At 39.7% G+C, this 72,089-nt stretch overlaps 1 protein-coding gene and 1 pseudogene across 1 annotated transcript; both read right to left on the bottom strand.

Annotated features, from left to right (window-relative positions):
• Positions 1-23,945: 23,945 nt before the first annotated feature.
• On the bottom strand, positions 23,946-25,300 carry LOC138910694 (peroxidase 40-like). Its single transcript, XM_070201869.1, has 3 exons — positions 24,640-25,300; positions 24,384-24,549; positions 23,946-24,304 (listed from the first exon to the last, which is right to left on the bottom strand). The coding sequence occupies exons 1-3, from the start codon at positions 25,177-25,179 to the stop codon at positions 23,946-23,948; spliced, it is 1,065 nt and encodes a 354-aa protein (XP_070057970.1). The 5' UTR covers positions 25,180-25,300.
• A 10,767-nt stretch (positions 25,301-36,067) lies between these two features.
• LOC138910528 (uncharacterized) lies at positions 36,068-53,051 on the bottom strand (annotated as a pseudogene).
• Positions 53,052-72,089: the final 19,038 nt, after the last annotated feature.

Below are 72,089 nucleotides of genomic sequence, written 5' to 3'. Positions count from 1 at the left end.
TATTTCTATAACAATTTATCTTATTCATTAATTCCATTCTTCTATAATTGTGCACATGTGCCTACAGTTATCCTCTTTACAAAATTTGAGGAGTTGGTTGTAACATTATGGTTGTGGTGGTGCTTGTTGAAGTGCAATACGGTTCTCTTCTTTGAGACATCTCCCATATTTGGGTACACGGATTGCCCAGTTGTGGCTTGAGTTATATTGATGTGGCATGTCTGTGGGATGGTTGTGTTTAATAAAATAAGGTCATTGGACCTAGAATGGGTACTATCATGCTTGATTATGGTATATTCGGGAGGATAATATTGAAAGTCGGCTTAGGAGAGGATTCTGGTTTTGGTGGGAGCGAGAGAGCTCCATGGCTAGTTGATGATGAGTGGTTACGAGTTTTTGAAATTTTCTTTCATCATTGGCAGTGTAAGAAGGTTTCAGAATGAAGTTCTATTGAATGCGGGGTTTTATACTAGTACTTGGTTGGTTTGAAGTAGTTATTGTGATCAGGAATGGTGCTACGAGCGGGCAAGCTGTGTAATATGCTAGGTGATTATATCCATGATTATAGTTATATCTCTATGTAACTTGTTCAGACTCATACAATGTATAAATGTAAGATTCGTGTCTTGAAAAGAAATTCTGAAGGTTGGGAATTGAATTCGAGGTTTTGGGCTAAGGTTAAATTAAAGATTTTCAGTTGTACTGTATTGTCAGGCATATGTGGAATAGGGTGGCGTGGGATCACCCCCGGGTATGTGCGTGGTAAGGTGGAATAGAGATTTGAAGGTTAAGAACAACTCTTGGCACGTTCGAGGATGAACGTATGTTTAAGTGGGGGAGAATGTAACGATCCGACCGGACATTTTGAGTATCATGTCCCCGTTCCCCCATTTACTGCTCAATTTATACGTTATAGTTGTTTTATGACTTATCGTGTTAGTGAGTTTGGGTTCGGAAGGAATTCGAAGTGAAATGAGACACTTAGTCTCATAATTAAAAATTTAAGTTAGAAAAGTGGACCGGATATGGACCTATGTGTAAACGACCTCGGATTTGAATTTTGATGATTCCAATAGCTCTGTATGGTGATTTTGGGCTTAGGAGCGTGTCCGGAATATTACGTGGAGGTTCGTAGTGGAATTAGGCTTGAAATGCCGAAAGTTGAATTTTTGGGAAGTTTTTTGGGGAGTTTGACCGAGGTGTTGACTTTTTGATATCGGGGTCAAAATCCGATTCTGAAAATTTGAGTACCTCTGTTATGTCATTTATGACTTGTGCGCAAAATTTGAGGTAAATCGGACGTGATTTGGTAGGTTCCTAAGTCATTTGTAGAAATTAGAAATTTCAAAGTTCATTAGGCTTGAATTGGGGTGTAATTCATGGTTTTAGCGTTGTTTAAGGTGATTTGAGGGTTCAACTAATTCTGCATGATGTTTTAGGTTGGTATATTTGGTTGAGGTCCCGAGGGGCTCGGGTGAGTTTGGGATGGTTAACGGATCATTTATGGCCTTGGTGGGATTGCTGATATCTGTTGCTGCATTTTTCGGATTTTCTCTTTCACGTTCGCGAGTGGGCCCTCGTGTTCGCAAAGAGGAATTTCAGGTAGGCAGGATTTACTCTTCGCGGTCGTGATGGGGTCTCGCGTTCGCAAAGAGGAGCTGGGTTATGCATCGCGTTCGCGTTTGGGTATCGCGTTCGCGAAAGAAAAGGAGTGGGCATTGGTTTTTGCCTTCGCGTTCGCGAAGGGGAGCTCGCGTTCACGAAGAAGGACTCTCGAGCTCGCGAGGGACCTGTCGCATTCGCGAAGAAGAGAGGTCTGGACAGAAAGTTTAAGTTCAGAAAATGGGACTTCGTCCCATTTTTCATTTTTAACGATTTGGAGCTCGGATTGAGGCGATGTTTGGGTGATTTTCAGAGGAAACAATGGGGTAAGTGTTCTTAACTCATTATTGGTTAAGTTACCCGAATCCATGGTTATTTTTATCATTTAATTGGTGAATTGAGTTGGAAAAGTTTGAAAAACCCTCTTGGTATAAATTGAAGATTTGAGGGTCAAGTTGGGGTCAGATTTTGGTAAAATTAGTATGGTTAGACTCGTGGTTGCATGGGCTTCCGGATTTTGTAACCTTTGTCAAGTTCCGAGATGTGGTCCCCACGGGCGATGTTTGAGCTAATTTTTGAATTTTTATGGAAAATTATTATTTTCTTATGGAATTAATTTCAATGAATTTTATTGACTGAAACGAATTACTTATGGCTAGATTCGAGGCATTTGGAGACCAATTCACGAGGCAAGGGCATAGCAGAGTAAAGAATTTCACGGCTTGAGGTAAGTAACAGTTTTAAATCTGGTCCTGAGGGTATTAAACCTCGGATTTTGGTATCATGCGATTATTTTGGAGGTGACGCACATGCTAGGTGACGGGCGTGTGGGCGTGCACCGAGGGCATTGTGACTTGGTCCATTCCGAGAAACTGTAAAGTTGAATAATTTGTTGTTAGCTATATGCTCTCTATGTGTTGATAATATTTGATTGTAAATCATGTTAGAAACCATGCTTAGGCTATGTTATAGTATTGTTGGGACCCATAGAGGTTGCGTACTTGTTGAATTGCCTGCTAAATGCTATATGTACTCAGTCTCAGTTTTTACTTGCACATTTTATCTCAGTCTGTGTTATTGTTATTGATACATCATATCATTGTTGTTTGGGATGATTTCATGATTATTGAGAGCCCGAGAGTCTGGAGAGATTTATGACTGAGTGAAGATGAGGGCCTGATTGTGAGATATTGATACTATAGCACGTGAGTTGTCCGTGCAGCACGTGAGTTGGCTGTGCAGATCCTTATATTATACTATAGCATGTGAGTTGGCCGTGCGGATCCTTATATTATACTATAGCACGTGAGTTGGCCATGCAACACATGAGTTGGTCGTGCAGCACGTGAGTTGGCCATGCGGATCCAGATATTTATATTATGGCACGTGAGTTGTCCGTGCAGCACGTGAGTTGTCCGTGTAGATTATAGCGCTTGGGTTGTAGGAGCCCCTCCGGAGTCTGTACACCCCCAGTGAGCGCAGGTACCCATTGAGAGTGAGTGATGAGGGCTGGGAGCCCAGGGAGTGATGAGGGCTGGGAGCCCAGTGAGTGGTTGTTGTCCTAAGAGATTGTACTTGATTTCCATTTGTTGTTGCACTTGGTTGCTATCTGTCATTGTTGTGAAATCTCTAAAAGATTGTTGATATACGGATTACATGAACATGAACTGTATAAAAACTGATTTGACATTAAACTACCAGATTTGATAGCATGTTTATTCTTTGCTGGAATTACTAGAAATGAACCATAACTGTGTAGCTCGTTACTATCTTCAGCTCCTTATTTATTATTGTTACTTTCTGAGTTGGTTATACTTATGCTACACCCTGCACCTCGTGTGCAAATCCAGGTGTTCCCGGATATAGCGGGTGTTTATCCTTTCGCGCGGTTGATTTTTAGGAGATTTTGAGGTAGTTGTCGTGTTCCGCAGACCTTGTCTCTCCTTCTCTATCTCTTTGTTCACTGTATTTGGTCTCATACTATTATAGACTATATTTTCCATACTTGTATTCATATTAGATGCTCATGTACTCAGTGACACCAAATTTTTGGGAGTGTTTGTATTGTATTTAAATATTATATTTTCAACCTTAAAGAGAAGTTTTGGTTTATTGAGATTATCAGCTTGCCTAGTATCAAGATAGGCGCCATCACGACAAGTTGGGATTTTGGGTCATGACACATCCAGTCCAAAAGGAATGTCATGTTCATTGAAGTCCGCATGTGCTCCAGATAAGTCTTCTTTCCTTTCCCCGAACGGTATACCTCTTGTCTAAATTCATTGTCCATGCCATTGTTTGTTTTTCTTTGAATCCCATTCAGTCTAACTCTGTACTGAAATTAAGACAAAGAAAGGATGGTAAGACTGATTTACAAGGCTCTCGTTTGATACAAGCTAATATGCAAAAAAGGCACCTAGCCTTGATAGGGGCATCAAGTCAACCCCGACTGGCCATGGCGTCTGATGCTCCAAAATCAAAAGATCTTAATAGGAGGAAATCAAATTGAAGTGCCTACAAGAGCAAAATGAATTTGAAAATGTTAAGTCCCAAGTGGCTAACCATCTTGGCAAAGTTTTAAGAGCCAAAGGTTCCACAATGCTCTTAAGCTAAAAACAAAAGGGAGAAGAAAATCAGATTGAAATGCCCACAAAGGTAAAACAAAGTTGAAAAGGGTTAAGTCCCACGTGACCAACTGTCATGGCATGTTTTGGAAAAGCCAAATGTTCTCCGGGGCCAGAAATGAAATCGGTCTTCAGGAAACAACCAGTTGAAGTTGATATTATCATCAAAAGAGCTGGGTAGAGATCAAGTGATTGAAACAATCAAGGCCGCAAAGCCAACCACCATTTCAAACTGACAAATTGTTCTTTGTCTGAACTACAGGAAATAGGTGCAATCCAAAGCAATCTTGCAAGAAGCAGGTGCAACCCAAAAGAAACCACGCGGAGACTAAAATAGCTCTGCAACAGAAACAATCCCAAAAAGGGAAGTTTTCTCCAAATTCTTTCCCGCATTTTACTCATTCTCTTAAATAAATAAATAAAAGTTCAAAATCATGGTAGTATAGGGTCTCCAATCCCTAGCTGCTTTTTCCAATATATGGTCTCCACTCCCTAGTTAATTTTATTTTAGACATAGGGTCTCCACTCCCTAATCTCTTTTTCTAATACAAGGTCTCCACTCCCTAGTTGATTTTATTTTTAGACATAAGGTCTCCACTCCCTAGTCTCTTTTCCAACATAGGGTCTCTACTCCCTAGTTGATTTTATTTAAACATAGGGTCTCCACTCCCTAGTCTCTTTTCCACCATAGGGTCTCCACTCCCTAGTTGACGTTGTTTCAGACATAGGGTCTTCACTCCCTAGTCTCTTTTCCAACATTGGGTCTCCACTCCTTAGTTGAAGTTATTTTTAGGCATAAGGTCTCCACTCCTTAGTCTCTTTTATAACATAGGGTCTCCACTCCCTAGCTGATGTTCTTTTAGACATAGGGTGTCCACTCCCTAGTCTCTTTTCCAACATAGGGTCTCCACTCCCTAGTTGATTTTATTTTAGATATAGGGTCTCCGCTCCCTAGTTGTTTTTCCAACATAGGATCTCTAATCCCTAGTTGATATTTTTTTAGACATAGGGTCTCCACTCCCTAGTCTCTTTTCCAACATAGGGTCTCCACTCCCTAGTTGACGTTATTTCAGACATAGGGTCTCCACTCCCTAGTCTCTTTTCTAACATAGGTTCTACACTCCCTAGTTGATGTTATTTCAGGCATAGAGACTTCACTCCCTAGTCGATTTTCCAACATAGCGTCTCCACTCCCTAGTCATTTTTTCAACATAAGGTCTCCACTCCCTAGTTGATTTTATTTTAGAATTAGGGTCTCCACTCACTAGTCTGCTTTTCCAATATAGGGATTTCAATCCCTAGTTGATTTTATTTTAGACATAAGGTCTCCACTCCCTAGTCGCTTTTCCAACATAGGGTCTCCACTTCCTAGTTGATTTTATTTAGACATAGGATCTCCACTCCCTAGTCTCTTTTCCAACATAGGATCTTCACTCCCTAGTTGACGTTATTTCAGGCATAGGGTCTTCACTCCCTAGTCTCTTTTCCAACATAGGGTCTCCACTCCCTAGTTGAAGTTATTTTTAGACATAGGGTCTCCACTCCCTAGTCGCTTTTCCAACATAGGGTCTCCACTCCCTCGTCATTTTTTCAACATAGGGTCACCACTCCCTAGTTGATTTTATTTTAGAATTAGGGGCTCCACTCACTAGTCTGCCTTTTCAATAGAGGGTCTTCTCTCCCTAGTTGATTTTATTTTAGACATAGGGTCTCCACTCCCTAGTCACTTTTCCAACATAAGGTCTCCACTTCCTAGTTGATTTTATTTTAGATATAGGGTCTTCACTCTCTAGTCTATTTTCCAACATATGGTCTTCACTCCCTAGTCGCTTTTCCAACATAAGGTCTTCACTCCCTAGTTGATCTTATTTTAGACATAGGGTCTACACTCCCTAGTCGTTTCTCCAACATAGGGTCTCCAATCCCTAGTTGATTTTATTTTAGATATAGGGTCTCCACTCCCTAGTCTCTTTTCCAACATAGGGTCTCCACTCCCTAGTTGAAGTTATTTTAGACATAGGGTCTCCACTCCCTAGTCGCCTTTTCAACATAGGGTCTCCACTCCCTAGTCGCTTTTACAACATAGGGTCTCCATTCCCTAGTTGATGTTATCTTAGATATAGGGTCTCCACTCCCTAGTCTCTTTTCCAACATAATGTCCCCACACCCTAGTTGACGTTATTTTAGACAAAAGTTCTCCACTCCCTAGTCTCCTTTTCAACATAGGGTCTCCACTACCAAGTTGATTTTTATTTTAGACATAGGGTCTCCACTTCCTAGTCACTTTTCCAACACAGGGTCTCCACTCCATAGTCTATTTCCCAATATAAGGTACACCAATCCTTAGTTGAGGCACCATTTAGACAATCAGGGTACACCATTCCCAAAGAATCATGTTTTCCAGGGTACACCAATCCCGACTTTTTATTGCTTTCAATAATGAAGTAGTAGAAAGTTTTATTACAAATAACTCAGGAAAGTTTCCTAGTGAAAACTGGGGCAATTTTGTTCGTTTGTTTGTTTTGGTGACTGAGCAGGTTATTGCTCGAGGCATAGGGTTCGATATGACCAAAAAGAGGTCTCAATCCAAAATAAAGAAAAGAAAAGGAAAAGAAGTGAATCCAAATGCAGAAGCGGAGAAACAATATGGACCGCTCAAGACATGACTGAAGTCACGAGCTTTGCATTGTCCTGTCTTAATTCGAAAAATCTTAATTCGAGTTTGCATGAAGAACCAGCGAACACTCAAGATCAAGTTTCAGAATACTTATAGATAGGAACATTGTAACTCATAGCTGATAGGCTTGTTTAGTTTCTTTTCATTTTGATTTTGGTGTAATAAAGAGTTCAGCAAGCGGTAGCAGCAACAATAGCATTGAAATCATAGCTATTCGGTAGTCCCAACTACCAAAACTTCCATAACTATACTGACATGATTCCTTTATAGCCAAGGATATGTATGCAACCTCAAAAGCAAGGTTCGGTCAAAAGTTTTTAAAATGCTTCCCATGGAGTGTCAAAAGGGTAAACAATTCTCGTAATTGCTCACTTTATCTTTGTCCGAAAACGTTTCATGTTCTCGGGCAAAGAGGGGCAGCTGTGAGCACGTAATATTTGCCCAATATATAAAATTACTTCTAAAAATCTCAAAAACAAATAGTTTTTCTTATTTTTATAGAAATTTGGAAAATTTTCTTTATTATAAAATGCTTTAAATCATACAAAATCACTAAAAAATATTTTTTTTATATTTCATATAGTGTAGTTTAGGATTTTAATTGCATGCTAGGATTTAATCATGTGTTAAAAGTATGGTTAAAATATAAAATACCAAAAATATATTTTTCATTGTTAGTTAAATTATTAGTTAATTGTTAGATAAAATAGCATAGGGTACTTCTGCAAAAATAGGATTAATTTGAATTAATGGTTAAGTGGCTACAATTTGAAGACAATTGATCAAAAAGCTGAAAAACAAAAGTCAAATTGGGCCAACTCTATCGGCCCAGTTCACCCACCTAGCCCAATGCCCCTCTCCCTACCCATTAAAATAACCTCTAATCCCTTTCAATCAAAAGAGGACGGACAGAACACCCCCTCCTTTAGAAAAAACCCTAACTGCCACCCTCTTCTTCTCCATTCCCTCCAATTTTCCTGCACTTCTCACATCCACTCTCTCATTCGCACCTCACGCACACACACTCAATCACACACACACGCCTGAACTACTGAGAAAAGAAGCTTGCACTTCAAAATTTAAGATCTAGAAAACTTCAACAGAAGAGAGGAAAATCGAAAAAAAGGATTAAAAGGCTGTTCAAATTTTTGCTACATGGCTTGATCGTTTCTGAGTTTCGAAGGCTATTTGAGTTGTAAACTGGATGTTCGTTTGTTGATTGATGTTGGATTTGCTATTGATTGTTGAATTTGAGTTGAACTCCAAGTGGTGGACTTAAGCCTTTATTTGGTTTCCTTTTCTTCTACATCTAATCATGCGTAATTAGGTATGTTTTTCCTTCAAAGTATTATCAAATCTGGTTTGGTATAAATCACAATTGTTCTCTGATGTTTTCTGTTTGTTCACTGTATGGATTTGTTGATTTTTATTTTTAGTTTCAACTTGAAATAAGATATTATCTATGCTAATATAGAATCAAGTTCTCTGATGCATCTTTTTGGTATTGTTGGATACATTGGCTTTGATCTAGTTTTAAGATCAAATAAATGTTTAGGAGTTTTAATAGAAAATGTGATTATGTACTGAGCTTGACTTAATAAAGTATGAACAGTTTGTATGATTTGGGTCCAATCTCTATTGAGCATCACATGCATAAAAGGAAAAGTAAGAATGAGAGTTAAAGTTAGTGTATCATTGTTTGGAGTATGAGAAGTGGAATGAAGGGATATGAACTGGGATTCGGCTATTAATGTAAGGTGGTTGGTTGTTAGTGTAAGGTCATCATACTATAATTAATAATAATAGAATAGGTTGAATATATAAACTGAACTCCAATACAGCTTTTGTATTCTTTTATGTCGAGTTCACTGCGATTGTGTTAGAAATTTAATGCATGATGTTTAGTGGATTTATTAAATGCCAAAGTGGAAATTGGGCTAGATTCGCAAAAGAGCTCAATTGGGGTTAAGTAAGCGAGGCTAGATACGCCAGGTCGTTGGGCTTCGGAGTTTAACCCAATTGAAATTCATTTGGGGTTTAAAATTGGCAATCTTCTATGGTATTTCAATCCATTACTTGTGTAAATCAATTGATCATTTTCCCTATTGATTTATTACAACAATTGTTTAAATGGGTAGTTACATCATGAACCCTTATCTTGTTCGCAGATTTCAAATACCAGCATGAATATGTAGACTCTAAGGTAACTGAGGACCAATAAACTAAAATAATTACAAGTGGTTGATTAATTCAAACGTGCTCAACTCTATGATCGATTCGTGATAATTCATGACTTTGGCCAGCAATCTCAAACTTGGAAAAATAATTCACGAACAATCATAGAATGCTTTAGGCGCATTCTAATTATCTTATCTTTTGGTGGTTTAATGCCATGAGTAGATTCACTTCAAATATTATGACTTGCACGTATGGTCGGAATCAAATTTCGGGAACTTCGGAGTTGATTTGGAAAGAAAGAAATTCTAAATTCGAAATCTTTAAGTTGGAAAATTTACTAAGGTTTGGAATTTTTATAAATGACTTCGGAATCAATATTGAAAGGTTCTAATAGGTTCATATGATAATTTCGTACTTGGGCGTATGTTCGGGTCGAGTATCGGGTGGACCGGGAGAATTTCGGCGCTTATTACGGAAGGTTGGCATTTTGAAGGTTTAATAATTTTCTAAGTTTGGATTGAAGTAGATTTTGATGTTGTCGATGTCTGTTTGTGATTACAAGCCTGCGAATAGTTCCGTATATGATTTTGGTCTTAAGTGCATGTCCGGACATTAATTTGGAGGTCCGTAGGTCATTTCGATGTCAATTGGCGAGATTTGAAAATTTGGATGATTTTTGAGAAGATCGACCGGGAGTGGACTTTTTGATATCGGGGTTGGATTCTGATTTTGAAAGTTGAAGTAGGTCCTCAATATCAATTATGACTTGTGTACAAAATTTGAGGTCAATCGGACGTGATTTGATAGGTTTCGGCATCGATTGTAGAAGTTTGGAGTTTCAAAGTTCAATAAGTTTGAATTGGAGGGTGATTCATGTTTTTAGCATTGTTTGATGTGATTTAAAGGTTCGAATAAGTTCGTATGATATTTTAAGATTTGTTGGTATGTTTGGTTGGGGCCTCGGGTGGATTCAGAATAGATAACGGATCAATTTTTGGACTAAGGAAAATGTTGAGGCATCTAGTATCTGGTGTAACCGCACCTGCGAGGTTTTTTGGCCGCAAGTGTGGAGCCACAGAAGCAGAGGCGCAAAAGGGCTGCCAAGCCACAGATACAGTAAATGAGGGACCTAAAGGAGTACCGCAGAAGCGGTATTGTGGCCGCACCTGCGAAACCGCTGAAGCGGCCAAGTGACCACAGGTTTAGTGATCGTTGGGTAGAAACTTTGCTTAAGTACGGGATTTTGGCCCATTTTCTCTCATTTCCGCTTGGTGAGGCGATTTTTGAATAGCTTCAAGGAGGGATTTTCATCATGTAACACGAGGTAAGTGATTCCCCCCTATTGCAAGTTAAATACTTGGTTTATATATGGATTTAAACATGAAAATTGGTAGGAATTTGGGATTTTGAAGAAAACCCTAGAAATTGGTATTTTTGGATTTTGACATAGAATTTGGAATAAATGATATAATTGAGTTCATGGTGTTATGGGTAAAATTTATCTCCGAAAACTTTCGGATTCCGGGCACGTGGGCCGAGGGTGGATTTTACCGATTTTTTTCGAGAGGAGTTGGAAATTGTTTAAATTGATTAGTTATGGGTATTATAACACATTTTTATTGTGGGGGCTACGTACGCATGAGGTGATGATAGTCCGTGCGTATCTACTAATTATGCTATGTACGGGTAGTTTAGGACTCAAATTATGAATTAGTTGTAATAATTGCATCCTTTATTTAATTAAAGTACTGGAATTATATTGAAAATTGTTAGAGGAAATAGTAAAGGATCGAAACTTCACATACTTGAATATTTTTGTAAATTATTTGACTGTTAATAGAAATTGTACATCTTTACGTGTTAGCCTTATAATAACTTCTCATTCCGGAGGTTCATAAAAAAATATCCTCCTTTCTTGTGGAGCGGGCCGAACGCCTCGGCAGTATAGATGCATCTATAGATCGTGTTGCATGTCCCTCGGTAGTGTACACGACACTTTGGACCGGGCCGTACGACCTCGGCAGAAATCGTGCTTAATAATAATTACCCGATACCTTGATATTCTATTACAGCTTGTGAAGCTAATTGATAAATTTGAAAATGATTGAATTTGAAAGAATTATTTATTTTCGCTTGGTAAGAAAACTATTGTTATTCACATAAATCATGTCCATTTAAATATTTCTATTTTAATATTATTGGACCTTTAGTAAGTGTCGATGTCGACCTCTCGTCACTACTTTTTCGAGGTTATGCTTGACACTTACTGGGTACGCATTGATTTACATACTCATACTACACTTGCTGCACATTTTTGTGTAGGTACATGTATGTCTGGTGATTTTTTCGGCGCAGAGGTGCAGTTATCGCGGGGACTTACGGTGAGCTGCATTCCATATTACGAATATGCAGCATAAAGAGTCTCCATCAGAGCCATGTACATACTCATGTCTAATTTGTATTTCAGACAGATGTTACATTTATCATATTTTCCAGTAGATGCTCATGCACTTGTGACCGTGTTTTGGGAGCTCTCTCGGGTTATTTATTATCGTGGATTGTGCAGCTACTTTCATTTACTCCGTCAATTCTACTTTACACGGTCTAATTAAGAAAAAAATTTAATTTCAAAAATACTAAAACGGGTAATTAAATTGGTAAATCATTGTTTGCTTGCCTTACGGTGGCGTTAGGTGCCATCATGACCCAAGGTGGATTTTGGGTCGTGACAGATATGAGCTAGGATTTGACTATTAATTTAAGGTGGTTGGATATTAGTGTAAGGTGACCATACTGTAATTAATAATAATAGAATAGGTTGAATATGTAAACAGAACTCTAATACAGCTTTTGTATAAACCTAACCCGTCGTGATGGCGCCTATCGTGATACTAGACAAGCCGACATTTCCATAAAACTTTCAACATTTAACATAATTGAATTAAGATATTTAAAATAACCGGAGTTTTTCATAAAAATCGGGTAAAACCCAAAGCATAAGTGCGAAAAAAAAGATAGCCCGACATCGGGGTTTCACTAAGTCATGAGCATCTAAACAACCAGTTTAGAAACAGAGTCTACAACAGTCTGTGCCAAAAAGCCAATACAGGAAAGAAAAATAATAAGAAAGGAGGGACATGGACTGCGGACGCCGACAGCTACCTCGTAAGACTCCGATACTCAACCACGCACGAAATCAACGTCCACCATGTCTGGGAACACCTGGATCTGCACACGAGGTGCAGGAAGTAACGTGAATACATCCAACTCAATAAGTAATAATAATAAATAAGGAACTGAAGATAGTGACGAGCTACACAGTTATAGTTCATTTTCAATAGTTCCAGTAAAGAATAGACATGCTTTCAAATCTAACAATTTAAGTCAAATCAGTTTAATACAGTTCAAATTCAGGTAATCCGGATATAATATCCTTCAGAAATTTCACAACAATGACCGATAGCAACTAAGTGCAACAACAAATGAAAAATAAGTACAGCCTATCAGGGCAACAGTCACTCAACTCATTACAACAACTCATTCACTCGGCTCCCAGCCCCCAAAGCTCACACTCAATAGGTATATGTGCTCACTTGGGGTGTGCAGACTCCGGAGGGGCTCCTTTCTTCCCCAGCGCTATATCGTTGCGGCGTGCAACACGACCCTAACATACAAGTAGCCATAAGGCTCATTGCGGTGTGCAACCCGATCCATAGTCCATAAATAGCCTTAAGGATCATTACGGCGTGCAACCCAATCCATATACCTCACATAGCTCACAGCTCGGTACTCAGGCCCTATCTAAGTCACTAACCTCTCCAGCCTTTCTGGCTCTCAGAAATCATACAAATCGGTCCAAAAGAGATAATAACAAGTATCAACAAGAAAACAAGAGGAAACGGAGATATGACACGCTAGTAAAATTGTGACTGAGTTCAAGACAGCAAATAACAGTTAATTAAACGGGTACCCGATCGCTGTGGATCCCAACAGTGATATCATATGGCCTAAGCATGGTTTCTACTATGAATAGCAGTCAAATTTCTAGAAGACATAGGGAACATGTAATTAACAATAAACTATTCGACTTTACAGTCTCACGGGACGGACCAAGTCACAATCCCACATGATGCACGACCACACGCCCGTCACCTAGCATGTGCGTCACCTCCAAAACAATCACATCATACCAAAATTTGGGGTTTCATACCTTCAGGACCAGATTTAAAATTGTTACTTACCTCAAACCGTGTAAAATCCTACTCTGAAATACCTTTGCCCCTCGAATCAGTCTCCAAACTCCCCAAATCTAGCCACAAGCAATACAATATAATTACTATAGGCTAAAAGAATCAATTCCACAAGAAAAACACAAAATTATAAACCAAAATCCGAAATAGGCTCAAACCAGATACCGGGCCCACGTCTCGAAATTCGAAAAAAGTCAAAACAATATAAACACCCAGCCACTCACTAGTCCAACCATAGAAGAATTACTTGGATCTAACCTCAAATCACCTTCCAAAACTCGAAAGTTTAGTCTATGAAGTTTCTACCATTTCCCCCCAAATTTTTAACTCAAATCCCTAATTAGATGATGTAAATAGCAATATATTCATGAAATATAGTCCAATCCGAGTTAGAATTACTTACCCCAATAATCTTCTTGAAGAAACCTCGAACAATCGCCTCACACCGAGCTCACAAAGTCCCAAAATCGAAATGGGAATCAAACCCTTGAAATCCTATTTTCTTCCCAGTTATTCCGCATTTGCGGACCTACTGTTGCACCTGCGACACCGCATCTGCGGTGAAAATACCACTTCTGTGGAAGTCACTTGCACCTCAAGGGCCCGCACCTACGCTCCAGGTTCCGCACCTGCGAACGCGCATCTGCGGCCCTGGCCTCGTTTCTGCGGAGTCACTCTCTCCTAATTGCCCCTGCACCTGCGTCCACTTGTCTGCATCTTCGCTACCATAGGTGCGGGAAATTCTTCGCACCTGCGACCCTTGTCCTTTCATGGTCTTGCCCGCATCTGCGATTCATGCCATGCTTCTGCGTGCTCGCACCTGCAGTGCCTAATCCGCAGGTGTGGTTACACCAGTAGCAGCAGCACTTCAGCTGCTTCATCAACTCAAAAATCAAGTCCGTTAACCACCCAAAATCAACCCGAGGCTCCCGGGACCTCAACCAAACATACCAACAAGTCCTAAAACACCATACGAACTTAGTCGAGCCCTCAAAACATGTCAAACAACAACAAAAACATGAATCACCCTCCAATCCAAACTTAATGAACTTGAAACTTCAAATTTCTACCATCGATGTTGAATCATACCAAACCACGTCTGATTGACCTCAAATTTTGCACAAGTCATATTCAATATTACGGACCTGCTTCAACTTCTGGAAATGGAATCTGACCCCGATATCAAAAAGTCCACTTCCGGTCAAAATCTCCAAAAATTCGACTTTCGCCATTTCAAGCCTAAATCAGCTACAGACCTCAAATTCACTGTCTGGTCACGCTCCTAAGTCCAAAATCACCCAATGGAGCTAACGGAACCAACGGAACTTCATTCCGGAGTCGTTTTCACACAGTTCCAACTATGGTTAAAATCTTGAAACTTAAGCTTCCGCTTTAGAAACTAAGTGTCCCAAATCACTTCGAAACCGCAACAAAACTTCCCCGCAAGTCACATAAGCAGAAAAAGATACGGGGAAAGCAGTAAATAGGGGATCGGGGATAATACACTCAAAATGATCGGCCGGGTCGTTACATCCTCCCCCTTTTAAAACAATTGTTCGTCCTCGAACGAGCATAGAGACATACCTGAAGTGGTGAAAAATGAGGATAACGGCTGCGCATATCATGCTCGGTCTCCTAAGTCGCCTCCTGGACCGGCTGACCCCTCCACTGAACCTTCACAGAAGCAATATTCTTCGACCTCAGCTTTCGAACCTGCCTATCCAAGATTGCCACCGGCTCCTCAACATAAGATAAATCCTTGTCCAACTAAACTGAGCTGAAATCCAACACGTGAGACGGATCGCAGTGATACTTCTGGAGCATAGAAACATGAAATACTGGGTGAACTCCTGCTAGACTGGGAGGTAAGGCAAGCTCATAAACAACCTCCCCAACATGTCATAACACCTCAAATGAGCCGATAAATATCGGGATCAGCTTTCCCTTCTTTCTGAACCTCATAACACCTATCAAGACCCGCACTCCAACCATGACTGCAACATCGTGAACCTTCCGATCCGCATAACTCTTCTGTCTAGACCGGGCTGTGCGTAGTGTATCCTGAATCACCCTAACCTTCTCCAGAGTATCCTAAACCAAGTCTGTACCCATTAATCTAGCCTTACCCGGCTCGAACCAACCCACTGGAGACCTACATCGCCTGCCATACAGAGCCTCATACGGTGCCATCTGGATGCTCGACTGATAACTGTTGTTGTAGGCAAACTCCGCTAGTGGCAAGAATGGATCCCACGAACCCCCAAACTCCATCACACACGCACAGAGCATATCCTCTAATATCTGAATAGTGCACTCGGACTATCCGTCTGTTTGAGGGTGAAATGATGTGCTCAAATCCACTCGAGAACCGTAATGTAAACTGCATACCCCGATCAGAGATGATAGATATTGGTATGCCATGAAGCCTGACGATCTCGCAGATATACACTCGAGCCAGCTGCTCAGAAGAATAGGTAGTCATCACAGGAATGTAAACTGCGTACCCCGACAAGGACTGCGAACGTCGGCAGCTACCTCGTAAGACTCCGATACTCAACCACGCACGAGATCAACGTCCACCGTGTCCGGGAACACCTGGATCTGCACATAAGGTGTAGGGAGTAACGTGAGTACATCCAAATTAGTAAGTAACAATAATAAATAAGGAACTGAAGATAGTGACGAGCTACATAGTTATAGTTCATTTTCAATAATTCCAGCAAAGAATAGACATGTTTTCAAATCCGACAGTTTAAGTCAAATCAGTTTTATACAGTTCAAGTTCAGGTAATCCAGATATAAAATCCTTCATAAATTTCACAACAATGATAGATAGCAACTAAGTGCAACAACAAATGAAAAGCAAGTACAGCCTCTCAGGGCAACAGTCACTCAACTCATCACAACAGCTCAATCACTCGGCTTTCAGCCCTCAATACTGTCACGACACCAAATTACCTCTATAGGATGTTGTGATGGCCCCTAGTCTCTAAAACTAGGTAAGCCTAACAATGCGAAATAATAATTAAAATATGAAATAAATAAACCTGCAATTTACATAATTACACCTCCCAAAACCCGGTAGAAATAAGTTACAATCTTCTATGAATTTATCCTCCATGTCTCTATATATCAGAGTCTAAAGAAAATAAGGAAGCAACATAATAAGGATAGAAGGGGACTCCGGAGACTGCGGACGCCACCAGATATACCTCGAAGTCTTTGTACTCAGGTAGCTCACTGATGTCTGGACTGGTAGGATGTATCTGGATCTGCACAAAAAGATGTGCAGAAGCGTAGTATGAGTACACCACAGCGGTACCCAATAAGTGTCAAGACTAACCTCGGTAGAGTAGTGACGAGGTGAGGTCAGGACCTACTGGAATAATAAAAGACATGGTGAAATGTATAACAGTATAATAAAATAAAATGATAATGGAAATGAATCAAGTAAGTAGTATGTCACCATTTAACTACACAGAATAAGGGCAATTAATACCTCGCGGAAACAAAACCGAATTTTTCAACTTTAAGAAAATCATAACAATAATCAAAGGCAACTGCGGCCATAAATAAATATCAACAAGGGCACTCCCGAGGTACTGCCTCGTAGTCCCAAATCATAAATAAATTCACAATATCTCATTTCCTTATATCACTGTGGGAGCCTTCATAATTTATTTTAAAGAAAATATTTTTTTCCCGAAATAGCATCTCGCATTTTAGCCACCCTTATCACATCGCATGACTTCTAGTAGTTCCCCTACTAGCCACGCGTATCAAGCCACCCTTATCTCACCGCATGCGTTTTAACACCCAGACCTTATATGTCACGACCTAATTTCCCCTATGTGTTACGTCGTGACGGTACCTAGTCTCTAAAACTACGTAAGCCTAACATTTGCGGAATAATGAAATGAAAACATAAATTTAACCAACTATTCAAAAATACACAACAAATCCCAAAACCCGGAACATCGTGAATCACAAACTACAGAAGGAAAAATCTAGTGTCTCTATACATCAGAGTCTAACAAGAAAGAATATAGAAGATAATGGACATGAGAAAGAGTAGAATGGGACTTCGAGGTCTGCGGACGCGAAAGATATACCTTGAAGTCTATGAAGCTGTCCCGGCTCACTGATAGTGCAGCTGATAAGGAGCACCTGGATCTGCACACGAAAAACATGTGCAGAGAGTAGCATGAGTACACAACAATCGGTAACCAGTAAGTGCTAAGCCTAACCTCGGTCGAGTAGTGACGAGGTCAGGTCAGGGCCCTACTGGTAAATATATAATAAAATAAGATAGAGTGTAATATTGCAGTAAAATAAAGACTGAAATTTAACAGGAATGAAATCATAGAAGGTAACAGCTCAGTACACAGAAATACAACAGGGGATCTCCCGAGATACCGTCTCGTAGTCCCAAACGTAAATGTGCATTAAAGGGGGATCTCCCAGAATACAATTCCGTAGTCCCAAAGTAAATATGCAGTACAGGGGGATCTCCCGGAATACTGTTCCGTAGTCCCAAAGTAAATATGTAGTACAGGGGGATCTCCCGGAATACCGTTTCATAGTCCCAAAGTAAATGTGTAGTACAGGGGGATATCCCAGAATATCGTTTTGTAGTCCCAAAATAAATATGCAGTACAGGGGGATCTCCCGCAATATCGTTCCGTAGTCCCAAAGTAAATATGCAGCGAATCAATAGAATTCAATAGTTACGGCACGAAATTCTACAGTTCAACCTAAGTACCAATTAAGAAAAGACAGGTAAATTCACTAAACATGTTGCACGTAGTTCAAGTAAACAGTTAAGGCAAGTAGGCATGTTATTATAATCTAGCAGCATACTACACGTGCTGATGAAACTCAAATAAGAAAGAAAGCAGGTTATTACTTAGTAGAAAATCGAGTTTTTACATAATTTGCCCGTGTACGTACTCGTCACCTCACGTATACGGCGCTCACATATAAAAACGGTACAAATCCTCTGGGGAGTTCCCCCACACAAGGTTATGCAAGCCACTAACCTAAAACTAAGCTCAATCAATCCGTAAGAATGCTTTTCCCACGAATATCCGGCTCCGAATGGCCCAAATCTAGCCATATGCAATTACATATCATAAATACAACCATAATAGACTCATCTAATTAATGAAATCAATACTTTAACGAAAATTTTGAAATTAACTCAAATATCGCCCGTGGGGCCCACGTCTCGGAATCGGGTAAAAGTCATAAACTACGAACACCCATTCACTCACGAGTCTAACCATATAGAAATTATTCAAATCTGACCACAAAATTCCCTTTCAAAACTGAAAATCTTTGTTGAAGAAGTTCTTCCAAATTTTTCCCAATTTCAACCCCAAAATCCGAAATTAAATGATGAAATTAACCATAGATTAGTGGGATATAACCATAAAGGAGTTAAGAATCGTTACCCAATCGATATCTCTGAAAAATCCCTCAAACTCTCATCCAAATCCGAGCTCCCTATCTCAAGTTTTGATAAAAATGGCCAACCCTCTATTTTTTGGAAACTTTAATACTGCCCAGGCATCCCTTCTTCGCTAACGCGGACACACCCTCGCGTTCGTGAGGCACAAAATTGCTTCAATATGAAATCCTTTATCACGAACGCGATGATCTACTCGTGAACGCGAAGGTTACTCAGCTTGACCCTACGCGAACGTGGGAACAACATCGCGAACGCGTAGGAAAAATGGCCTGGAGACTCAGTCGACCAACTTCCTCAACGCGAATGCAAGACCTCATCGTGAATGCGTAGACCAATTACCTCAGAGCTTCGCGAACGCGGGATATCCATCGCGAATGCAAAGCACAAATCCCACCTACCACCAGTTTCTCTTCGCGAACGCGAGGACCATGTCGCGAACGCGTAGCCTCAAGGTTCCATACTTTCATGAACGTGAGAACAACATCGCGAACACGAAGAGTAATTCAGCTTCCCTTCCCAGATTCCTTACACGAATGCGAGAACTCCCTCGCGAATGCGATAAAGAAAATGCCTACAACAAAACACCAGAAATCAGCTATCTTCCAAACTCCAAAAGTGATCCGTTAAGCATCTGAAACTCACCCGAGGCCCCCGGGACTTCGACCAAACATACCAACCAATCCTAAAACACCATACAAACTTAGTTGATCCTTCAAATCACATCAAACAATTCTAAAATAACTAATCACCCTCCAATTCAAACTTAAAGAACTTGAAACTTCAAAATTCTACAACCGATGCCGAAACCTATCAAACCACGTCCGATTGACCCCATATTTTGGGCATAGCGGAGACAAGTGGGGTTTCTTTTACTACATTTCCACTACCGGTCCAAAACTCCAAAAATTTGACTTTCGCCATTTCATGACTAAATGAGCTACAGACCTCCAAAACATAATCCGGACACGCTCCTAACTCTAAAATCACCCAACGGAGCTAACGGAATAGACGAAACTCCATTCTGGAGTCGTCTTCACATAGTTCCGACTACCGTCAAAATCTTAAGACTTAAGTTTCCGTTTTAGGGACTAAGTGTCCCAAAACACTCCGAAATCAAAAATAAAACCTCCTGGCAAGTCACATAAGCAGAAAAAGGTACGGGGGAAATAGTAAATAGGGGATCGGGACTATTACTTTCAAAATGGCCGGCCGGGTCGTTACATCCTCCCCCTCTTAAAACAATTATTCGTCCTCGAACGAGTATAGAGACATACCTAAAGTGGTGAAAAGATCAGGATAACGGTTACGCACATCCTGCTCGGCCTCCCAAGTCGCCTCCTCGGTCGGCTGACCCCTCTACTGAACTTTCACGGAAGCAATGTTCTTTGACCTCAGCTTTCGTACCTGCCTATCCAAAATAGCCACTGGCTCCTAAACATAAGATAGATCCTTGTCCAACTTGACTGAGCTGAAATCCAATACATGATCCGGTTCACCGTGATACTTCTGCAGCATAGAAACGTGGAATATCGGATGAATTCCTGCTAGACTGGGAGGTAAGGCAACCTCATAAGCAACCTCCCCAATTCCACACAATACCTCAAAATGACCAATAAACCTTGGGCTCAGCTTGCCCTTCTTTCCGAACCTCATAACGCCTTTCATAGGCGAAACCCGGAGCAAGACCCGCTCTCCAACCATGAATGCAACATCGCGAACCTTCCGATCTGCGTAACTCTTCTATCTGGACTAGGTTGTGCGAAGTCTATCCTGAATCACCTTAACCTTTTCCAAGGCATCCTGAACCAAGTCTGTACCCAATAATCTAGCCTTGTCCGGTTCAAACCATCCCACTGGGGACCGACACCGCCTACCATACAGAGTCTTATACTGTGCCATCTGAATGTTGGACTGATAATTGTTGTTGTAAGCAAACTCTGCAAGTGGCAAAAACTAGTCCCAAGCACCCCCAAAATCTATCACATAAGCGCGGAGCATATCCTCCAATATCTGAATAGTGCGCTCGGACTATCCGTCCGTCTGAGGGTGAAATGATGTACTCAACTCTACCCAAGTACCTAACTCACGATGTACAACCCTCTAGAACTGTGATGTAAACTGCTTGGAAGAATAGGTAGTCATCATAGGAATGAAATGAGCCGACTTGGTCAGCCTGTCTACAATCACCCAAACTACATCACACTTTCGTTGAGTCCGTGGAAGCCCAACAACAAAATCCATCATGATCTGCTCCCATTTCCACTCCGGAATCTCTAACTTCTGAAGCAATCCACCTGGTCGTTGATGCTCATATTTTACCTGCTGGAAATTCAGACATCGAGCCACATACTTTACTATGTACTTCTTCATCCTCCTCTACCAGTAATGCTGCCTCAGGTCCTGATACATCTTTGCGGCACCCGAATAAATAGAGTACCACAAACTGTGAGCCTCCTGGAGAATCAACTCACGTAAACCATATACATTGGGCACACATAGCCTGTCATGCATCCTCAATGCACCATCATCTCCAATAGTGACCTCCTTAGCATCACCGTTCTGGACTGTGTCCTTAAGGACAAGCAGATGGGGGTCATCACACTGACGCTCCCTGATACAATCATAAATTGAAAACCGAGAGACCACACAAGCCAATACTTGACTTGGCTCAGAAATATCCAATCTCACAAACTGGCTGGCTAAGGCCTGAACTTCCAACGCCATGGGCCTCTCTGCTATTGGTAGATATGCTAAGCTCCCCAAACTCTCTGCCCGGCGACTCAAGGCATCGGCCACCACATTGGCATTCCTAGCATGGTACAAATTGTAATATCATAATCCTTAAGTAGATCCAACCACCTCCTCTGACGCAAATTAATATCCTTCTGCTTGAACAGTTACTGCAGACTCCGGTGATTGGTGTAAATCTCACAAGGAACACCGTACAAATAATGCCGCCAAATCTTCAAGGCATGAACAATAGCTGCTAACTCAATGTCGTGGATAGGATAGTTCTTTTCATGTTCCTTCAGTTGTCTGGACGCTTAGGCAATCACCCTACGGTCCTACATTAACACCGCGCTGGGGACAAAACTCGCGACGCATCACAATAAACTGTATAAGGCCCCGAACCTGAAGGCAATACCAATATTGGGGCTATAGTCAAGGCTATCTTGAGCTTTCGAAAGCTCTCCTCACATTCCTCTATCCAGCTGAACGGAGCACCCTTCTGGGTCAGCCTGGTCATAGGTGTTGCAATAGATAAGAAACCCTATACAAATCGGTGGTAATACCTCATCACACCAAGAAAACTCCGAATCTCTGTAGCTGAGGATGGTCTGGGCCAACTCTGCACTGCTTCAATCTTCTTCGGATCCACCTGGATCCCCTCACTCAATACTATATGACCCAAGAATTCCACTGAGTCTAGCCAAAACTCGCACTTTGAAAATTTTGCATATAACTTCTTTTCTCTCAAAGTCTGGAGCGCAGTCCTCAAGTGCTGCTCATGATCTTCCCGAGTCCAGGAGTACACCAGAATATCGTCAATAAATACAATGAAGAATGAGTCAAGATAAGGTCAGAATACACTATGCATCAAGTGCATAAAAGCTCCTGGGAATTGGTCAGCCTAAAAGACATAACAAGAAACTCATAATGACCATATCTGGTCCTGAAAGCAGTCTTCGTGATATCTGGCTCCCGAATCTTCAACTGATGATATCCTGAATGTAAGTCAATCTTGGAAAACATTTTGGCACCCTGCAATTGATCAAATAAGTCATCAATACAAGTCAATGGATACATGTTCTTCACTGTGACTTTGTTCAACTGGCGGTAATCAATACACATCGGCATAGAACCATCATTCTTCTTCACAAATAAGATAGGAGCACCCCAAGGTGATACACTGGGCTGAATGAAGCCCTTATGAAGCAACTCCTATAACTGATCCTTCAACTATTTCAACTCAGGAGGAGCCATACGATATGGAGAAATAGAGATGGGCTGAGTGCCCGACAACAAATCAATGCCGGAATCAATATCTCTATCAGGCGGCATGCCCGGAAGATCAGCTAGAAACACATCTGGAAAGTCCCTCACTACTGGAACTAACTCAGCCGTAAGGGTATCAATACTGACATCTCTCACATAAGCTAGATACGCGTCACACCCCTTCTCAACCATTCATTAAACTTTAAGAAACGAAATAACTCTGATGGGAGTATACTCTAAGGTACCTCTCCACTCTAGTCACGGTAAACCTAGCATGGCCAGCATCACGGTCTTAGCGTGACAATCAAGGATAGAATAATGGGGCGACAACCAGTCCATGCCTAAAAGAATATCAAAGTCCACTATGCTGAGCAATAATAAATCGGCTTTGGTCTTAAAACCACTAAGATCAATCAAACATGACCGATAAACGCGGTCCACAATAAGGGAATCTCCCACAAGAGTAGACACATAAACAGGGAAACTCAAAGAATCCAAAGGTACGCCCAAATACGGGATAAAATAAGAGGACACATAAGAATACGTAGAGCCTGGGTCAAATAATACTGACGCATCTCTATGACAGACTGGAACAATATCTGTAATAATAGAATCAGAAGCGAATGCCTCTATACGAGCAGGAAGGGCATAATATCTAGCCTGGCCTCCCCCTCTAGGGCGACCTCTACCTCCCCGACCTTCACCTCGGGCTGGCTGAGCAGGTGGGGTAGCAGTTGGTACCGTAATCATAGCCTGAGGACCCGGTGGAGCACATTGTGGCTGAGAAGTCTGTGGAGGTGCACCCCTCCTAAATCTGGGGCAATCCCTCACCATATGGCGAGTGTCGCCACACTCAAAATAAGCTCTGGGAAGTCGTGGCTGTTGTGACTGGCTCGGTCCAGGTCTACTGGACTGGCCGCTAGGAACACCCCGTGCAGGAGGCACACTAGATACTGGCGGTGCATAATAAGGCTCCTAGGGCCTAGAAGGAGCTGGAACACCATTGGCGGCTGGAAGAGTTGAATGAACGGGGCCACTCACATAACCCCTACCATGGCGAGCTGCTGGGGCACGAGCTCCAGAATAATAACCAGTCTCTCGAGACCTCTTGGCCTCTCTCTCCTCTCTATCCCGAGCAAGCATGCCATCTAATCTCCTGGCAATGGTGCCAAGCTTCCCATTTTGAGCATGGAGTTTTTAAAATCCTCAAAAAAAGCAGATGGATCATCCACATAAGTTTGCACTATTTCTCTAGTATTGTCATCCCCAGTTGCTAAGACCTGGTCTGAAACAAGCAACCCTTTTCCCGATAGAAGGTTAACGTAGTACTGATTGTCGAACGTTGATGGTGTCATGTCATCAAGATTTGCTAGTGTTGTGTTTGTATCAGAAACTGAGCACAGTTGTTGCAGTGACTGCAAGAAATCCAAGTTCATGTCTGAATTGCTACCCCCATTTAGCCTGGAACTAAATGTTGAACATCTAGCCCTTCCAATTGTATGTGCACCTTCAGTATAATAAACATTAATTAGTCTTATATATGTTAAATCAATATAATATCATCTAGCCCTTCAAATTAAGTTTACCAGAGAGAGTGACCATATCTTGAAGAGAAAAACCAAGGTTTTGAAAGTTGGAAACAAGGGTGGCAACATTAGAGTTTGGTCCAGGAATGTTGTTATTTGCTGCTTTTCTGCTAGCTGTTAAACTATCCTTTCTTCCCATTTGCACTTCCCATCCCCAACCTCCTGACTGCAATAATTATATTGGAGTTGCATGCATTAATTATTGAAAAAGTTCTGAATTACTTATTTGTTAGTAGTATAAGGAATAATATAATACCAGAACAACAGAATCTCTAGCAGCAATAGCAAGAATATCAGCACAAGATACAGTCTGGGGACAAGCCAGTTCTAAATCAGCTTTGATGGAATCAATCACTTCAAAACCCCTCAATGAGTTCAAGTTTGGGGCAGCTGTTTTCTCTCCAGTAAAATTAGGGGTATCATCCAGCAATACTGATGCATCACATCCCTGAAATGCTTTTACATATGGAGTATTATTTAACATAAAATATACTACTGTATTCAAATAAAAAGGAAAAAGAAAAATTGTACTTGCATTAACGAAGCAGTCGTGGAAATGAAGACGAAGCAAAGAAGCAGCCATTCTGGGGTCTTGAGACACTGTTCTTTCCACCCATGAATATATGATAGGTTCAGCTTCTGGGCAGCTGTTTTGGTACAAACCAAAACTTAACACGATGGTTGCATCATTAATGCATGTTTCCTTGGACTTGTTGGGAACACTATTTCCACTAGCAAATGTTACCGAAAAACTCAGTACCATTATGCAGAAAGAAGCTAAGTAGAAGGAAGCCATTTTATTCCTTCTATTTTATGGCAAGTTATGGTTGTTAAGTTAATAAGATGATAGTGAAAGTTGAGGCCTTAAATAGAGAAATTGCTCACTGCTAGTCAGAGGGAAAAAGAGAGAGCAGTTGAGAAGAAGACATAGTCTCAAGTGTAATGAGTCAAAAAGAAAAATGAACATTACATGAGAGGTCCCATGGTTTATAACAACCCACCTAATACCAACCGATTTACGTGAGGTATGCAAAATCCTTGTTTGGTCTAGTCTATCTTTTGCAGATCCAATTTTGCAGTCTGAAAATTTGCAGAATCGAAGGTTTTATCACAAAAGAACAGCAAAAGATTGACTCATAGGGCCCTAATGCATAGGGAAATTAATATCCACCCTTAAAACTAACACAGTCGATTTCCTTGACGCAATATTGGTTCCTTTGCTCCAGAGCAAATCTCCGTACCAGTTTGAAGACATTGAACATTTGACGACTAGAGAAAATAATTTATTGTGACATAAGCTTATCATTTGGTGATGCGTTTAGCTAAAATTGTTTTACATATTTAGTTGGAAATTTCTTTTAATAAACCTGTTGATAAGAAATATCCATCTCCAACTCCCTGGCCATACTAATACGGATGCTGGGGTGGAGTGCCTCGATAAACCGTCGAACCCTCTCTCGAACTGTGGCAACCAAGGCCGATGCATGTCGGGCCAAATCACTGTAACGGACTGCATACTCTGACACAGTCATAGCACCCTGGCACAGCTGCTCAAACTCCGCGCGCCATGAGTCTCTGAGGCTCTGAGGGACATACTCTCTCAAAAACATGTCTGAGAACTGAGTCCATGTAAGTGAAGCTGCCTCAACCGGACTACTCAACTCATAAGCACGCCATCACTGATAGGTTGCTCCCCTAAGCTGGAATGTAGTAAAAGAAACCCCACTCGTCTCTGCTATGCCCATAGTACGAAGAATACGATGACACTCCTCCAGAAAACCCTGAGTATCATCTATAGCCAATCCGCTAAAGGTAGGTGGGTGGTATTTCTTGTACCTCTCAAGTCTGAGCTACTCCGCCTCAGAAGCTGCTGCCCTAACCTAGGGCTGAGCTGGAGCTACCGGCTGCATTGGTACAATCTCTGGAACCTGGTCGACCTGAACCAGCTGCTCTAGAGTACCGACGACGGGAGTCTGTGCTCCTCCCCCGGCCTGAGAGGTGGCAGGAGCAAGTGGAATCAATCCAACCTGAGCTAAGGTGCTGAACATGCTCAAAAACTGGGCTAGAGTCTCCTGGAGGGATGGTGCAGAAACAGGTACCTCAGGTGTCTGCCCTCCAACTGGAGCTACTGGGGGCTCCTCTATAGCAGCTCGTGCGGGTGCTCTGACTTCACCATGTGGACGTCCTCGACCTCAACCCCGGCCCCGGCCTCTCATGGCTCTAGCAGGGGGTGCGGGTGCCTGTTCATCAGATCCGCTTGTACGTGTCTTCACCATCTATGAGAGAATAGAATACAGAAGTTTAGAATCTTTGAAGTCAACAATTTTCGCACGACAGGGAATCAAAGTAGTGAAATTTTCCTAACAGTTCCATAGCCTCCCAAAGATAAGTACAGACGTCTCCATACCGATCCGCGAGACTCTAATAAACCGGTTTGTGACTCACGACACCTATGAACCTGGAGCTCTGATACCAACTTGTCACGACCCAATTTCCCCTCCGTGTGACTTCTTGATGGCACCTAGTCTCTACAACTAGGTAAGCCTAACATTTGCGGAATAATGAAATGAAAACATAAATTTAACCAACTATTCAAAAATGCACAACAAATCCCAAAACCCAGAACATCGTGAATCACAAACTACAGAAGGAAAAATCTAGTGTCTCTATATATCAGAGTCTAACAAGGAAAAATACAAAAGATAATGGAAATGAGAAAGAGTAGAAGGGGACTCCGAGGTCTGCGGTCGCAGCAGATATACCTTGAAGTCTCTGAAGCTATCCCGACTCACTGATAGTGCGACTGATAAGGAGCACCTGGATCTGCACACGAAAAACATGTGCAAAGAGTAGCATGAGTACACCACAATCGGTACCCAGTAAGTGCCAAGCCTAACCTTGATCGAGTAGTGACGAGCTCAGGTCAGGGCCCTACTGGTAAATATATAATAAAACAAGATAGAGTGTAATACCGCAGTAAAATAAAGACTGAAATTTAACAGGAATGAAATCATAGAAGGTAATCGCTCAGTACACAGAAACAAAACAGGGGATCTCCTGAGATACTGTCTCGTAGTCCCAAACGTAAATGTGCAGTACAGGGGAATCTCCCGGAATACTGTTCCGTAGTCCCAAAGTAACTATACAGTATATGGGGTCTCCCGGAATACCTTTCCGTAGTCCCAAAGTAAATATGCAGTACAAGAGGATCTCCCGGAATACCGTTTCGTAGTCCCAAAGCAAATATGCAGTATAGAGGGATCTCCCGGAATATCGTTCTGTAGTTCCAAGGTAAATATGCAGTACAGGGAGATCTCCCGGAATACCGTTTCGTAGTCCCAAAGTAAATATGCAGCAAAATAATAGAATTCAATAGTTACGGCACGAAATTCTACAGTTCAACCTAAGTACCAATTAAGGAAAAACAGGTAAAATCACTAAACATGCTACACGTAGTTCAAGTAAACAGTTAAGGCAAGTAGGCATGCTATTCTAATCTAGCAGGATACTACACATGCTGATGAAACTCAAATAAGAAAGAAAGCAGGTTATTACTTAGTAGAAAATCGGGTTTTTACACAATTTTGCCCGTGTACGTACTCGTCACCTCACGTACACGGTGCTCATATATCAAAACAGTACAAATCCTACGGGAAGTTCGCCCACATAAGGTTAAGCAAGCAACCTACCTCGAACCAAGCTCAATCAATCCATAAGAATGCATTTCCCACGAATATCCGGCTCTGAATGGCCCAAATCTAGCCAAAAATAATTACATATCATAAATACAACCATAATAGACTCATCTAATTAATGAAACCAATACTTTAACAAAAATTTCGAAATTAACTCAAAAATTGCCTGTGGGGCTCACATCTCAAAATTGGATAAAAGTCATAAAATACAAACACTCATTCACTCACGAGTCTAACCATATAGAAATTATTCAAATCCGACTACAAATCCCCTTTCAAAACTCGAAATCTTTGTTGAAGAAGTTCTTCCAAATGTTTCCCAATTTCAATCCGAAATTAAATGATGAAATTAACCATAGATTAGTGGGATATAACCATAAAGGAGTTAAGAATCGTTACCCAATCGATATCTCTGAAAAATCCCTCAAACTCTTGTCCAAATCCGAGCTCCCCAACTCAAGTTTTGATAAAAATGGCCAACCCTCTATTTTTTGGAAACTTTAATACTACCCAAGCATCCCTTCTTCGCGAACACGGCCACACCCCCGCGTTCGCGAAGCACAAAATTGCTTCAGTCCAAAATCCTTCATCGCGAACGTGAAGGTTACTCAGCTCGACCCTGCGCGAATGCGGAAACAGCATCGCGAACGCATATGCAAAATGGCATGGGGACTCAGTCGACCAACTTCCTCAACGCAAACGTGAGACCTCATCGTGAACGTGTAGACAAATTACCTTAGATATTTGCAAACGCAAGATATCCATCGCGAATGCGAAGCACAAATCCCACCTGCCACCAGTTCCTCTTCGCGAACGCGAGGACCATGTCGCGAACGTGTAGCCTCAAGGTTCCACACCTCCGCGAACGCGAGAACAACATCGTGAATGCAAAGTGTAATTCAGCTGCCCTTCCCAGATTCCTTACGCGAACGCGATAACTCCCTCACGAACGCGATGAAGAAAATGCCTACAACAAAACACCAGAAATCTGCTATCTTCCAAAGTCCAAAAGTGATCCGTTAAGCATCTGAAACTCACCCGAGGCCCCCGGGACCTCGACCAACCAAGCATACCAACCAATCCTAAAACACCATACGAACTTAGTTGATCCCTCAAATCACCTCAAACAACGCTAAAATCACGAATCACCCTCCAATTCAAACTTAAAGAACTTGAAACTTCAAAATTCTACAACCGATGCCGAAACCTATCAAACCACGTCCGATTGACCCCAAATTTTGCACACAAGTCATATTCAATATTACGGACCTACTCCAACTTCCGGAATCATAATTCGACTTCGATATCAAAATTTGCACTACCAATCCAAAACTCCAAAAATTCGACTTTCGTCATTTAAAGCCTAAATGAGCTACGGACCTCCAAAACACAATCCGGGCATGCTCCTAAGTCCAAAATCACCCAACGGAGCTAATGGAACCGACAAATCTCCATTCTGGAGTCTTCTTCATACAGTTCCGACTACAATCAAAATCGTAAGACTTAAACTTCTGTTTAGGGACCAAGTGTTCCCAAAACTCTCCGAAACCAGAAACATAACCTCCCGGAAAGTCACATAAGTAGAAAAAGGTACGGGGAAAATAATAAATAGGGGATCAGAGCTATTACTTTCAAAACGACTGCCCGGGTCGTTATATTATACCACCGCATGCGTATCAATATCACAATACATCATAATTTGCATCTCAAGTGCCCAAATATTTCAATTTGCCAAAATAAACAACATCAACAATTTTTTTCACAACAGGGAGCTCACGCCTCAATCACAATGAGTACAAAAATCTCATAAAATATTCGGGAATAAATAACTCAACAAAAGTAATATTTCAAAAAATTTAATACGTTGCCTCCGTACCAAATTTAAATTATCAAATACTTTATATTAATAATATTTAAATTAAAGAAATTCAACCTTCAAATAATGCACAGAATAAAAGAAACCAAGTTTCAACTAAACAGGTAAAACAATTAGCAGGAAAAGGTCAAGCAAATTTAAAATATAAAAATTAAATCAATGATGAAGAATATAACAAGGTAAAATTATTTAATTAATATGCAACAATGATCAACACAATTTAAAGATATAATCTTCCACATTTAGCCCGTGTACACACTCATCACCTTGTTTACACGACTTTCAACATATTATAATTATCACGTTAAGACCAATCCTAGGGAAAATTTCTCTCACACAAGGTTAGACAAGTCACTTACCTCGACTTGCCCCAATTTAATCCACTATTAGTCTTTTTTCCTCGATTATCCAACTCTGAATAGCTCGAATCTAGCCAAAATAATTAGATACAGTCAACAAAAATTATAGGAATCAATTTCATAAGAAAATACTATATTTTTCAATAAAAACCGAAATTAACTCAAAAATCGCTCGTGGGGCTCACGTCTCGGAATCCGGCCGAAAGTTATGAAATACAACAACCCCATTCAATTAGGAGTCCAACCATACCAGTTTCACTCAAATCCGACTCTGAATCGAAACCGAAATCTCAAAAATTCGTTTCTGTGAGATTTCTAAAATTTTCCCAAATTTCAATCTCAAAACACTAATTAAATGGTGAAAACAAATGATGCATTCGGGTAATCTAAGAACACTTACCGCCATATTTTCTCTGAAAATCTCCCAAAAATCGCCTCTCCCCAAGCTTCAATTTGTCAAAAATGGAAAATGGGACGAAGTCCCCTGCTTTATAACTTACAGATCTGTCCAGGATGCCCTCGATCCTGGCCCTCGATCATGGCCTTCGATAATGGCCCTTGATCATGGCCCTCGATCCTGGGCTCGATTTCTGCCCTCCCCCCACCCCCACCCCCCCGAATTTCCAGCAGAAAAAAATTGCAGCAGCTGTTTTAGTCCAACTTTTGATCTGTTAACCATCCGAAATTCACTCGAGGCCCTCGGGACCTCAACCAAATATACTAACAAGTCCTAAAATATCATACGAACTTATTTGAAACCTCAAATCACATAAACCGACGCTAAAACCACGAATCACACCCCAATTCAAGCTTAATGAAACTTAAGAATTTCCAACTTCTACATTCGATGCCGAAACCTATCGAATCAAGTCCGATTGACCTCAAATTTTGTACACAACTCATAAATGACATAACGGAGCTATGAAAATTTTTGGAACTAGATTCTGACTCCGATATCAAAAAGTCAACTCCCCGGTCAAACTTCCAAACTTAAATTCCCATTTTAGTCATTTCAAGCCTAATTTCACTACGGACTTCCAAATAAAATTCTGATTACACTCCTAAGTTCAAAATAACCATACGGAGCTGTTGGAATCATTAAAATTTTATTCTGGGGTCGTTTGCACATAAGTTGACATCTGGTCACTATTTAAACTTAAGATTTAAAACTTGTAACTAAGTATTCCAATTCATTCTAAAAACCTCACCGGTCCTGAACCAATTACCCCGGCAAGTCATATAACAGTTATAAAGTATAGAATGAGCAGTAAATGGGGAAATGTGGCTATAACATTTTAAAATGACTGGCCGGGTCGTTACATCCTCCCCCTCTTAAACAAATGTTCGTCCTCGAACGGGTTTAGAATTATACCTGGAGTCTCAAATAGGTGTGGATATTTGCTCTGCATCTCTCGCTCAGTCTCCCAAGTAGCTTCTCCTTCTGGATGGCCTCTTCACTGCACCTTCACAGAAGCTATGTTCTTTGATCTTAGCTTTCTAACATGTCTGTCCAAAATGGCCACTGGTTCTTCGACATAAGATAGATTCTTGTCCAACTGGACTGAGCTGAATTCTAACACATGAGATGGGTCGTTGTGATACTTCCAGAGCATAGAAACATGGAATACTGGATGAACTGCAGAGAGGCTAGGTGGTAGTACAAGTATGTAAGCCACCACCCCAACTCTCTCAAGGATCTCAAAAAGGCCAATATACCTAGGGCTCAACTTGCCCTTCTTCCCGAACCTCATAACACCCTTCATAGGCGAAACCAGGAGCAAGACTCGCTCACCAACCATAAATGCAACATCATGAACCTTCCGATCTGCATAACTCTTTTATCTAGATTGAGTTGTACGAAGTCGATCCTGAATCAACTTAACCTTTTCCAAGGCATCCTGAACCAAGTCTGTGCCCAATAGCCTAGACTCGCCCGGTTCGAACCAACCCACTGGAGACTGGCACCGCCTACCATACAAGGCCTCATACGGAGCCATCTGAATGCTCGACCGGTAGCTGTTGTTGTAAGAAAACTCCGCAAGTGGTAAGAACTGATCCCAAGCACTCCCAAAATCTATTACACACGCACGAAGCATATCCTTCAGTATTTGAATAGTGCGTTCAGACTGCCCGTCCGTCTGAGGGTGAAATGATGTACTCAACTCTACCCGAGTACCCAACTCACGATGTACGACCCTCCAGAACCGTGATGTAAACTACGTACCTCGGTCAAAGATGATAGATACCGGTATGCCATGAAGTCTGACAATCTCGCGAATATAGACTTGAGCCAACAGCTCAGAAGAATAGATAGTCATCACAGGAATGAAATGAGGTGACTTGGTCAGCCTATCCACAATCACCCAAACTGCATTAAACTTCCACTAAGTCCATGGAAGCCCAACAACAAAATCCATAGTGATCCACTCCCATTTCCACTCCGGAATTTCTAACTTCTGAAGAAATCCACTTGCCCGCTGATGCTCATATTTTACCTGCTGACAATTGAGACATCGAGTTGTATACTCCACTATGTCTTTCTTCATCCGCCTCCACCAATAGTGTTGTCTCAAGTCCTGATATATCTTTGCAGCACCCAGATGATTGGACTACCTCGAACTATGAACCTCTTGGAGAATCAACTCACGCAAACCATCTACATTAGGCACACATAGCCTACCCTGCATTCGTAATACACCGTCATCTCCAATAGTGACTTCCTTGGCATCACCGTGCTGAATTATGTCCTTAAGGACAAGCAGATGGGGGGTCATCGTACGGACGCTCCCTGATACGATCATAAAGAGAAGACTGAGAAACCACACAAGCCAAAACTCGGTTCGGCTCAAAAATATACAATCTGACAAACTGGTTGGCCAAGGCCTATACATCCAAGGCTAAAGGCCTCTCTACTACCGGTAAATATGCTAAGCTGCCCCAACTCTCTACCTTACGACTCAAGGCATCGGCCACTACATTGGCCTTCCCAGGATGATAGAGAATGGTGATATCATAATCCTTAAGAAAACTATCTCTGCTGCCGCAAATTAAGATCCTTCTGTTTAAATAGATATTGTAGACTTCGGTGATCGGTGTAGACCTCACAATGGACACCGTACAAATAATGCTGCCAAATCTTCAAGGCATGAATAATAGCTGCGAACTCAAGGTCATAAACTGGATAATTCTTCTCATGTACCTTTAATTGTTTGGACGCGTAGGCAGTCACCCTACCATCTTGCATCAACACTACGCCGAGACCAATACGCGGCGCATCACAATACAAAGTATAAGACCCTGAACCTGTAAGTAATACCAATATTGGGGCTGTAGTCAAAGCTGCCTTGAGCTTTTGAAAGCTCTCCTCACATTCCTCGGTCCACCTGAACGGAGCACCCTTCTGGGTCAATTTGATCATAGGTGCGGCAATAAAAGAGAAACCCTCTACAAATCAGTGATAATACCCTGGAAAACCAAGGAAACTCCGGATCTTCGTAGTTGAGGACGGTCTGGACCAACTCTGCACTGCCTCAATCTTCTTCGGATCTACCTTGATCCCTTCGTACGAAACTATATGGCCCAAAAATCCCACTGAATCAATCCATAATTCACACTTTCAAAATTTTGCATATAACTTCTTTTCTCTCAAAGCCTGAAGCACAGTCCTCAGGTGTTGTTCATGATCTACCTGACTCCAGGAATACACCAGAATGTCGTTAATAAACACAATGATAAAAGAATCAAGATAGGGCTGAAATACATTATTCATTAAGTGCATAAATGTTGCTGGGGCGTTGGTTAGCCCAAATGACATTACAAGGAACTCATAATAACCATACCGAGTCCTAAAGCAGGATTCGAGATATCTGGCTCCCGAATCTTCAACTGATGATAGCCTAAATGCAAGTCAATCTTAGAGAATACTCTGGCACCATGAAGCTGATCAAATAGGTCATCAATGCGTGGCAATGGATACATGTTCTTCACCGTAACCTTGTTCAGCTAGCAGTAATCAATACACATCCGCATAGAACCATCTTTCTTCTTCACAAATAAGACATGAGCACCCCAAGGCGATACATTGGGCCGAATAAAGCCCTTATCAAGCAACTCCTGTAACTGTTCTTTTAATTCTTTCAACTCTGATGGGGCCATACGATATGGTGGAATAGAAATGGGCTGAGTGCCCAGTAACAAATCAATGCCAAAGTCAATATCCCTTTCGGGTGGCATACCCGGAAGATCCGCTGGAAATACATCAGGAAAATCCCTTATTATAGGAACTGACTCCACAGTAGGAGTATCAACACTAACATCTCTCACATAGGCCATATATGTATCACACCCCTTCTCAACCATTCGTTGAGCTTTAAGAAATGAAACAACCATGCTAGGAACATAATCTGAGGTACCTCTCCACTCTAGCCGTGGTAGACCTGGCATAGCCAACGTCACTGTCTTGGCATAACAATCAAGAATAGCATGATAGGGTGACAACCAGTCCATGCCCAAAATAATATCAAAATCCACAATAGTGAGCAATAATAAATAAGCTCTGGTCTTAAAACCACTGATAACAATCAAACACGACCAATACACGCGGTCAACAATGATAGATTCACCCACGGGTGTAGATACATAAATAGAAGAACTTAAAGAATCAAGAGATACGCCCAAATACGGGGTAAAATAAGATGACACATAAGAATAAGTGGAGCCTAGATCAAACAAGATTGATGCATCTCTATGACAGACCGGAATAATATATATGATAACAGAATCGGATGCAATAGCCTTTGTCCTAGCAGGAAGGGCATAATATCTGGCCTGGCCTCCCCCTATAGGGCGACCTCTACCTGTCCAACATCCACCTCTAGCTGGCTTTACAGGTGGAGTATCAACTGGTGCAGTAATCATGGCCTGAGAAGCCTGAGGGCCCTGTGGAATAGGTGGGGCCTGAGAAATCTGCGGAGGTGCACCCCTCATAAATCTGGGACAATACCTCACTATATGACGAGTGTCACCACCCTCAAAATAAGCTCTCGGAGGATGTGGCTGCTGGGACTGGCCCTAGCCTGATCGACTAGATTGCCCGCTGAAAGCACTTCATACAGGAGATACAGTAGACACTGGCGGTGCATAATATGGAACTTGAGGTCTGGGAGTAGCCGGAATACCACTGGAAGCTGGAAGTGCTGAATGAATAGGACGGATCACATAACCTCTATCATGGCGAGCTACAGCTGGGGCACGAGAATTATTATATGTGCCAGAATCTCGGGGTCTCATAGCTTCCCTATCTTCTCTCTCTCGAGTCCGCTTACCTTCCAATCTCCTGGCAATTGACACCACCTATTGGTATGTGATGTCCATCTCCAGTTCTCGGGCCATACTAAATCTGATACTAGGGTGGAGCCCCTCAATAAATCGATGAACCCACTCTCGAATAGTAGCAACTAAGACTGGTGCATGCCTAGCCAAATCACTTAATCGGATCGCATATTCTGACATGGTCATAGAACCCTGGCGCAACTGCTCAAACTCTGTGCACCATGCATCTCTAAGGCTCTGAGGAACATACTCCCTCAAAAACATATTTGAAAATTGAGTCCAAGTGAGTGAAGCTGCCTCAGCTGGACTATCCAACTCATATGCCCGCCACCACTGGTAGGTTGCTCCTCTAAGCTGGAATGCTGTAAAAGAAACCCCACTAGAATCCACAATACCCATAGTACGGAGGATATGGTGACATTCCTAAAAAAAATCCTGAGCATCCTCTGAAGCTAAACCGCTGAAAGTGGGAGAGTGGTACTTTTTGTACCTCTCGAGCCTGAGTTGCTCCCCCTCTGAAACTGTTGTCCTAACCTCAGGATGAACTGGGACAACTGGTTGCACTGGTATAACCTCTTGGGCATGGTTAACATGGGACCGTGGCTCTGGGGTACGGGCGGCATGAGTATGTACTCCTCCCCCGGCCTGAGATGTGGCAGGAGCAAGTGGAATTAACCCTGCCTGAGCTAGAGTGCCAAACATGCTCAAAAACTGGGCAAGAGCCTCCTGAAGTACAGGGGTAGTAACAGGCGTCTCAAGTGCCTGTTCTCCAACTGTAGCTACTAGTGGCTCTGCTATAGTAGCTTGGGCAGGTGCTCTGGTTGCATCATGTGATCTTCCTCGGCCTCTGCCCAGACCCCGGCCTCTTACGGCTCCAACAAGAGGCCCGGGTGTCTGATCATCGGATCCAGTTGTGCGTGTCCTCACCATCTGTAAGAGAATAGAAAGACAATGGTTTAGTACTTTGAAGTCAACAGTGCGCATGATAAGGAATCAAAGAATTGAATATTTTCCTAACAGTTTCATAGCCTCCTGAAGATAAGTACAGGCGTCTCCGTACCGATCCGCAAGACTCTACTAAACCTGCGTGTGACTCATAACACTTATAAACCTAGAACTCTGATACCAACTTGTCACGACACCAAATTACCTCTGTAGGATGTCGTGATGGCCCCTAGTCTCTAAAACTAGGTAAGCTTATCAATGCGGAATAACAATTAAAATATGAAATAGATAAACCTGCAATTTACATAGTTACAACTCCCAAAACCCGGTAGAAATAAGTTACAATCTTCTATGAATTTATCTTCCATGTCTCTATATATCAGAGTCCAAAGAAAATAAGGAAGTAACATAATAAGGATAGAAGGGGACTCCGGAGTCAGCGGACGCTGCCAGATATACCTCGAAGTCTTTATACTCAGGTAGCTCACTGATGTCTGGACTGGTAGGATGTACCTAGATCTGCACAAAAAGATGTGCAGAAGCGTAGTATGAGTACACCACAGCGGTACCCAATAAGTGTCAAGCCTAACCTCGGTAGAGTAGTGACGAGGCAAGGTCAGGACCTACTGGAATAATAAAAGACATGGTGAAATGTGTAACAGTATAATATAATAAAATGACAATGAAAATGAATCAAGTAAGTAGTATGTCACCATTTAACTACACAGAATAAGGGCAATTAATACCTCGCGGAAACAAAACAGAATTTTTCAACTTTAAGAAAATCACAACAATAATCAAAGGCAACTGCGGTCATAAATAAATATCAACAAGGGCACTCATGAGGTACTGCCTCGTAGTCCCAAATCATAAATAAATTCACAATATCTCATTTTCTTATATCACCGCGGGAGCCTTCACAATTTATCTTAAAGAAAATATTTTTCCCGAAATAGCATCCCGCGTTTTAGCCACCCTTATCACATCGCATGACTTCTAGTAGTTCCCCAACTAGCCACGCATATCAAGCCACCCTTATCTCACTGCATGCGTTTCAACACCAAGACCTTATACCACAGTATGCGTATCAATATCACAATTTGCACCTCAAGTGTCCAAATATTTCAATTTGCCAATATTTTTCACAATAGGGAGCTCATGCCTTAATCACAATGAGTACAAAAGTCTCACAAAATATTCGGGAATAAATAACTCAACAAAAATAATATTTCAAAAATTTTAATACGTTGCCTCCGTACCAAATTTAAAATATCAAATACTTTATATTAATAATATTTAAATTAAAGAAATTCAACCTTCAAATAATGCACAGAATAAAAGAAACCAAGTTTCAACTAAACATGTAAAACAATTAGGAGGAAAAGGTCAAGCAAATTTAAAATATAAAAATTAAATTAATAATGAAGAATATAACAAGGTAAAATTATTTAATTAATATGCAACAGTGATCTACACAATTTAAAGACATAATCTTCCACATTTAGCCCGTGTACATACTCGTCACCTCGTGTACACGACTTTCAACACATTACAATTATCACGTCAATACCAATCCTAGGGGAAATTTCCCTCACACAAGGTTAGACAAGTCACTTACCTCGACTTGCTCAAATTTAATCCACTATTAGGCTTTTTTCCTCGATTATCCAACTCTGAATGGCTCGAATCTAGCCAAAATAATTCGATACAATCAACAAAAATTATAGGAATCAATTTCATAAGAAAATACTATATTTTTCAATAATAATCCGAAATTAATCAAAAATCGCTCTGGGGACCACGTCTCAGAATCCGGCGAAAGTTATGAAATCCGACAACCCCATTCGATTAGGAGTCCAACCATACCAGTTTCACTCAAATCAAACTCTGAATCGACACCGAAATCTCAAAAATTCGTTTCTGTGAGATTTCTAAAATTTTCTCAAATTTCAATCTCAAACACACTAATTAAATGGTGAAAACAGATTATGAATTCGGTTAATCTAACCAAAATTGAGTTAAGAACACTTACCCCGATGTTTTCTCTGAAAATCTCCCAAATACCGCCTCTCCCCAAGCTCCAGTTTGTCAAAAATGGAAAATGGGACGAAGTCCCCTGCTTTATAGCTTACAGATCTGTCCAGGCTGCCCTCGATCCTGCCTCGATCCTGGGCCTCGATCCCGAGCCTCGATCATGGCCCTCGATCCTGGGCCTCGATCATGGCCCTCGATCATGGCTTCGATCATGGCCCTCGATCATGGCCTTCGATAATAGCCCTCGATCATGGCCCTCGATCCTGGGCTCGATTTTGGAACTAGATTCTGACCCCGATATCAAAAAGTCATAAATGACATAATGGAGCTATGAAAATTTTTGGAACTGTATTTTGATCCCGATATCAAAAAGTCAACTCCCCGATCAAACATCCAAACTTAAATTCCTATTTTAGTCATTTCAAGCCTAATTTCACTACGGACTTCCAAATAAAATTCTAATCACCCTCCTAAGTCCAAAATCACCATACGGAGCTGTTGGAATCATCAAAATTTTATTCCGGGGTCGTTTTCACATAAGTCGACATCCGGTCACTATTTAAACTTAAGCTTTAAAACTTTGAACTAAGTGTTCCAATTCATTCTAAAAATCTCACCGGATCCGAACCAATTACCCCGGCAAGTCATATAACAGTTATAAAGTACAGAATGAGCAGTAAATGGGGAAACGGGGTTACAACATTATAAAACGACTGGCCAGGGCATTACAAGTATTCACACTCAATAGGTATTTGTGCTCACTAGGGGTGTGCAGACTCCGGAGAGCTCCTTTCACCCCAAGCATTATATCGTTGCGGCGTGCAGCCTGACCCAAACATATAAGTAGCCATAAGGCTTGTTGCGGCATGCGACCCGATCCACAGTATATAAATAGCCATAAGGCTCATTGCGGCGTACAACCCGATCCATATATCTCACATAGCTCACAGCTCGGCACTCAGGCCCTATCTTAGTCACTAACCTCTCCAGCCTCTCGGGCTCTTAGAAATCATACAAATCAGTCCAAAAGAGATAATAACAAGTATCAACAAAAAAAACAAGAAGAAACGGAGATATGACACGCAAGTAAAACTATGACTGACTTCAAGACAGCAAATAACAATTAATTCAACGGGTACCCGACCGCTGCGGGTCCCAACAGTGATATCATATGGCTTAAGCATGGTTTCTAACATGAATAGCAGTCAAATTTCTAGAAGACAGAGGAAACATGTAATTAACAATAAGCTATTCGACTTTACAGTCTCACGGGATGGACCAAGTCACAATTCTCCACGGTGTAGGCCCATACGCCCGTCACCTAGCATGTGTGTTACCTCCAAAACAATCACATCATACCAAAATCCGGTGTTTCATACCCTCAGGACCAGATGTAAAACTGTTACTTACCTCAAACCGCGTAAAATCCTACTCCAAAATGCCTTTGCCCCTCGAATCAGTCTCCAAACCCCCCGAATCTAGCCACAGGCAGTACAATATAATTACTATAGGCCAAAAGAATCAATTTCACAAGAAAAATACGAAATTATAAGCCAAAAATCCGAAATAGGCTCAAACTAGGCCCGGGGCCCATGTCTAGAAATCCGACAAAAGTCACAAAATATGCACACCCATCCACTCACGAGTCCAACCATACAAGAATTACTCGAATCCAACCTCAAATCACCTTCCAAAACTAGAAATTTTAGTCTATGAAGTTTCTACCGTTTCCCCACAAATTTTCAACTCAAATCCCTAATTAGATGAAGAAAATAGCAATAGATTCATGAAATATAGTCCAATCCGAGTTAGAATTACTTACCCCAACAATCTTCATGAAGAAACCTCGAAACATTGCCTCACACCGAGCTCTCAAAGTCCCAAAATCAAAATGGGAATCAAACCCTCGAAATCCTATTTGCTGCCCAGTTATTCTGCATCTAGGGACCTACTATCGCACATGCGACGCCGCATCTGCAGTGAAAATGCCGCTTCCGCGGAAGTCACTTGCACCTCCAGGGCCCGTACCTGCGCTCCAGGTTCCGCACCTGCGAACGCGCATCTACGGCCCTGGCCTCGCTTCTGCGGAGTCACTCTCTCCTAGTTGCCCCTGCACCTGCGTCCACTTGTCCGCATCTTCGCTACCGCAGGTGCGGGAAATTCTTCGCACCTACAACCCTTGTCCTTCATGGCCTTGCCCGCATCTGTGTGCTCGCACCTGAAGTGCCCACTCCGCAGGTGCGGTTAAACCAGTAGCAGCAGCACTTCACCTGCTTCATCAACTCAAAACCCAAGTCCGTTAACCACCCGAAATCAACCCGAGGTGAGCATAGCAGAAAACTTGAAATCAAATTAGGGGTACAATTCATAAGTTCAAGGTGGAGGCAAAAGGTGGTTCAAGTCGTGCCGCGACTTTAAATTAGGCGCTTGTTGGGAGGCAACCCAGCTTTACTACTTTCTTTTATTTTTGTTTTAATTATATTATTTTGTAGTGTTTGTTTTGATTTTGTAGGATGATAAGCAAAGGAAACAAAGTCATTGGAAGAGTGAAAAAGTGAGATAGATGGTGAGAACTAAGTGTGGGGTGACCACGCAAAGGACCATACTTGGGAGAAGTCTGAGTATCCCATGAGCTGCTAATTCTTCGGCCTTTGGCCTACCAGGGAGTCTCTTTGTTTCCCTTCTTGTTATTTATAGTGTGCATTGAGGACATTGCACAATTTTAAGTGTGGGGTGAGGAGATTGTCTGGGTGTTTTTCTGTGCTATCTTAGCTTAGTAAAAAAAAATCATAAAATTTTGGACTTTTTCCGATGATGGATCTCATTCGAAAGGTTTCTTGAGGGATTTAAGTTGGAAAAAAAAAAGATTTTCTTTTGTTAGGTAGTGTAATAATTCTCCCTTGGTTTTTCTTTGTGTCGCGGTTCTTTTTCAAGGGTTTTATTTGAACCGAGTGTAGGTAGTTTTATATTTTTTTAGGAGTAGAAGCCACTGTGAGATGAATTGAATTGGAGTAATATCTCTTAACTTTGTTATGCCTTGAGAATAGTGAGTACTTTGGTTGTGACGCTTAAGCTTAGTTTTTGACTCTTGTATAAGTAGCTTAAATCGTATGATCTTAACTTTGCTTAACTGCTTTGACTAGAATGTCTTGATGAGTCCAATCCTAAGTGAGTTATGTGCCATGTGTGTGTGAGGTTTGTGTGTAATTCTGTGCATTGCATTTGATGTCTAGAACTTGCCCCGTGTGTTTGCATAGCGAAATAGTAGTTTTGTTTAGTCTTGGAAGTGATATAGGCGTTTCTTTGTTGAACCAGTTATATAATTTACCCACCTTATTGTTATGTATCGTAGTTAACCCCTTTGAGCCTGTAATCTTATTTATTTGGCAACCACATTATAAGCCTTACCTATTTGTTTGAATTAACCATTTATTTGAACATTTTAACCTCTCATGAGCACTTGAATTGTTATGAACATTGTAAAAGTTAAAGTGTGGGGTGGTTGGTTTGGCTTTTGAGTGAAACTAATGAAATAAGGAGAAATGTGCACTGTTTTGAAAAAAAATAATAACAAGAAAAGCCACTTGAATTGAAAAAGAAAGGAAAAATAGTTGTATTGCTGTGAAAAATATTCCTTGATAGTGGTGACTCTTGATATAATTGTGCTTAAAGAAGTATGGAGTTAATATACATTGATGTGAAGGTGGAGTTATGGTTTGACATAAGTGTGGGGTTAAATGTTAAAGTACATGTATTAAAGTGCTTAGGAAGGTGTAGTCACTCTTATATCCAAATGTATCCTACCCGACCCGTAGCCTACATTACAACCAATTAAAGTCCTACTTGATCCTAGACTGAATGAGCTCAATTAGTAGAGTAGTACACTACGGGCAAGCCTATGGCACATCTTTTGTGGCATATGAATATTATTTCTGAGAGTGAGTGAATTCTTTCTATCTTGAGTTCCTAATTGTTCTTAAATTTTTATTGTGTGTGGAACTACTCTCTTTTGTTGTGTGAGGGCACTTGATTCATGAAGGAAAGGTAATGTCATTGACCTCTATGTTAGAGTAAGTGAGTGAGTTGTGAATAATGCGTGGTACTTGTGAGTCAAATTTTGAGGTGAAGAGGTTATACTCTTGTGCTTAGTCTATTTTAAAGATTCTTGGTGTGATGAGTTACGAGAATTGTTTAAAAAGGTCATGTCTATATAAAGTGTAGTTTGATTGCTCGAGGATGAGCAAGAGTTTAAGTGTGGGGTAGTGATGTTTAGTTATAATTATATATTTTTAGTGCATTACTTACCTTATATTTTGGGGCTTTAATGCGAAATTATACTATATTTGTGCTTAATTGAGTCTATTTTATATGTAGGTGAATTGGAGATGTAAGTAGAAGAAAAAGGAGAACTACAAGTCGAAAGCGTGCGCAGGAGCAGTGAATGAGAGAACCTGGCGACGCCAGGCTTGAAGCTGGCTTTAGGCTGGCTTTGCAAGGCTAAAGCCAGGCTGAGGCTGGCGTTAGGCTGGCGACGCCAGGTCTGGGGCCAGGTCCAATCCGAGTTTTGAAGACTTAATTCGTTTCCGGGTTTGACTAGGACTTGTCCTACATGTTTAGGTCTTTTCCTACACATATAAATAGACCTAAAAATGCCATAGAGGAAAAAAAGACCGGAAGAGAACATACCGGGGGAGAACATACTTGGAGAGGACGTTTTTGAGAGGAAAACACAAGCACAGAGCCGCCGTGGAGGCCGGAATTCACTAAGTTCCATATTTCTCCCACCAAACTTAGTAATTTTTATGTTTCTTTGTATGATTTGTTGTTTGTCTACCATGTTTATGTGGAGCTAAACTTCACGTTCTAGGGTTGTGGTTCTTTCATGACTATTATTATTCGGATATTGATTTTGCCTTCTTGATTTATCATATTGGTTTATTTATTCAATCTTGCGCTTAATTATTTAATTGTTTGATCACCAATTAAATACTATTTACGAATCTAGAATTGAACTCGAAAGTGGGAATTCTAGATTGCATATAGGATTGAGTAGAGCAAGTTCTTGAACTCGGGCATCGGGGAACAGATTCGTGGTTAGGATAGACATATACCCAATTGCCTTGCTTGGTTGATTTACAGGAATTATAAATGCGTTCTTATTGATTCTAACTCCATAGACATATAGGCATTAGGTTGGCTTGAATAGGCGAGTAAGAACTCGACAGATTCTTATAAGCAATATTAACCCTGTCAACCAATAAGCTAGATAAATTAGTCGGTCAATTCAATTGAAGAATACAATAGGATTGTTAAATAGCCCATAACCCTAGATCGTTTTCATTACATTTATATCATAAAAATATGCTCTTTCTCTGTTCAAAGTTCATTATTTATATTTTTTTATTTAATTAGTTTAGAATCAAATATTTTTAGGTTTAATTCTTGTTTAGATAATTAAGATAGTCTAATTTAGTTAATAGTTAATCACAAGTCCTCGTGGGTTCGACATCCGACTTTTAGTCACTTTATTACTTGACGACCGCGTATACTTGCATGTGCGTTTGGCCGCAACAAGTTTCAAAAACTTGTTGCGACCAAACACACTCACGCAAGTATACGTGGTCGTCAAGTAATAGAGTAGTAAATAAAGTATCGTTCCCACGAAGACTTATGATTAACTTTTGACTAATTCAAACTCAAATTGCTTATCGATTCAAGCGATTTCTTATAAAATTGATAATTGTCTAATTTACTACCTAAAGACTATCAAGTAATTAAATACTAGAAATCAACATAACACTTAAATAGTTTCGAATAACAATCAATAGGAGATAATATTCCAGGGTCACGGGTTATCTAACAATCATGTTGTATTCTTAGCTTAAAATAACTAATTGATTTATCTGGATTGTTGATTGACAGGGTTGATATTACTCATAAGAATCTGTCGAGTCCTTACGAGCCTATTTAAGCTAACTTAATGCCTATATGTCTATGGAATTAATATTAACAAGAACGCATTTACAATTCATATATTGCAACCGAGCAAGGCAATTAGGTATATGTCTATCCCAATTGTGAATCCGTTCCTCGATGCCCGGGTTTAAGAACTTGCTCTATTTAATTCTATATGCAATCTAGAGTTCCCACTTTCGAGTTCAACTCTAGATTCGTCGATAGTATTTCACTGTTAGCTACTCAGCAAAATAATTAAAAACAGAATTAAATAAACAACCCAATATGATAAAATCAACTTCGTCAAATTAAACTTCAAACGTCAACATTCATGTATACCCATGACCCTAGAACAATAGGGTTCTTAGCCACTCATATTCATGCAATCATTAAATAATTCACAAGAGTGCATAATAATCAATAAAAGAAGGAAAAATAAGAACTCAAGATGAATTCCGTGGTTCCCCAGCTTTGTCGTGGCTTTTCCCCCTTCCCAATGTATTAGATGCCCTAAAAGAGGTGTTTTTGGCTTATATATTGCGTACAAAAGTCGTGGGCCAAAGTTCTTCTATTCCTAATCCGACTTGGCTACAGGGATTGATGTTGGGGTGGATGCGTCGCATCCACCTCGTCCTCCATTTCTCAGCTTCGCATGCTAGGGTGGATGTGTCGCATCCACCCTTTGTTCCTCCTTCTCAGCTTTGCCCAGGTGCGGATGCTCTGACGGATGCTATGGGCCGACTTCACTGGTAAGGGTGCACGAAATCCAACCCCTCTTCCTCTACCTAGAGCACCTTTTCTTCATATTTTTGCACTCCAAACACCCTAATTCATCACACACAACTCAATTAGTCATAAAACTAATAATTAAACCATGTTGGGCATTTTAAAGATCAAATAGCATCAAAAGCGGTTAAAACATGGGTAAAGTAACATCAACACATATCGAAATATGCCCAACATCACCACCCCACACTTAAACCTTTGTTCGTCCTCGAACAAACTATCACTATTGTAGACGAAACAAAATTAAGCTCTTATAATTCAAAGCACACTACACATATGACCATGGTTATTTGCAACAATTAGGCTCTAGAATATGCATCACATACACTTTCCTTTACTTACGCCATTCTTTAAAAATATTCAAACAAAGACAACATGCTCACAACAATCCTAACCTCAAAAACCGACTCAATGTCACAATGCACTCATGGCTTGAACACCCAACATCATAGAGAAGTCTAATAACGTTACCTATCTCTCGTGAAACCATGTGCCCTCACAACAAGAACAAGAGAGCGAGTTCAATCCACACATTTGAATCTCATGATCAAATATATTTTAATGACTCACATATATCAAAGAAAATCGCTCATTCTCACAAAGAAGTCACATGCATGCAATTGGTACCATAGGCTTGCCCTTAATGTAAATCTCTACTAATGTAAGATCGCTCGATCTAAAATCAATTAGGACTTTTTCATGGTTGTAATGTGGGCTAAGGGACGGGTAGGATATATTTAAGGAATAGTGACTCACCCTCCTAAGCACTTTAATACATCATAAAATTACTTTAAGCGTATTTTCTTCAACACCACTTCAATTTCACAAATAATATCACCCCCAATAATATTTCCTCTTTCTTTAAACACTACTTTAATTCATACCCACTAGCAAGAACAAGACAATAATTTATTCATCTATATTTTTCTTTCTTTTTTTTCAGATTTTTCTCTTCTTCTTTTTTTCTTTTTCAATTTCCGCTAGTGGTGTAGTATTTTACAAAACAAGTGCACATTTCTTCCTTTCATTGGTTCCACTCAAAAGTCACCCCACACTTAGTCCCTTCTTACTTCTTTTAGCGCTCATCTAATAATTAAAGTGCTTTAAGAGGTAAAAGGATCAAAACAATGTCAATTAATAATAAAAAGAGTATAGGCTTGTAATGTGGGTACCAAATAAAAGTCAATAGGCTCAAAATGGTTAACTAGGGATAGATTTTATTTGTGATAAGCAATAAGCTCAAAAAGATCAAAGAAAGCCTAAAATCATTTTTCAAACCGAGCATCACCTCAAATTTCGCTTCAACTCACATACCGGGTAAGTTCTAGACACAAGTATAATATATGGACTACACAAAAACCTCACCACACATGACACATGACTCACTAAGGATGATCACATTCCGACTCTCAAACAATGCACGTATTCACGGAGCCACGAGATATTAAGCATTAAGCGCAAAATGAACACAAGTCAAGAAAACGAGAAATAGTCGTCACAAAACATGCTATCTAATATATAAAGGCATCAAGATTAACATCACAATATAGGGGAGATACTCCACATGCCAAAGCATAAGTATGTTACTATGAAACAAGTCAAGGGCGCTTAGGTTCATCATTCTTCCTCCTTTTGTTTCCTAAATTCTTAATCTATTCTAAAAATAAAAAATAAAAAACTATTACTGCCTGATTCAAAATACATCCCATGAAAAAGAACCGAGGCACAAAAAAAAACCACAGGGGGTTATTACTACCTAAAGAAAGCTAAAAGACATATTTTTGGATTTTTATTTAGACTTTAATCCCTCAAGAAAACTGTCTAGGAGATCAATCGTCGGGAAAAGTCCAATTTTTCTACTTTTTCATTTTTTTTTCTTTTCACAAAAGCTACTACACTTAAGAATGAGTACTACAACTAAGCTAAAATAGCACAGAAACTCATACAAACGATCTCCTCACCCCACACTTAAAATTTTGCAATGTCCTCAATGCACACTATAAATAATAAGAGGGTAAACGAGACTCCCTGGTAGGCCAAAGGCTGAAGCAATAGCGGCTCATGAGGTACTCAGACTTCCCCCATGCATCGTCCTTTGTGTGAGGGCACCCCACACTTAGTCCTCACCATCTAGCTCGCTTTTGCACTCTTCTAATGGCTTTGCTTCATAAGCTCATAATCCTACAATATAACACTTACCTGTGCGCGTGAGCTTGGACGCGACGCGTCCAAACTGCTTTCTCTGAAATTATTTGGATGTGACTGTGGACGCTATAGGCAGACTTCACTGCCTTGAGCAATTGGTCCGTCAATTTTTTTTACGCTGAGGGGGATGCGACGCATCCACCCTGTTTTACCATATCTGGACCCTCTTTTCTTTTTTTTAATATATATATATACATACAAGATATAATTCCTAAAAAAAATGAACTAACTATGAAAACAAAAAAACAAAAAAATAGGACTTGGGTGGCCTCCCAAGAAGCGCCTGATTTAACGTCGCGGCACGACGTAACATGTTCTTCACGCCTCCACCAAATCCATCGAGGTCTTGTGACGTGCAATGTCACCACCCCAATAGTGTTTTACTCTCTGGCCATTTACCAAGAATGTCGCATTGGAACTCATATCACGTAATTCCACCGCCCCATGAGGTTTCACACTAACCACTTCAAACGGACCCGACCATCGAGATTAAAGCTTTTCGGGAAAAAGCTTTAGCCTCGAATTAAACAAGAGAACCTCTTAACCTGGCTCAAACTCACGATGTTGGATATGCTTATCATGCCACCTCTTTATCTTTTCTTTATACAATTTGGCATTTTTATACGCATGCAATCGAAATTCATCAAGCTCGTTGAGTTGTAGCAATCTCTTCTTACCGGCCAAGTCCATCTCCATATTTAGCTTTTTAATTGCCCAATAGGCTTTGTGTTCAAGCTCAACAGGCAAGTGGCATGCCTTCCTATAAACCAAACTGTACGGAGAAGTACTTATGGGGGTCTTGTATGTAGTGCGATATGCCCATAATGCATCATCCAGCTTTCCGGCCCAGTCCTTTCTATTTCCACTTACTATTTTCTCCAAAATCTGTTTTACCTCTCTGTTGGAAACTTCTACTTGACCACTCATTTGGGGATGATAGGCAGTGGAAACCTTATGCTTAACTCCATACTTTGCAAGAACATTATTCATCAATTTGTTACAAAAGTGAGTTCCCTCGTCGCTTATCAACACTCTTGGAGTCCCAAAACGTGTGAAGATGTGCTTCTTTACAAAGCTTACCACTAACTTTGTGTCATTAGTAGGAAGAGAAATGGCCTCCACTCACTTAGAAACATAATCGACCGCCACCAAGATGTACCTTTGCCCCTTAGAATATGGGAACGGTCCCATGAAATCAATCCCCCAAACATCAAAAAGCTCTACTGCCAGAATATTTTGCAAGGGCATCTCGTGCTTCCTTGTGATAGTTCCGGTTCTTTGGCATCTGTCACAATTTTTAACAAAGACATGTGCATCCTTAAATAATTTTGGCCAATAGAAGCCTGATTGTAGCACTTTTTGGGCGGTTCTATCCCCGCCGTGATGACCTCCATATGGCGAAGCATGGCAATCATGCAGTATAGCGTTCATCTCTTCCTCAGGAAGACACCTTCGCACCAACTGATTTGCGCACTGCCTATATAAGAATGGCTCATCTCACGTGTAAAGTCTCACATCATGTAAGAATCTTCTTCTATTGTCAGGTGTCATTTCTAGTGGCGTCACCCCACTTGCAATAAAATTCACATAATCTGCATACCATGGGGGGTTCACCTGAGGTGACTGCTAATAACTACTCATCAGGAAATGTTTCTTTGATTGACCCTCCTTCAGCTACATGGTTCCGACTTTCTAATCTCGACAAGTGATCAGCCACTTGATTTTCTGTCCTTTTTCGATCTCGGATCTCTAAGACAAATTCTTGCAAGAGGAGGACCCAACAAATCAGCCTCGGCTTGGCGTCTTTCTTTTCAAACAGGTATCTGATAGCTGAATGATCTGTGTAAATGATTACTTTGGTTCCCACTAGATAGGAGTTGAACTTGTCAAACGCCCACACCACTGCAAGCAACTCCTTTTCAGTAACGGTATAATTCATCTGAGCTGAATTCATAGTTTTGCTCGCATAATAAATGGAGTGAAAAATTTTATCCCTCATGTGCCCCCAAAACAGCTCTGATTGTTATGTCACTTGCATCGCACATCAACTCAAATGATTGCGCCCAATCTGGGCCAATGATAATTGGTGCAGTCACCAACCTTCCCTTCAGCTCCTCAAATACTCTCAGACAGGCATCATCAAACTTGAAGGGCACATCTTTCTCAAGAAGCCTGCACAAAGGAGAAGAAATTTTTGAGAAATCTTTAATGAAATGACGATAAAAACCTGCATGGCCCAAGAAACTGCGAATGCCTTTGACGGATGTCGGTGGGGGCAATTTTTCAATCACCTCCACCTTCGCTTTGTCCACCTGCAAACCACTTTTGGACACCTTGTGCCCCAAAACTATACCTTCACGTACCATGAAATGACATTTTTCCCAGTTTAGCACCAAGTTCGTCTCTTCACACCTAGCAAGCACTTTATCAAGGTTCATTAAACAATTATCAAAAGAACATCCAAACACAGAAAAATCATCCATGAACACTTCTACAAATCTTTCAACCATGTCAGTAAAAATAGCCATCATACACCTTTGAAAAGTCGCAGGTGCATTACAAAGACCAAAGGGCATTCTCTTGAACGCATACGTGCCATAAGGACACGTAAATGTAGTTTTCTCTTGGTCCTCTGGGGCTATAGCAATCTGATTATACCCCGAATAACCGTCCAAGAAACAGTAGTATTCCTGGCTAACTAACCTATCAAGCATTTGGTCAATAAAGGGGAGGGGAAATTGGTCTTTCCGGGTGGTATTGTTCAATTTTCTATAATCTATGCAAATTCTCCATCCCGTGACAGTTCGTGTAGGAATTAAGTCATTGTTTTCATTAACTACTACAGTCATCCCCCCCTTCTTCAGCACGCATTGAACTGGGCTTACCCATTTGCTATCAGAGATTGGAAATACAATACCTCCACCAAGCCACTTAATCACTTCTATTCTTACCACCTCTTTTATGATTGGATTTAATCGGCGTTGTTGCTCTACACTTGGCTTGTGTCCGTCCTCCATGAGAATTTTATGCATGCAGAAAGCTGGACTAATGCCTTTAATGTCAGACATTGTCCACCCAATTGCTTGTTTGTGCTCACGTAGCACCCTCAATAGCTTTTCTTCCTGCAATTTAGAAAAGTGAGAAGAAACAATAACAGGTAAAGTGTCAGAACTACCCAAATAAGCATATTGAAGGTGAGGGGTAGGGGTTTAAGCTCCAATTTTAGAGCTTCTTCAATTGACAGCTTTGGAGGGGGACCACTTGGCCTATTCAGGGGCTCAAACGGGTGTATTCCTTGCATGTAAGCACATGATGCATCTAGGATATGCATCATCTCCTCAACCTCATCATCAATCATCAAGTTATCAAAGAACATGATTGCTTTTTCTATAGAGTCGTCTAGATATACACTCGTGTCAAGAAGTTGCTCATCCACCTCCACAACAGATATCATAGAGAGCTCCTCATAGTGGCGGGGAAGTTGGATTGCTTTGCAGACATTGAAGACTGCTTCCTCGTTGTCCACCCTCATAATCATTTTCCCTTCTCACACTTTAATTATTGCATCACCAGTAGCCAAGAGAGGTCGTCCCAATATGATTGGAACTTGTTCATCAGCCTCAAAATCTAGAATAATGAAGTCAGCTGGGAAGATAAATTTCCCAATTTGCAGCAGCACATCTTCAATCACTCCTTCAGGGTAGGCTATGGACTTATCAGCTAATTGCAACATCACAGTGGTTGGTCTTGGAGCTCCTAGACCCAATTGCTTAAACAAGGACAATGGCATCAGATTTATGCTCGCCCCCAAATCACAAAGAGCACGACCCACATCAATATTACCGATTCGCACCGGGATGGTGAAACTGCCAGGATCCTTAAGCTTTTGAGGAAGCTTGTTTTGGACCCTTGAGGTGCACTCCTTAGTAAGTGCAACTGTCTCGAACTCAGTCAATTTCCTCTTGTGAGCCACTATATCTTTTATGTACTTAGCATACTTTGGAATTTCACGAAGTACATCCACCAATGGAATATTTAATTGAACCTGACTCAACATAGAGAGAAATTTGTTGAACATGCAATCGTCATTCTTTTTTTACAATCTCTGGGGGGAAAGGTGGTGGTGGCCTTGTAGCCTCCACTGGCTCTGAACTTTCATTATTTTTCTTTGACTCGTGTATTGCCTTAGGGGTCAGCTCCCCCTCAGGTATATGTTTGTACTTTCTCTTCTTTGGCACTTCCTCTAGTTCCCTCCCATTTCTGAGTGTAACTACATTAACTTGAGGGTTCTTTTTTGTATCACTGGGAAGAGAGCCTGTAGGTCTAGTATTTTGATTTGCTGCTAACTGCCCCATTTGCCTCTCAAAATTTCTGAAATCGGTCCTGAGCTATTGATTGTCAAGCAACAACATTTTTATAAGTCATTCGTACTCTCTTCTGTTTGTTGGGGTGGCTTCTGAGGCTGATTCAAATTTCCTTGAGGCCTATACTGATTCTGATTCTGTTGATTTCCGCCCCATGAGAAGTTAGGATGATTCCTCCAATTTGGATTGTAAGTGTTCCCATATTGTGTATGTTGATTCATCGGACCTCTGTTTTGTTGCCCCACATAGTATATAGATTCAGGATTCGTGGGGCACATGTCACTTATATGACTGTCACCACATAGTTTGCAGCAAATAGACATTTGATGTACATGTTGCATCTATTGTGTTTGTTGCATTGTCATTCTGTTCATCTGATTTGCCAGCTTTGCAATATCTGCTCTCATGGCTGAGAAGTCATCAAGCTCAATCACCCCAGTTGCCTTCTATTTAATTACTCTTCTTACGTCCCCATCTCCTTGCCAATTATGGTCATTAGCAGTGAAGTTATTTAGCAAGAGTTGTATTTCACTATACGGCCTCGCCATGCAACTACCCCCACAAGCTGAATCAAGATTTATCTTTGATGCCTCGTCTAGCCCATCAACAAAAGTGTGACCCAAAACCTCATCAGTCTGACAATGATGTGGGCAGTCTCTGAGTAGCTTCTTGTATCTTTCCCAAGCTTGACGAAGTGTCTGGCCATCCCGTTGTTGGAACCCAGGAATTTGGCTCCTCAGCGATTTTGTCTTCTTAATGGGGAAAAACTTGATTAGGAATTTCCTTGCTAAATCATCCCCAGTGTGGATTGAGTTCGCGGGCTCCTTTTGCAACCATTCCTTAGCTTCCCCCAACAATGAAAAGGAAAATAGTGTCAGCCTGACATAGTCCTTGGAAACGTTCGGATAATTGAAAGTGTCCGTAATTTCCAAGAAGTTCTGAATGTGCCTCTGCGGGTCTTCATGAGATAGACCCACATATTGCCCTGTGGACTGAATCAGCTGTACCATGTACTGTTTGAGTTCAAAATGCCCCGTGATATCAGGATTCATGATAGCCTGAGTCATATTAGCAAGATTGGGCCTTGCGGCTTCCGGACGCTCCTCATTACCTGCCATCTCTATTGGCTGTGGTTGAACTACGATGTCCAACTCTCTTTCTATTCTCGTTCTAGCTTCGACTTCCCTCCTCACTCTATGAAGTGTTCATTCAATTTCTGGATCAAAAGAAAGGAGGTTGTTTGCACTTCTACTCCTCCGCATTCAAGAGAAGATCATGTGTTAATACAAACAAGGCAAACTGAAAATTAAAACTTGAACAAATAAGTAATAAAAGCTTAACTCAGTCAAGTAGCTAATTTCTAGGTCCCCGGCAACGGCGCCAAAAACTTGTTGCGACCAAACACACTCACGCAAAGTATACGTGGTCGTCAAGTAATAGAGTAGTGAATAAAGTATCGTTCCCACGAAGACTTATGATTAACTTTTGACTAATTCAAACTCAAATAGTTTATCGATTCAAGCGATTTCTTATAAAATAGATAATTGTCTAATTTACTACCTAAAGACTATCAAGTAATGAAATACTAGAAATCAACATAACACTTAAATAGTTTCGAATAACAATCAATAGGAGATAATATTCCAGGGTCACGGGTTATCTAACAATCATGTTGCATTCTTAGCTTAAAATAACTAATTGATTTATCTGGATTGTTGATTGACAGGGTTGATATTACTCATAAGAATCTGTCGAGTCCTTACGAGCCTATTTAAGCTAACTTAATGCCTATATGTATATGGAATTAATATTAACAAGGATGCATTTACAATTCATGTATTGCAACCGAGCAAGGCAATTAGGTATATGTCTATCCCAATTGTGAATCTGTTCCCCGACGCCCGGGTTTAAGAACTTGCTCTATTTAATTCTATATGCAATCTAGAGTTTCCGCTTTCGAGTTCAACTCTAGATTCGTCGATAGTATTTCATTGTTAGCTACTCAGCAAAATAATTAAAAATAGAATTAAATAAATAACCCAATATGATAAAATCAACTTCGTCAAATTAAACTTCAAACGTCAACATTCATGTATACCCATGACCCTAGAATAATAGGGTTCTTAGCCACTCATGTTCATGCAATCATCAAATAATTCACAAGAGTGCATAATAATCAATAAAAGAAGGAAAAATAAGAACTCAAGATGAATTTCGTGATTCCCCAGCTTTGTCGTGGCTTTTTTCCCCTTCCCAATGTATTAGATGCCCTAAAAGAGGTGTTTTTGGCTTATATATTGCGTACAAAAGTCGTGGGCCAAAGTTCTCCTATTCCTAATCCGACTTGGCTACAGGGATTGATGCTGGGGTGGATGCGTCGCATCCATCTCGTCCTCCATTTCTCAGCTTTGCATGCTAGGGTGGATGCGTCGCATCCACCCTTTGTTCCTCCTTCTCAGCTTTGCCCAGGTGCGGAAGTTATGGCGGATGCTATGGACCGACTTCACTGCTAAGGGTGCACGAAATCCAACCCCTCTTCCTCTACCTAGAGCACCTTTTCTTTATATGTTTGTACTCCAAACACCCTAATTCATCACACACAACTCAATTAGTCATAAAACTAATAATTAAACTATGTTGGACATTTAAAAGATCAAATAGCATCAAAAAGCGATTAAAACATGGGTAAAGTAACATCAACACATATCGAAATATGCCCAACATCACCGTAGGTCACATAAGCAGAAAACGATATGGGAAAAGCAATAAATAGGGGATCGGGGCTAATACACTCAAAATGACCTGCCGGATCGTTACATATATCGAGTTCACTACGATTGTGTTAGAAATTTAATCCATGATTTTTAGTGGCTTTATTAAGTACCAAAGTGGAAATTGGGCCAGATTTGCAAAAGGGCCCAATTGGGGTTAAGTAAGCGAGGCTAGATACTCCAGGTGGTTGGGCTTCAGAGTTTAACCCAATTGAAATCCATTTGGGGTTTAAAATTGGCAACCTGCTATGGTATTGCCATCCATTACTTGTGTAAATCAATTGATCATTTTTCCTATTAATTAATTACAACAATTGTTGTAGTTACATCATGAACCCTTATCTTGCTCGCAGATTTCAAATACCAGGATGAATATGTAGACTCTAACGTAATTAAGGACCAATAAACTGAAATAATTACAAGTGGTTGATTAATTCAAACGTGCTCAACTCTATGATTGATTCATGACTTTGGCCGGCAATCTCAAACTTGGAAATATAATTCATGAGCAACCGTATAATGCTTTAGGCGCGTTCTAATCTATCATCATGATTGTGTACACGTTCGAGTGACATAATTATGATTTTTTCACAAGTAAATCAAGGTATGCGTTCGCGCGACTTTGGCAAAAAATAATCTTAATAATTAATAAAACACGATTAATTGTATACACGTACGCATGACATATTTTTTAGCGCCCCAAATAAAACGGATTTACACACATGTAATCAGCTTCAAAGATAAATCCATAAAATGTCATAATTAAAAGCGGTAAAAGGGATAAAATGCACATAGGTTCTAAAATACGTAATTAAATAAATCGATTAAGCTAGGTATTATTAAATCGGTCATGCTAGAACCGCGGATTCTGTGAATGCTTAACACCTTCTCCCGGGATAATTATTACGGTATCCCAAGTCACATGTTTATTTTAAAATTCCAAATCGAGGAAATTGACTATGTTTTACAGTCCGCAAAATACAGAAGACGAGGTAAGGAATTCTGTTAACCCGGGAGAAGGTGTGAGGCACTCCCGAGTTTCGTGATTTTAGCACGGTCGCTTTAATCATAACTGGCTTAATTAATTCTGGATATTTTATATTCTAGGTGAATTTATGCATTTTTGCCTTAAACCACTTTTAATTGCTTGATTATTCGTGATTATGAAATTATCTTGAAACGAGTCACGCGTACGTATACTCGTTTTGTTTGGTGTGTCAAAATTATGTCACGCGTACGTGTACACAATCAATAACACTTTATTAATATTAAGATTGTTTTTTCCAAAGTTGCGCGAACACATACTTCGGTTTTAATTTTGGAAATCACAATTATATCACGTGAACGTATATATAATCATGATAGATTAATTAAAATTGTGCTTAAAGTACTCTAATGGTATTCATTATTCCTCCTAAACTTTGAGATCACCGTAAACGTCACGGATTTATAGATAAAATGTTATTGTTGGAGAAATCATCTAGCTAACAATCCCAAGCCCAATTTATCCGGGGCCCCAAAATCCTTTCGTTCTAATTACTACCGTAACAACTTAATTATACAAATGTTCATTCTTGACTCTTTTTTTAAAATTCTAAAGATCCTTGCCAGCCCAATCATTGCCTAACAATCCAATTCAAATTCTCAAACCTTAGTATTTCTTATTTCTTAGTTTATTTTATTAACTTAACTGGTCACTTCAAGGACAGAACAAATATAACACATTATCCTCAAACATTTAACATCCAAAATATTCAGGGAACTAAATAAACCAAAAATAAGAAAAGACGTCTACGAGAAATCGAGCATAGAAGCAGACAAAGCACTTAAACAAATAGGAAACAACTAAAAGCAAGTTTAATGTTAGCACCGAAGAGAACAAATAGATCTAAAATATCTATCAAACTAGCAAAGTTGAGAAAACAAACTAAAATTGCAAGTAAGAATGGATCTTCTGGAATAAAAGCTTCAAATGAACAAATAAAAGATAACAACAAAGAAGGAAGAGAATGGACCTTTTATAACTTTTAATTTATCAAAAGCTTTCTGCCGGTTTATAAGGTAGACGAGAAAACACATGCCGATGAAACTGAACGTGAACGACTCATCAACAAAACCATGCCGGAAACCTCGAATGAGAGCTCGACTGAATTTGGACGGCAGTTTCGAGTGTTAAAGGGGTTGTTTCGCGACTGAACGGTCATTTTCGTAACGGTTTTGGGGTGTTTTGAGGCTCGAATTTGGAGTATTTTTGGTTTATTGCTGACTTTTGGGTGAAGAACATGGAGCTTTCAGGGCTATAAAAATGGTGCAAGTTTCTGCATTTTTGGGTGAAGAACATGGAGCTTGCATGGCTACAAAAACGGTGAGCTTACATGGTTAAAAATGGAGGTTGTTGCGCGGAGGAGTTACGGCTTCTCAAGGAGTTACGCCCCTATTTGCCTTGCTGCTTCTCAAGAACATTTGTGCTTTTTTTTATTCGTGGGAGACTCGTTTTTTTGGTTTCTTCCCCCTCGTTATAATACATTAATTATGAATGGAGATCACTGAATATCTTGCATCTACATATTTTGAAAATAGTGGGTATATTTGTATTAAATTCTATAGTTTGAACAGGAAACTTGGGTGACTTAGCACATCTCCCTCCCAATATTTTGAAAACTGAGTTTCGCATTCATTGTTGTGCAGGTATCGAGCATTTTGGCAGTCTATTATTTATCGTTAAATAGTCATAGTAGTACTTCTTTTGATAAATGAGCTGGCATTCACAGAGGTATTATTTTGTTTAAAATTATTTGAGTTCTTATGTGATGTAAAAAATATTTAGCAATTAGTTCATAGAAGAACCCAACAGTAGGTAAGTAATTATATTGCATATATGCGTTGCCAATCTAAAAAATAAGTTGAATAGAATATTAGAATCGGCCAATATATAGAACGCTGAGTTTGGCATATTCGTTGGTTGATACAAAGATTCTGTTAAAGGGGTTGAATCTCGTGTGAAAATTTCACCTTTTTTTTCTAACCGTTTAGTAAATGAATTTTTTATTTCTCTTCAAACTGATAGATCGTTTAGACCAGAAAACACCAAAAATTTAATAAGTTATCACAAACGTTATGTCACTGTCTAATATTTTATGAGCAATATTAGACCCTAGTCTAACATTATTTGGAAGGGGTAATTTTATAAAGGTTATATTTGCATAATTTTTTTATAATAGGGACAAAATCTAAACAGTGGCCTAAAAAGGGACTCTTACGTAAATCAGCCGAATCCTGAATAGCATTGTCCACGGGCCGATTTAGACTGAATATCTTGAGCCAGAGCCCGCCAATGTATTCAAGTCCAAGCCTAGTCCAAGAGAAGACTAATCGAATTATATTCATGGGCTGGGTTTAGGATTCCTATTACATTGGACTCGCCCCAACATTCCCCACTTTCCTCTATGCTCAGTCCAATCAAAGTTAGTCTTCTCTTTTCTCATTCTTGTTTTCGTATGCAGAGCTTCATACATGGACAAATATTACAAGTAATCGTTTTACTAAATCTTATGACTATTTGACATTTTCGTGAAATTCAGTACCAACATGAGTTTGAGCTATGGGTATGAAGTCACCTTTGTCATAGACCGTTTTATCCTCTCAATGTAGGATTTCTTGGCGCGATTTCGATCGGACCCCAATGCAAATACAAAATACCGAATGGGAAACCTAAAAAGAAAAAAAAAAATTAGCCCCAACTACTTTTACTTTTCTGACGTTCTCACACTCTTTACATCACGTACGTTTTGTACTTTTGCATAGGGATGGGTAGAGTTTGGGCAAAGCCGAAATCCGAATATTTTGGATTTTTGGTTTGAATTTTCGGATTACGGTTTGGATTTTGGATTTAATTTTTAAAATTTTTGAATTTCTGATTGGATATTGGATTTGGTACTTTAAATATTTGGATATCCAAAAATTCGGAATTCTTATACTTTATATTTATTCCATTATCCATATGTCAATACTAATATGTTCAATACCCTACTCATTAGATATTATCTCATATGTTCAATATTAATTACTATGTTACTGTGACAATATTTTCTATTTAGACATGATTTTACTATTTTTACTTTTTATCGGCCGTATTAATGTCTCTATTGTATTTTTTATAGTAATTTCATTACTTGAATACTTCATTGAATGATCATTGTGAGAATGGGGAACTTTTCAGGCAATTTAACAAGAGTACTTAATTTGAATATTTATTTTTGTAAAAAGAAGAAACATCTCAACTTATAAGCTCGAAACTGAAAATAAAAAATATCCAAACCGATTAATCTGAAATTGATTCCTGGTTTTGGATAGTCTACATATCCCGGGTTATAGGGGAATCAGGTCGCGTATAGTTCAATGAGAATGATGGAATAATGAGTTGCAGAGTCGAGTGAGGTTCCGTCGAGGCTCCGGTCCGTGGTCATGTTATTACATCAAAATCAAATCAAAAGAAACTAAACAAGTCTATCAACTACGAGTTATAAGATTCATCTCTATAAGTCTTTTGAAACTTGATTTTGAGTCTTGACTGGTTCTGCATGCAGACTCTGATCTGAATCTTGATGCTTGCTAGCTACATATGCTAGTTCGTTCTTCTACGGCTTTTCCGATCAAAACGGGAAGTGTGTTGCTAATGACTTCAGTCATGTCTTGAGCAATCCACATCTTTTTATTAGCTTCTGCATTTTGGATTCACTTCTTTTCTTTTCTTTATTTTGGATTGAGACTTCTTCTTTTGGTCATCTCGAACCCTGTGCCTCGAAGTAAAACCTGCTCAGACACCAAAACAAACAAACAAACAAAAATTTTCTGCCCTAGTTTTCACTAGAAAAATTTCGTGAGTTATTGTAACAAAATTCTAAACTACTTCTTTATTAAAAGAAATAAAGGACGGGAATGGTGTATCCCGAAAAGATCATGATGATTTTTTTTTTTGGATGGTGTTCCTTTATTGTCTAAAAGATGTCTCAACTAAGGATTGGTATACCTTATGTTTTAAAAAATGTGGCTAGGGAATGGTATACCCTATATTGGCAAAGATATCAGGGAGTGGTTGTCACGACCCAAAAATCCCACCACAGGCGTCGTGATGGCACCTAGTCTCTAATACTAGGTAAGCCGATTTCAATTACATTTTGAAGCCATTTTTGTTTTAATTAAATAAGTAATCAAAACTAACAGCGGAACAAATATGAATATACAACCTCCCAAAACTGGTAGTACTGAGTCACGAACTCTAACTGAATACATGGAATGATCACGAAGACCGAATATACAATATTATTTGATTACAAATTAACAGTACAGGGAAATGAAAAGACTCCAGGGAACTGCGACGACCAAGCAGCTCTACCTTGAATCCTTACGATCTCGCTTAACCTCTGCCCAAGTCCGATATCTCCAGTACCTAGCTCTGCACAAAAATGTGCAGAAGTGTAGTATGAGTACAACACGATCGGTACCCAGTAAGTATCAAGACTAACCTCTGTGGAGTAGAGACGAGGTACAGTCAAGACACTCACTAGTCTAATAACATGTGCAATATAATATACAAAATAATAGAAAATAAATAACAATAATAGCAACATAAAATAACCAGTGATATGCACAGTAATACAACAAGAACACCATTAATATCGCTCAATAAATAATAAATAAAAGGACACCCAATTAAATTAATTTTTCCAAATAAATATCTTTCACCTATAATTCTTCCAAATAACTCTCTTTCAAATATAATTTTCTCAAATAATTATTTTTCAGATATAATTCTTTCAATAAATCTTTTTAAATATAATTTTCTCAAATAAATATCTTTCAAATATAATTCTTTCATATAATACTTTATAAGTAAAATCCTTCCAAATAAATATTTTGAATATAATTCTTTCAATTAAGAAGTCACCATATGACACCTCATTTCAAAATCTTAATAATACGGGTCTCAGCCCATTTTCATATATTCTCATGGCACTTCGTGTCCATAATTAAATCATAATATTTCTCCGGCACCTCATGCCCTCATTTCACATCACAACTGCACGGACAATTCATGTGCCAAATTTCATTATCATTTACTCACAGTACCTCGTGCCTACATTTCTTATCACAACTGCACAGACAATTCACGTGCCATTATCCTCATTATTTACTCACGGCACCTCGTGCCCACATTTTATTTTATAATCCGCCTGGCAATAACCACAGGTTCTCAATTTTAACATAAATCAGATTGTTATCAATGTACCAACAACAAGACAAATTTCGCAAGGTATAAAAAATAAACACAAGAAAAGCACAACATCACATGAAAACCACCAACACCACGACTCCACATCATCACATATCGTCCATGACAATAGCCACCCTTATCTCTCCTATAGCCACCTTTATCCCTCCGCCCTGACAATATCAATAGCCACTCTTATCGCACACATAGCCACCCTTATCGCTCCTCTCACACAATATTCCAATAAACACAACAACAATGAAATGCCACCCTTATACCAACATAACATCAACGGTGAAATGCCACCCTTATCTCCTCAAAATAATAACTCACACAACACAATAATTTACACGGAAAATTATCACGGCAACATAACAAAATCAATTTATATCACAATTTGCCCAATGGCCATAACCAAAATTACAAAGATACAACAAAATTAATTACTTTCACAACAAATAGCCGAAGACTCCACACAATGTGTATAACACCCCAAATACAATAAACAGAGATAGCAATTACTCAGCATAAGACAAAGCCTTCATTAATTCAAATTCTCAATAATTACTTAAACACTTCTTCTTAAGCTCATTTAATTAATTATTTGCAAAGGGAAAATCCATAATGAAATTAAATTCCAATAATTATCAAACCAACAAATTCACGGAGTTACATAAATAATCAAGTAACAATCACATCAAATTGTCATATAACAATAAATTCAACAACAAAGATTTAGGCACGGCAAATAGATGATTAAATATATGCCAACAATTATTTAATTTACTACACAATATACCTAAGACTTTAACTCAATGAATTTTGCACATATAAGCCTGAGTACGTATACGTCACCTCGCGTACACGGCTTTTCACATTTCAAAAATGGCACATAAGACTCGATGCCTAAGGGGTAATTTCCCCACTCGAGGTTAAGCAAGATACTTACCTTTTTGAAGTTATGACGATATTCCAAAATTGTCTTCTTGCTTGAATTGATCTCCGGACCGCTCAAATCTATCCAAATTAATTGTATAACTTTATTAAAATTCATCGAAAATAATTCTGGATAATAATACGTTGACTTAAAAATTTATTCCAAAAAGTCAACAAAAGTAAACGCGGGACCCGCCTCACGGAATCCTGCATAAGTTTTACAAAATCCGATCACCCATTCCGATACGAGTTCAACCATACTAAAATTATCAAATTCTGATGTCAAATGGACTTTCAAATCTTAAATCTTCGGTTTTTGCAAAATTTTACAAAAATTATAATTTCTTCCATCTAAATCCGAAATAAATGATGAATATATATATGGATTTATGAAATATAATCACTATTGGTTATATAACACTTACCCAATGAATTTCTTAAAAAACCCACGAAAACTCGTCACAAACCGAGCTCCCAAGATCCAAAAATAAAAAATAACCTAAGTCTCAGTTATATAGTACATTCTCTGAACTCACCATATGCGGTCCGCACAATTCCAAGTACGTCCGCACATCCCAGCTCCTGCGGTCGCACAAAAATGGTGTGGCCGCATCCTTTTAGTGACTGCACTGTCATGCCTTAGTATTTTAGCCATAACATTCTCTACAGATGTCCAAATGATGACTTCTTTACTTTTCTGGAAACTAGACATAAAGGGCTACAACTTTTATTTTTGAATAATCTTAAAATTCCTTGTAGATCAAAAGATATAAGCTTCTGAAGTCGGACCAGTGAATCTGAGAGTTCTTGAGTGCGGCCGCACACAAAATTGTGCGGTCCGCACATTCCACTGCGGACTGGAGTGCGGCCGCACCAAAATTGTGCGGTCCGCACAACTCCCTTTTGCCTCAGTACTCCCAAAACCCATCCGGAATCTCCCGGACATAAACCATATATGAATTTCAATCATAAAATACGCTACGTACCTGCTCGCATTCTCAAAACACTGAAAAGAAGTCGTCTTGACCCGATATTGACCATGGTCAAACTCCCAAATTTTTTAACTTACAAATCTCTCAACCAATGCCCCAAAAATATACCCAAGCCCCTCGGGACCCCGTTCAAATATACCAACAAGTTTCATAACATAACATGGACCTACTTAAGGCCTCAAATCACATCAAATAACATCAAAATGATGAATCGCACTTCAAATCAAAATCTATGAATTTTGAAATTTCAAATTCTATATCTTGTGCCGAAAAATATCAAATCAATCCGGAATGACTTCTAATTTTTCACATGAGTCATAAATGACATAATGAAGTTGTTCCAATTTTTAGAATCGGATTCCGACCCCGATATCAAAAAGTCAACTCTCAGTCAAACTTTTCAAAAATCTTCTATTTTCCAACTTTCGCCAAAATGCACTGAATTATCCTACGGACTTCCAAACCCAATTCCGGACACACTCCTAACTCCGAAATCACCATACAAAGCTATTGATATCATCAAAATTCCATTCTGAGGTCGTTTGCTCAAAATTCAACTCTCCGGTTAACTCTTTTTATTTAAGCTTCAAAATGAAAATTTTTCTTTAAATTTAATTCTGAATCTTCCGAAAACCAAATTCGACCACACACGCAGGTCATAATACATATTACGAAGCTTCTTGAGACCTTAAGTCACTGAGCGGGGCGTTAATTCTTAAAAATGACAAGTCGGGTTGTTACAGTGGAGAAAATTCATCAGACTATGTTATGATTATATTTATCTTAGGAGAAAATTCATTAGACTAAGATTTCTATCTTAGGAGAAAGATTCATTAGACTAGGACGTTTATCCTAGGAGAAGGATTCATCAGACTAGTTTTTTTTTTAAATCTTAGGAGAACGATTCATCAGACCAAGACGTTTATCTTAGGAGAAAAATTCATCAGACTAGGTTTTCTTATCTTAGGAGAAAGATTCATCAGACTAATATTTCTATCCTAGGAGAAAGATTCATCAGACTAGGTCTTTTTTTTAATCTTAGGATAAAGATTCATCAGACTACGATTTCTATCATAGGAGAAAATTCATCAGACTAGATTTTTTTCTTTTTATTTTACTTCGGAGAGAGATTCATCAGACTAAGATTTTTATCCTAGGAGAGAGTTCATCAGACTAGGATTCCTATCTTAGGAGGAAAAGAATGTGAAGAGCAATGGCAAGATTTTTATGCACACTAGCAAGACAAATAAAGTCAAAGATTTGAGAAACTTCCCTTTGTCGGCTCTTCTCTTCTCTTCTTTTCTTTTTTTTTTATCTTTTTTTTCTGAACCACTTTCTTTGCACTGCTTTGTTCCTGTTTCAAACAAAGAAAATTTTAATAGTTTTGAAAGCGGTGGTCGGTTTGTGGCCTTGAGTCTTGGGCAGCTTAGCTTTATGATCATCTAGAATTTGGAAGACCGATTGTATTGGTAGTTGGTTGCACTGCTAGGAGACTCTGTTGTTGCTTTCAAGGGACCTTTACTTTCTGTATCAACCCTGATTATTTCGCTCCCAGTGCCATTTATGTTTTGTGGCTCAATCAGACTTATCTCAAAACAGAGATTTATTTTCTTGGATAACCTTTTCTGATATCTTGAATGGCTTTTGCTTTTGGAGCAATTTGTCTCTCAGAGAGAATCACAACTGGTAAGTGCCTTTTGCACGATGTGCACACTTCATAGTCCTTGTTCGGTACTACATAGAATCCCAGATTAACCTTGAGGTTATCTTTGCTTGCTTTAGCCAAGTAGGCTGACAAAAGTCTTTGGGGGGGAGCGTTTGCATGAATCCTCAAGGCATGTCAACTGTAACAACTGAGTGTGCTGGCCAAATTTAGTTTGTTCAACTGAAAAGCTGGTAGCAGATTTTAAAATTTTTTCTTGCTTGTTTTGACAAGGACTGACTCAGAGTGAAGGACATAATGATGCAAAGAAACAATATTAACAAGAAATGGCCCTGTCGGGAAGAACAGAAGGAAGAGTTTTTTTATATATATTTTTTATTTTGCGGTAACTAGCCTTGATGATCATGACATGCATTTTGGACTTAACGACTTGATCTATCAAACTGATAAAATCTTCCCTTTTACCATTCTTATGACCTTTGAAATCGGGCTTGTTCGTGCCAATCCTTTGCATCAGCTTCACGACTCACTTTCGACTAGTGGTGCCCCGAGGGATTTTCACCAACAAGCCTCTCTCATTTTTTCTTTTTCTTTTTCTTTCCTTTTTTTTTTTGCTTTCTTTTTGTGAGCAACTAGACAGTGTTCTATGTCGTGTGACAATTGTTGCTCATTGCATGCGTCTCTTGGCATTCTTGAAGGCTAATCAGGAGGTCTTTATTTGGAAAGTTTTTGGATAGGGTTGGAAATAAGGGATGGCATAAGGCTCAAAGTAGACTCAAAATGAGGGAGTTGTAAACTTACAACTCTTGGAATCGACTCTTCAAAAGTAAAATAAAATCTTTGCCCAGTTTCAGATACTGGCAATTTTTGGATTTTCTTTTTTCTTTTTCTTCTAAATTCTTATTTGGTTGGACCGAACCGTGTAAGGCTGCCTACATATCCTTTTTTTTAAAAGAATCAGGTCAAACGTAGTTCAAACATGTGACCTAACTATATTTTTTCATCTTTCTCTCTGTTTCTTTTTTCTTCTTCTTCTTCTTCTTTTTTTTCAAAACAAGTTGCCCCAGCTTTTATTTTCTGGGGGCATGGACCTTTGACTGTTCTTTTCTTATTCTTTTTTCGCTTGAACTTTCTAAGAGTTGCCCTAATTTGTACTCTTGGGGCATGGACTTTTCTTTTTATTTTTTTTATTTCATTTTTTTTGGACTTTTGACTCTAAACTTGATTCCAAAAAAGGGTGGTCGAATAAAATAACACACGCTCAAAAGGAGTAACAAAGGGTATAAAGTGTTTGGGTAGTAGAAAAAGGGCTTCCCAGCCTCGAGAACGCCAAACATAGTATCTTTTCGCTATCACAACATTGATGAACATGTATGTCTTCTTGGTGTGTCTAGTGCAATTTTTAACAGTTGGATCATGACATGTCGTGGTCGAAAGACACTTTCCATCCATTAATGTCAGACTTCCCCCCCAAACTTTAATTGATTCTTTCTCAAACCCGATCTTCAACAATGATTTGAAGGTAAATATCATTAACCTCCAGGGGTATGACTGTTCTAGTTCCACATGAATTTTTCTCGAGTTTAATTCCAAAGTGTTTCAACTCTTTATTCATCCTCAAAAGTGCCTTGTTCTCACTTATCCAGTTCAAGACTAAATTAGTTTTCTAAGATCTGGCCAAAAATTCTGCATGCATGTCATGTCACTAGAACTAGTGGCGAAAGAACTAAGCATAGAATGACACAAAAGGACAAACTGTATTTCATTGAATAACGGATGGAAGGATTTGACGACAAGTCAAACAAACTGAAATCTGAGTTACAACCCTGGATAACCCAAAATACATAAAAGATGACAAAATAAGCTACCAAGACTCCTCCCTGTCGAAAAGATGAGTGACTTTCCCGTTGCTAAGCGACATCTTAGCCACAAATTTCCACATTAACACTACTACGACATTCAGTCATTTTTATTGCATTTGATTTAACACTCAAATTTTGACATTTTGATCAAACCGTTCCCAATATTGACTATCGGATTTCAAGATTGACGGCATGGGAGATTTCAGAGCAACTAATTTCCCAAAGGACTTGAAAGAATTTTCATGTCTCCCCATCATCAAACCATCCCAAGCAGCGTATGTCCTATTGCTTAAACCTGGTAAAGTCAATCAGCATTTGCCTCCCTTTTTACCACCAACTTGTCTACTTGCCTTTCGGTTACCTTAGTTGGATCAACAATAGTGGTACGTGTTCCTTTAGTTGAGAAGATGCTTTTATTTCCGAGGGATCTTGAATTATTTTTGTAACTCGCCATTGCAAACCAACAAACCGACCATTTTTAACCAGGTTTTATTTCAAAACAACAAGCATGTTAGAATGAACACTCTCTTCTTCTTTTTTTCCTTTTTTCTCTTTTCTCTTTTTTTCCTTTTTTTTGTTTTCCTTTTTTCTTTTTTTAAACCATTCAATCGAACCTGATGTGGGTTGCCTACGTATCATGTGGGAACATGAATCAGATCTTGCATAGTTCGGAAAGATCACGAATAAAGTAAATAAACTAACACTCTTTTGTGTTTTTATTTCTTTCTAAAAATCGGACCATGAAAATTTCTAAAAAAGAAAATATTTTGGGTTTTGATTTGTTTTATTTTTTATTTTTTTCATTTTGAATTTTTTTGAAAAGAAAGTCTTCTAAAGAAGAAATAAAAATATTTTTTTTTAATTTCGTTTTTTTTTTTGGGAATTTTGAAAGAAAAACTTCTAAAGAAGAAAGGAAATATTTTTGGATTTTTGGACTTTTATTTTGAATTTCTGAAAGAAATACTTCTAAAGAAAAAGAATTATTTTTGAATCTTGATTTTTCTTTTCAATTTTCAAAAGAAAAACTTCTAAAGAAGAATGAGAATATTTTTGAATATTTAGAAGAAATTAAAAGAAAATATTTTGGGATTTTTTTAAAATATAATTGGAGTCTCAAATAAAGACTTTTCTAAAGAAGGAAGTAAAGGAAAATATTTTTGGATTTTATGAAAATTGTGGGCCGGAACCGATGAGGTTTGCCTACGTATCTCACATCCGGGGAGAATCAGACCCGCGTGGTTCGGTTAGAAGCAGGGTATATTTAAAAATCTTTTTCAACACATTTTGAGTTATAATTTGACACATTTTGATTTTTGAACACATGGATTTTATGAGAATCGGGTGAATTTCACCCTTATTTTTCCCTCTCTTGATTTTTCTTGATTCTTTTCTCCTGTTCTATAAGCCAATAAACATGCAAGACTAACAAATAATGCAAAAATAACACGTAAGATGCATCAAGATGGTCTTTTTTAATTTCGGGTACACCTGTCCTAGACGGACCCAACCCCCGTGTTGAGTCCCCTAAGCCAAATGCACGTGATGCAAATAAACTGTAACGACCCGGCCGGTTATTTTGAGAATTTAAGTCTCGTCCGCCGGCATAAGTCCCTCAGCAGCTTCATATTATGTGTATTGACTTGCGTGCGTGGTTGAATTCGGTTACCGTATGTTTCAGAGTAATTTAGGACACTTAGTAACTAAGACGGAAGCTTAAGTCTTAGGATTTCGACCGTAGTCAGAACTATGTGAAGACAACTCCGGAATGGAGTTCTGTCAGTTCCATTAGCTCCGTTGGGTGATTTTGGACTTAGGAGCATGTCCAGACTGTAAATCCGAGGTCTGTAGCCGATTTGGGCTTGAAATGGCGAAAGTTGAATTTTTGGAGATTTGGACCGGAAGTGGACTTTTTGATATCGGGGGTGGAATGCGATTCCGAGAGTTGAAATAGCTCTGTTATGTTATTTGGGACTTGACTGCAAAATTTGACGTCATTTCAGGTTGATTTGATAGGTTTCGGCACTGGTTTTAGAAGTTAAACATTTTAAAAATTTATAAGTTCGATTCATGGTGCGATTCGTAGTTTCAACGTTGTTTGATGTGATTTGAGACCTCAAGCGGGTCCGTGTTAGGGTATAGAACTTGTTGGTATGTTTGGACGGGGTCCCGAGGGCCCCGAGTGTTTTTCGGACGAGTTGCGGATGATTTCCATGGTTTTGGGGAGGTCTGAGTTCTGGTGTAATCGCACCTGCGGACCTTGGGTGCAAGTGCGATGGTTGCAAGTGCGAAGATGGAGGCGCAAGTGTGAGAAGAGCTGGACTTGGCAGTCTCCGCAGGTGCGGAGAATTTGTGCGCATCAGCGGACTCGCACGTGCGGAGATGAAAGCGCAGATGCGAGAATTGAGAGTTGGCCTGGGGTCGCAGGTGCGAGGAAGTTCCGAATCTACGATGCCCGCGGATGCGCAGAAGGCTCGCAGGTGCGGAGGCTGTGGGAGTTAGTCACTTCTGCAGGTGCGACTGGTTAGACCGCAGGTGCGAGAAATGATTGCAGGTGCGAGGATCGCTGGGCAGAAAGGGGGTGGAATCGAGGGTTAGTTCATTTTTCACTCCATTTTTTATTTTTAGCTCGGGAGAAGGCGATTCCTTGAGGGATTTTCAGAGGAATCTTGTGGGTAACGATTTCTTACTCGAATTTGGTTTTATTGCATAAATTTATCATTGTTTCTCCATTTAATTTCGGATTTTTGGGTTGAAATGGGAAAAAATTGGAAGAACTTCTTCAATAAAGATTTTGAGTTTTGAAGGGGGATTTGTGGTCGAATTTGAGTAATTCTTATATGGTTGGACTCGTGAGTGAATGGGTATTCGTATTTTGTGATTTTTACCTGATTCCGAGATGTGGGCCCAGGTCGACTTTTTAGGGCGAATTTCGAAATCTTTGTTAAAATATTGATTTCATTGATTAGATGAGTCTATTATTGTTATATTCATGTTATACAATTGTGTATGGCTAGATTTGGGCCATTCGGAGCCGGATATTCGTGGAAAGGCATTGTGACCGATTGTTTGAGTTGGTTCGAGGTAAGTATCTTGCCTAACCTTGTGTGGGGGACTTCCCCTTAGGATTTGAGTCTTCTATGTTGATTGTAGTCTGTGTACACGAGGTGATGAGTGCGTGCACATACTTATTTGTGGGAAGTTGGCCTTTTAGGATTATTAGGTCCTTGTATTCATTGAATATGCAGTTGTTCATGTTATAATTATATATCTTAATTACTATATTCACATCTTCCTGCTTAATTAGAATCAATTACTTTATGATCCACTATTATTGTTACTTGATTCATACTTGCCTTAACTGAAACTGTTAACTCTTTTATAGCCATGTTATCTTTTCATAACTGCTTATCTTTATTTGGAATTTATATTATTTAATCCTATAATTGTTCAGTCTTAATTGAGGTTATGATTATTTTTTCGCTGCTTATCCTTAATTGAATTATTGAATATCCTTCGTAATTTTCTCAACCTTAAAAGAAGTTTAGATATCCTATATCTTAGTCGACTTATTTTATTTGGCATTATTTGATTCGTGTTAGCTTCCCTGTTGTTGAAGTGTATATTGTGGGATCGTTGCTACACATTAGTTTTTCCTTTGTTGAGCTGTTCTCTTTTCGCCTAGCATTCTTTACTGTAGTTATTCCTTGTGAATTGGTTCTACCGTTTCTTTGTGAATTAAAGTTCTTGAGTTGATTTATTTGTCGTACTTTGTATTATTGTCATTGTTGTTGTCGTACTTGTTATTGTTGTGATGCACGAGGTTTCTGCCGTGCGATTGTTATTATATTGTTGCACGAGGTTTGTGTCGTGCTATTGTTACCATTGATATTTGCACATGCAGTGTGACAAGGCGGGATATATATATATATATATATATATATATATATATATATATATATATATATATATATGTGTGTGTGTGTGTGTGTGTGTGTGTGTGTGTGTCGTACGGTTGTTATTATGGGGTTGCACGAGGTTTCTGTCGTGCTATTGTTACCATTGATATTTGCACATGCAGTGTGACAAGGCGGGATATATATATATATATATATATATGTATATATATATATATATGCACGCATGTGGCGAGACAAGGTGGGAACATTATTATGCATGTGTGGCGAGACAAGGCGGGCATTTATGTTACTATTGCATACGTGGCGAGACAAGGTGGGATGTGTCAGGGATTGATTTGTGATGATTTGTGGCCTGGGGGCATTCTTGTTGTTGATATTTGTGAAGTGGTATACATACCTGTGTGAGCTTTATCTTGTGAAAGCTGTGAGAAAATATTTTACGTGCTGTCCGTTCTTTTTTCTTATGCTTATTTGCTGATATGGACTATGGTAGGACACTTGCACAAGTATATACGTAGTTAAGCACTCTCATCAGATAAGAGGTGTTCTTGATATTGTTGAGCATAGATGCTCACCCTTATTTACTTACCTTCTATGTGAGAATGGCTCTATTGGCACGTGAGTCGTCAGTACGGTTATGAGGTGTTATGAGGGCACATGATGCCAAGTGTTAGGGTTCAGGTATTGAGAACCGTGAGTTGTAAATTGTCCGAGGTTCGGTACCTCGTGAAGTTGTTGGCTAAAACCTGATGTAAAAGTGGTTGTAGTTGCTGCGTTATTACTTGTCCTTGCTGTATTTGTGATTCCGGATTTAGGTTGGGTTCCATTCATTTTTTATGTCATTTTCATGATATTTCGCTGACACTGGTTGTTTCCTTCCTCATTACTGTACTGTGAGCCATATTGCATATTCTTTATGTAGACATCATATTTCTGTTGCTCATATACTTGTACCTGTTTAGTTTATTAGACCAGTGAGTGTCTTGACTGTTCCTCGTCACTACCCCACCGAGGTTAGTCTTGATACTTACTGGGCACCGCTGTGGTGTGCTCATGCTACTCTTCTGCACATTCTTTTTGTGTAGATCCAGGTAATTGTTCGTTAGCTAGCTGTGTGGACTATTGCTGCGGAGACTCAAGGTAAACCTGTCGCTGCGTTCGCAGGCTTCGGAGTCACCTTTAACTTTTCAATTTGCATTGTTTATTCTTATTTCTGGACAATTGTATTTAGAAGTTTTCTAGCGAACACTCTGTAGAGCTTATAACTTGTACTACTGGTTTTGGGAATTTTAAGAGATTCTATTTAAATAATGTTGTTATTTTAATTATTGTTAGGCTTACCTAGTCCCTAAGACTAGGTGCCATCACGATACCCAAACGGAGGGAAAATTGGGTCGTGACAAGTTGGTATTAGAGCTCTAGGTCCATATGTGCTACGAGTCATAAGTGAGTTTAGTAGATTCTTGCGGATCGGTACGGAGACGTTTGTACTTATCTTCGAGAGGTTACAAAACTATTAGGACAATCTCACTTCTTTCATTCCTATCTTGCGAGCTTATTGATCTCGGAATTTGAACTTTTATTATTCTATTCTCTCTCAGATGGTGAGGACACGAGCTACAGTTATAGACGACGCTGCTCCCGGAGCAAGTATCGTTAGAGGCAGAGGCATAGGCCGACGAGGAGTAAGTGTTGCAGCCAGAGCACCTAGCAGAGCAGCAATTGAGGAGCCGCCAGTAGTTCC

Source organism: Nicotiana tomentosiformis, chromosome 4 (genome assembly GCF_000390325.3).
Source record: "Nicotiana tomentosiformis chromosome 4, ASM39032v3, whole genome shotgun sequence".
NCBI lineage: Eukaryota > Viridiplantae > Streptophyta > Magnoliopsida > Solanales > Solanaceae > Nicotiana > Nicotiana tomentosiformis.
This window is presented reverse-complemented; position numbering and strand designations above follow the sequence as displayed.

Coding starts and splice junctions, on each gene's coding strand:
- LOC138910694 (XM_070201869.1), bottom strand. CDS start 25,179: ATGGCTTCCTTCTACTTAGCTTCTTTCTGCATAATGGTACTGAGTTTT. Junction 24,550..24,639: donor CTAGAGATTCTGTTGTTCTG/GTATTATATTAT, acceptor TAATTATTGCAG/TCAGGAGGTTGGGGATGGGA. Junction 24,305..24,383: donor AGATATGGTCACTCTCTCTG/GTAAACTTAATT, acceptor ATTATACTGAAG/GTGCACATACAATTGGAAGG.